The following is a 72,089-nucleotide window of genomic DNA, read 5'->3' as shown; positions in this document are numbered from 1 at the left end:
CTGCATTTGCATACGTGCTAAGATATATATGACCGCTGTCTCGGCTTCTGCCAATCCTTATATTCAGCATAGGTGCCGACGCAAGGTGTTCATACTTCACTCTAAACTTTCTTTTGGCTATGCGTCACCGTACGTGTTACTGAGGAAAAATACTGCTGGACAGAAAACTGTCCAATGAAATATTATGTTGTTTAGATTGTCGAAAGTAACTGAAGACATAGAAACTGGTTTACTTTGGCAACTATTATGAAAGTAACGGTTTTATGTAACCAACCCAAGTAGAACGCAATACGTGGCCCACCTGGGGCCCGTATGGGCAAGTTGGGCTGGGCAGCCACAATAACACCCATGAGGGCCCCCTTTAGGGATCTAGCGGGCAAACGCAAATTGGGCTTGCCTCTGCTTTTTCCATCTGGGCATCATATAGGCGTCGAAAGGGCTAACTGAGTACATATTCCCACGGCGGGGCTAAATACGGGTATGCCCGCTAATTGCCTGCATGGGACCCTGGAGGGGTACTTGAGGGAAGGTCACACGGAAATGGGGCTTCATGCAGAAAATTCCTGACCTGCACAAATGGGCTGCCCACCAAAAACCTAGATAATATCTGCATGGCCTGTAGCGGGGCTGGAAAGTGCTCCTTCTCTCTTCTGCCCGCATCGGTCTCTTGCGGGACACTTTAGGGCAGATCCGATGCAAAGGTGGGCTTAAAGCAAATAGAAGACGGGCTAACCCGAAAGCGGCTGCCCACTCAAAAGCCGAATAGGTCCCGCATGGTTGGCGGCCGGACTGAAAAGCGGGCATTGCCCCACGCTGCCACACGGGTATTCATTGCGGTACTTGCGGGCAAATTCAACATATATTCGTATTGCATGCGGTAAAAATAAGCTCAGCTCAATTGTGGCTGTTCATGAAAGGCCGCAGTGGGCCCCAAATTGGCCGTAGGCGGGCTTACCGCTCTGAAACGTCTCCACCCTATCTTTAAGGCACCAGTTTATTTATGTAATTCGTGCTATACCGGCCGTTAATTGCCTCTTCTGGAGGTTTCATATAACTGCACTAAGCATATCCATGCCATGAATAAAAGCTATCTATTTTTACTCTAAAAGCTACGTTAATTATGCAGTATTGGCAGAAAATACGCAGCAGTAACTGTTCCGCTTTACTACCTGCAAATGTCGTGCATTTTCTTTTCATTCTGCCTACAGTCGCAACCAATCATTATTATTCTACACGCACCACCGAAATAATTATTTAGACTAACATTATGAGGATGATGTGGGCCAGCACCCAATAACATAATGTTGGAAATAAGTTACTCCTATGTTACTTGGTATCGAATACAAGGTAAATAAATAGTGCTAAGTGTTTCACACATTATGATTAGTGGAACTTGGGTAGCCTCGAAAATGCCAGATTAAACTCTTGAGGGAAGTACGTGGGCTGACTGACCTCCGCAAAGCCCGCGCTGGTACGATTCGGGTATTGGAGGGATTAATCGACATAAAAATAAAACCTTGATCAATGGGACGGCACCACCTGTACAAACGTAAGATCCATTAGTAATTCTGCCATGCTGCCCACATTCGACTATCTGGGTTGAATGAGGGCAGCCCTATTTGGGCTGCCCACACGGATACTGATTGAGACCGATCGCGGCAAAATTGGGCAGCCGACGCGCGGTCCCTCTGGGTACTTATTGCAAATCCCGCATGTGGCCCGTATGGGCTTCCCTCACGGGCCCAACGCGAGCCCCCACGTCATAGCACACGACCAATTCTTTATTTATTACGCACACGCTAAGGCAGAAGCATTAAAGTGACCATTGTCTGCTCAAAAATTTCGCCAGCCATTAAAAATTTTAATTCATCTACAAATTTTACACTTGAGCATTGAGTTTCGAGCATCAGCGATCAGAAGTAACTTTTATCACATAGAAGGTGCTGTTACTTGCACTTGCGGCGTCCAAGCCTATTGCACATATTCAGAGACATGGCGGTCAAGTGGCGATGTGAAGGAATTCGAATTCCAGGCAGAGCAGTGCAGTTTCTTTTTCTCGAGCTCTGCAGGGAAATACGTACAAAAAGTAGTACTCAGGAACATATGAAGATGTTTATAAAAATCACGGTCGTTTCGCGTCACTTGCAAATCTCGCTGTAAGCGCAATCGTCCTTTTTTTCTAAATTACGGGCGCTTTTCTTTAGGCAGGCAAAGAACGTAGTAGATATATGGTGCAATTATCTTTACTTATGTTTTATGTTATCTGCCCTAAAAATAGAGTAATAACAGCTTACATGTTTGAATTTTTACACACGCTGTAGAACATGCGTTTTAGTCGACTTTGCAAGTAACCTGTAAGCAAAGCGTAAATATCGCGGGACCTATATTTGGCCGCCATGAGTCGAGGCTGACTTCTATAAATCAGTAAAACTTGGAAGGCTGCTCATAGCGCCTTACATCTCTTCTCAGTTTTTCAAAGGGCAGCTAGGCAAGAACATAAGTATGGTCTGCTTTGTGTAACCCGAACATGTGCATGTGGGCCATATGCATGTATACGCGCATGTAGACCGCACGAGTCGCGCGTTCAAAGTGACGCGGAAAACAAATGGTGGTTTTCAAGTGGACGACTACAGATGAGAGTTTGTAACAATGTTTAGATTAAATTATGCATTTCTTAACAGCCACTAAACTGACCTGACTATATCGTTGACGATCGACGGTTTTCAAAAAAGGCGGGCAAGAATTCATGAGGAAGACTGGCAAAAGTCGCCTGGCTGGAGTAGGATGGTTAAATGAAATGCGGGCTTTACAGTTTTCATGCGAATATCCGATGAGAGCGGACGTGCTCTCCAGGCTCTTGTCAACGCAGGCTCTTGTCGACAAGCCTGAGTATATCAAGTGGTTCTAACCTGTATTCATTGTACTGCTGAGAGGGGTACGTCTCGTGTGGAAGTGCGGCACAAATGTGCAGAGTGTCGAGGGAAAGCCAGAAAAAGTAGTTTCCAGTTTTTTAGCGGCAGTGTCCGCCAGGCAACAGCGAAATGCGGCCCGATTACAAAAAAAAAAAAAAAAAGCATCCTTTTATTTCGTTTACTTTGTTTTTTTCTTCCCTTCTCAACAAAAGGGGTGTTTGGGGCCAGTTCTTATTGGCGCCGCTATCTCATTTGGGCCCGCGATGGTGTACACCCTCCGCATCGGCAGCCGGGGCCGGAAGGAATCGGCAGGCCTAGTTAGGAAGCCTGCCTCTTGAAATGACTACGTTGAGAGCCTATTTTCCGGCTCAGCGAACAGCAGGGGCTGCCCGTTTCTTATTTGCTTTTTATATTCTCAACCTCTTTCTCTCTGCGGCACTTTCTAGATGCTTCTCTCTAATTTTATTTGGCTCCTCTTTGTTTCTTAATGCTCGAATTTCTTGCCTCAGGGTAGCGTCTGGGAGCGCAGTCTTTTATATTGTTTCATCCTACCATTCGGCTTTGTTTCCTAGCGGCACCCTTACCGGTGTGCTGCTTGTCTCTGCCGTTGGCTGTGCACCACCTTCTCTTCCCATTTAGTTTTTCCTCTTCCACTGGTCATGGGTCACGCGGGAATGCATGCTCGCTTCGCCTACCGACCTCTTCACCACCCACAGTGGTGCGCCAGCCGAACCAAGGGTACGTTGCATGAATTTATGCCGGTCTGCGTAATTGCCGCTTCCACGAAACGCACCGCCAAAACACTACTCGCGGTCAGAAACTGCGCTCTTTCGCAAGCACATAGGCCTGAGGTAAGGGGGCTGCAGCCGAGAAACAGAGAAAAAAGTAATAATAGACACCAAACTGCGCGTAGGGGCTGCGTGCTCTATCGCAGTCTGGCAGTGCTGGTCTTTTTGCTTTTATTTTGTTTTGCTTCTAGTCGTCGGGATTCTCATGCATACGAAATTTAAGGTACGCACACTAAATTTGGGAGCCCCGTTTCGTTTTATATGCGACGCAGAGCGACGTGACTCTTTGTGCAAGCCGACAACTTGTCAGGAGACAGAAGTGAAATCACGGGACCGAGCAGAATTAAGCTTGAGTTCGGCACCAGGAGGCTTTCCCTGCCATTAAGTGCTCCTCGGAAGGGATAAAAGTGTTCGGTTATTATCTACCATGTGCATTTAACATTTTAACATCTGAGAATTCAAGCCATAACAAATTATGCACATGGTATGGCGCGTAGATGGCTACTAGGAATGCTTGCATGCTTCGTTTTTTATCTTTGTTTTGTATATTGAGTACAATTTAAAGCTAATAACGGTGCACCATTAAAGGCCTGCTTAACAGGAAAAGCCACTGTTCGTCCGTGTTACGAAAAATCGCTGTCGGTCTAGAGGTGTCGCTTGGTCTCTAGACGCCACCGCTACACCCTTCTCTCCTCCGATCAACCAGCGCTCGGTCATGCTATACGTGACTTTGTAACGACATCAACCTCCTGTGCAACCTGGGAAATTTGTGGCTGATTTCGCAGGTGCCCGGGCAAGTGGATGTTGGAAGGTGGCATGACCGGGCGGTGTTTGGCCACCGGGGTGTGCGTCGTCCCGAGACTACTTATCATGACCGAGTTGGCAAGTTGTCTAGTGGGTGCCAGTTGACAGGTTACATTCCGGGTGCTGTGTGGCTGTTTAAAAGGTGCGCTGGCAGTAGGCAGATGCGCTAATCACGTGGCGTGGCCGGAAGCGGTGGCTCTTGTCTGATGCAAAACCCCCATAAATGCTCAGGAAATTAAGAAAACAAAACTAATAAGCAAGACAAAAAGCGACAACCAGCACCTTGTCTTGCAGTAAGAGAAACCTATAGCAGCATTGTTTCTAAAGCTGTCGCCCTCCACTTATACTTGACATAAACGTGTCCATATTTATTTTTTTTTGTTCAAACACTAGTGAGACCTCGAGCCTGGTGTACGCCACCAGTCTGAGTGCCTCATACATCTGCGCTGTTATCGCTGCCTCGAACGAATTGAAAACCACGCCTCTCCGTTTATCAACTGTCTAATTACCTACATTCAATAAGAATGACGCCTATGTAGGCTTGTATTAAACTACCAGGTGTAGCACACTGAAGATTTTATCCTTCGTCTACGCCTATATTATTAAATATGTACTAGCCCTGATACCAGACAGGACTGCTTCTGAACATATTGTCATCACGTACTGGCCAGCAGGTAAACGAAGTATATGCAGAATCCCTTCACCGATCTACAGTTCAAGACATTTTGTCCCAAACATAATACTTTAACGTTGGATAACTTCACCTCCATTGCCATAAGGCCAGAAAGCCTCCTTATTAAACGTTATCCAACACGTTACGCAATTTCCCTGCAGCGTACCTATGACACACAAACAGTGACGGGAAAAACAAGCTAATTTTTGCATCACTGGAACTCACTTGTTGATAATGGAAGGAAAAATATGCCAGCAGCAGGCAGGTTCATTTCACCGCACAAATCGAAAAAATGGGACGCAGGAAGACCCCACATGGTTTCAACAAGTTGCGCTAGCCCTAATGCTGAAGACAAAATGTAAAAAGTATAATTATAAAATTATTATTATGCGAAACGTATAACACTGCATGGACAACCATGATACGGCAGTGTGTCTTCACTAACTCCCAAAAATCACTTTTTTCTGAGTAAAGTAGGGCAAAAAGTAATTTTCTTTAAAGATAGCGTTGCTTAAAGGGTGAAATCAGGGAGTTTTCGAATAGGCGGACTGACATTTAAGCTGTGCTTATAAGTGTATAATGGACAGCGTCATACGATTTCGTCCGGGGCTCTTCATTCGAATCCTCGTCCACCTTTGCGCAATTTTGCATTTGTTTGCTCACTAGTCAAGTAACGTCTATCGGTTAGGAGAATAGGGCAACTGCGGGGCAACAATTCACACGTGCAAATTGCAGCGGTGACCAGACAGGGGGCGCGGCAATTACTCTGAGCATGTGCACTAGCACCCCAGTTCAGTTCAGTTCAGTCGCTCAGTCGTGCCCGACTCTTCGTGACCCTATGGACCATATCACGTCCCGCTTTCCAGTTTCTCACTATCTTCCTAACATCACATAACTTCATCTGCAGCGCCTCGAGGATGCCATCTAACCACCACGTTCGCTGCCTACCCCTTCTCAGGCGACCCTCAACCTTTCCCAACATCAAATCTTTCTCCAGCGACTCCTCTCTTCTCATCAGATGACCAAAGTAGCTGAGCTTTAACTTTAGAATTTGACCCTCCAATGAGCAGTCAGGGTTTATGGTTGACAATATTGACTGATTTGATCTTCTGGCAGTCCAAGGAACTCTCAAGTGTCTCCTTGCCCTTCATACTGGTTCCTAAGGAGACAGATGAGGTGAATTGGAACTCCCATCCCTTGGAGAACTTGCCACAATCTGCTGTGATCTACGCAGTCAAACGCTTTCGCATAATCAATAAAGCAGAAGTAGATGGGTTTCTGAAACTCTCTTGCTTTTTCCATGATCCAGCGAAGGTTGGCAATCTGGTCTCTAGTTCCTCTGCCTTTGCGAAACCCAGCTTGTGACTGGCCATAGGGTTTTCTTGGCAGGACATACTGGAGTGGGTTGCCATTACCTTCTCCAGTGAATCACATTTTGTCAGAACACTCTGCCGTGACCTGTCTATCTTGGGTAGCCCTGCACAACAGAGCTCACGACTTCATCGAGTCGCTATTACCCTATTCCCCTAGCCGATTGGATCCACCTGTGTAAGATGCCGGGTTAGTTGGTACTGCATAACGAAATATAACAACGCGAAGAACGGGACGAAACACGGACACGCACAGCGCCCGTGTCCGTGTTTCGTCCCGTTCTTTGCGCTATATTTCGTTATGGATCCACCTGTTCTAAAAGATCCTAATAGCTAGCTAACTTCCCCTACTTAGCATAAATGCACCGTGACGAGGTTATATATATATATATATGTAAGGAAGATGAAGATGGGCTAGTGAAGAAAGATGATGTTGTGGTGCGCGCGCTGAGCCAGAGACGACTGCCTGCTGACACGATGTTCTCCCGACGTCCCGTTTTCCACGAAGGCTTTCAGCGTAACAACGTGAATGCTTGCTGGGTACAACCGACCTCGTCAGCAACGGCTCTGCCCCTCGGACCTCGCCACAGTCGACGCCTTGCCGGTTTGCCAGCTTATATTCCTTAGATGTCCGTGGACGGAGACGTCGCGCCCAGGTCAGCATCGAGCACCTTCTGGCCGCATTACCGCGAGCCCCTCTTCGCGGGCGCTGCCGGTGAAGACATGGATGAATGGCTGACATACTATCAACGCGTCAGCCGATGTAACAAGCGGAACGCGACCGCCCACCTTGCCAACGTGGTGTTCACGCTCGCAGACACGGCACGTACGTGGTACGAGAACGACGAAGACTCCTTCATGTCTTGGACGCGTTTTGTAGAAGAGCTCAGCAAGTGCTTCGGTGACTCCACTGCAAAGAAGTGTGCAGAACACAGACTGGCTCACCGAGCTCAGCTTCCTGGAGAGACCTGCATCCAGTACATTGAGGCGGTTGCAAAGTCGAGCTTTGCAAAGTCGCTTCACTTCACATGTCTGACGAGGACAAGGTCGGCCACTTGCTAAAATGCTTCGCCAAGGACATCGATCTACACCTCCCTTACAAAAATGAGTGTGTAAAGTATGTGGTACAGTTGTTTACTTACGTAAAATCAATCAATATATGTCTCACAAAAAGGACACACAAATGTTGTTGATATCCAGTCCACACTTATCAAATAGTGGCACTCCGAATTGTTGACTGGGTGTACTGATGTTGTTGACTGACGACTTGTACTGAAGTTGTTGACTTAGCACAGGTTGTCAACACAGCACTAATTCTCCGATTAACATTCAAGTTGTTGACTGAGTGTGCTGCTATTGTGGAGTGTACAGGTTGTATCATAATTGTTGACTGCACACAAAATGTCAACGTTGCTGTATAAGCATCCTACGTCAGCTATTGTGCAGTAGTAAGCAAGGGACATATATGCAAATGATTCAATTTACACGAGGCAGGTCTGATCAGTTATCTTTTTTTTTATTTACAAGAACATATATTGGAATGTAGTAAGATAATTTGAACATAAACACAAAGTTCTCATTGCAGAGTGAGATAACCACACACTGCACCACCATATACCAATATACGAGCGACTATGGGATACTTCGTGACGCGGTAGGCCACGTCAGTGAATGCGTTCCCTGGATTAGGAGCCACGGCTGGAGTATTGTGGTGCAGCCTGACTCCCACCACACGAGCCACATTACCCGGAACAGCTGTATACCACATTTGGTTCGAAAGTATAAATCGTTTGTGGTATACAAACAAAATTACGTTTAAATAAAAGCTACACATTGAATACTTCGAATTAGTAGTTAAAACGTAAACATATCAAATTAGCGACGGAATCCTGGACCGCCGAAACCCCTCAAACAAATCCGATTTTGATTTGGGACGTTTACTAAGGGGGACATAACTCTGTAACTGGCAGGCGTAAGCAAACGGGAGTGGTACCAAACGATTAGTCGTTATGAGATCTATCGGAAATGATACATCGTATATGTCAATCACGTGATCGTAATTGCTACGTTAGGCGGTGCTAGACGGCGTATGCATGAGTTGACAGTTGACAGCCGTGTGGGGCGGACGCGGGTTCCATCGCTCTTCCGATTGCACGTGGCTACCGGAAACGGACGAACTGGCGACAAGACGAACTGGCGACAGAATGCCCAGGTGCTATATCGCCGGAGATTCCAACATGAGCAGGTGCAGGCGAGGAATCATGGAACGTGTAAAGGGTGATAAGCGAGTGTTAGTTGGAACCTTCCCAGGGATGACAATGAGGACAGTGCTGAGAAAGAGTAAAAATAGGCCGTTGAAAAATTCCGCAGAGCGCAATATGATGATAATAGCCGCGGGACTGAATGATGTCCTAAATGATGACGCTGCAGGAGTGATGGAAAGTTTAGCTAAGGGAGTTGACGATATTAGGGCCACAACAGAGCAAGCGCAGATAATTGTATTCACAGTACCGGAGGTGCTCGGAACGAACGGAAAGCTTGTAAAGGACGTGGTGACAGGTAATCAGGACATAAGAAAGTAAAGTCTGGAGAAGCGTTTCGAAGTGGTTGAGGTAAACAGGGAGGTGTATAAAGCAGGTTTTGTCAGGGCTTTTCAGCGAGATGGCATCCATTTTAACAGAAGGGTGGGAGCAGATACCGGTTGGCGCCTGGCAGGCAGGGCTGCAGCGTTTTTAGGGGGTCCGAGAGGGCTCCGTGCACAGGGGTAGTTGGAAGTGAAGCAGAAGAAAGCGTAATAACAGAGGCTGAGCCCTAAAAATGGCAAGGAGGAGGTCGAGAAAGAAAAGTACAAAAATGAGATTTAACACTAAGATCAGCAACATAAGCATGCAAGGAGGTAGAAAAAGAGCGAAATGGTTAGAGTTAGAACAGCAATTGAAGGATGACAAAATAGGTGTGCATGCTCTATGCGAGACTCATCTCAGGGATCTAGAAGATCCGCCGTTTATAGAAGGCTACGTCTGGGAAGGGTGCAACAGAACGAGAACGGAAAAAAAAGGGGGTGGAGGAGTAGGCATGTTGATACACCAAGGAACAAATTGGCAAAAAATAACATCATCTTGCAAAGAACATATCTGGGTATCAGGAACACTTGCCGGCATAAGGACATGGTTCGGGGTAGTTTATTTAGAAACAGGACACCAATGCAGGCAAGAAAACAAGGATCTCGTAGAATGTCTCAGTGAAAATATAAGCCAGTTTGTAGACGCGGCCGATATTATTCTACTGGGGGACATGAACGGCCACATCGACGATCTGGATGGATACACGGATTGTAACGGGAAGCTAATGCTAGATTTCTGTGAGCGACACGACCTAGTTATTGTAAATAGAGAAACAAAATGCTAGGGACAAATCACGTGGGAATTCCGCAACAGGCAGACGACCATTGACTACTGTCTAATGTCACAGGGAATTTATAGCACGGTCACAAAAATGGAAATAGACGAAGAAGGGGAGTGTAGTCTGGGAAGTGATCATAAATGTATTAGTCTGCAGCTGGGGCCCTTGATGAAAAGAGAAATGGAACTTAAACGCAAAATTAAACGACGATCAAATAGCGCAGATAGCAGCGGACATAAAGGAAGCAATAGAGAAAATCCCCATGGAAGACTCGGATTATGAACAGGTAGAACTACTCGTAAGGAGAAAAATAAAGGAGGTTAAAGTAGCAAACCGTTGGAATGGAAAGAGGAAGCCACGGAGCTGGTGGAATAAGGAAATCAGGGAAGCCATTGAACAACGACGGGCTGCTTCAAGAGAACACCGAGAGGCAAAGAAAGCACAGGTATATCAAGAGGAAATACTAGACCAAAAATGGGAATCATATCGACAAAAGAAACTTCATGTACAGGCCCTCGTCCAAAGTAAAATAAAGCAGTCCACCTATTGCTGGATGGATGACATACACGATGCCACTAGAGGTGGGCCAAGAAAATTCTGGAACCATATAAGCTGGCAAGGTAAAAAGAATCAAAGAAAGCAGGACCGGATTCAAGATAACGAGGGAAATTGTTTAAAGGGAGACAACGCAGTGAACTACATTACATCAGTTAAAGCCGAGTCATTTAAGAGCGACGATAGTGTGATCACCGCAAATCAGGAAGCAACACAAGATAGCAGAATACAAAGCAGATTAGAACTGACCAATCTAAACTGGAAAAAGACAGAAAAAAATATTCCTAAAAACACATCTACAGGAATAGATGGAATTCCGATCAAATTTATTAATGAACTTGGTCCAAGAAATATGGAAACGTTGTTAAAAGCTTTGAAAACAGTCATAACGAATAAGCGAATTCCGGAGAGCTGGCGGCACAGTAAAATGAATTTGATTTACAAAGGGAAAGGAGAAAGGATGCACATAAAATCCTACAGGCCGATTACCATAACATCTGTTATATACAGGTTCGCCATGCAGACTGTGAAATTAAAGATGCAAGCATGGGTAGAAAGTAACAAGATACTCGGAGAACTTCAGAACGGCTTAAGAAATGGTAGGCGTTCAGATGGTAGCCTGTTCGTGCTTACCCAGTGCATCGAAATATCTAGAGTGGAAAATAGACCTTTGTATTTGGCCTTCCTGGACATAAACGGGGCGTACGACAACGTAAACAGGGAACTCCTGTGGAACATATTAAAAGAAGAAGGTATCGATTATGAGATAACAGAAGTCTATACAGGAAATATACCGGGAGAACAAAGTAGAAATTACATGGGAAGGTATAAGAAGTACGGAAGCTGTCAAGTCTGCAAAGGATTAAGACAAGGTTGCCCTCTATCACCGCTGCTGTTCATGCTTTATATGATAAATCTAGAACGGAGGATATAAGAAATTAACCTAGGATTTATCCTGTCATATAGATTAGGAGGAAAGGCGTAGAGAAATGCCTCCCCGGTTTAATGTAGGCAGACGATATTGTGCTGCTAGCAGAGAGTCAGGAAGAATCGCAAACTCTAGTTAAGTATCGCGGAGACGAAGGGGACGTTCTAGGCTTCAATTTTAGCGCAGTTAAGTCGGGTCTGATGATTTTCAACGGCTCAACTGATCAGGGTCTTAAAATACAAGGTCATGAAATACCCAGAGAAGCAGAATATAAATATCTTGCGGTATGGATAAACGAAGGATTGGCATACATTGAAAAGCATGAGCAATCACTTAAGGCAAAAGGGCGAAGAAGTGCCGGGATAATGAAGCATGGGGCATTGTGGGGATACAACATGTATGAGGTTTTGAGGTGTATTTGGAAAAGAATTATGGTGCCCGGACTTACTTTCGGAAATGCGATTTTGTGCCTAAATTAAGAGGTACAGTCGACATTAGAAATCAATCAGAGAGCCGTCGAATGATTAGCACTGGGAGCCCACGGCAAAACCTCAAATGAGGCGGAACAGGGTGATATGGGCTGAGCATCTTTCGAAGTACGGGAAGCTCAGAGTAAAATATTATATGAGGAACGCCTGAGGAAATTGGACAGTAAAATATGGGCAGCTAAAGTATTTGAATACCTATACCTAAAAAGCGTTGACTCACAATGGAGGAAAAAAACTTGGAAACTAACCAGTAAGTATGCTGGTCACAAGGACGAAGAAGAGCGTTAAGCAACAGGTGAAAAACACAGAAGGTAAAAATTGGATAAATTCGATGGAAAAGAAACAGAGTGTGGAACTATACCGAAAGTGGAAAAGGCAGATCAGGAAGGAAGCTTTCTTTGATAACTCAAGAGGCAGTGCCCTACTTTTTGAAGCTAGATCAGGGTGCCTTTGAACATGCAGCTACAAAAAAAATTTAACAATGTAGATGACGCGTGTGCTGCATGTGGTAACTCAAGTGAAACAATTGACCATATTATACTCGAATGTAATGGTATCCATCCGGAAGTCGATGCAGGCGAAGTCACTCTTCCTGAAGCTCTGGGGTTTAGAGATACCAGTGGCCGGGTGAATGAGCCTGCGGTGGAAGCAAGCAAAAAACGACTGGAAGATTGGTGGCTTAAAAGCAGAAAAGTGACATAATGTTAGTAATGCAGAAACAAAAATTCAATAAATAGAATGATGGTACAGATAACCAATCTAAAACAATAAATAAGATATAGGGGGAAACAATGAGCATGATAGCAACTGCTATCACAACGTTTCAAAGGGGACGCTCCTATATTCCATCCATCCATCTATCGTGAGTATAGAGCCGTCTTCTCGGTAGCTCAATTTTTTCTCAGCATACTAAATGATAATTTACTTGTTAGCAGGCTATCGCATTGAAAGTGATTCTGTTATTTTTTGCGTAAGTAAAATGCGAGAAAGCCCAAACATCTGTTATCATTTGCAACGCGTTTTTGGTTTTTGTTTTTTTGTGCCAGAAGGGTAAAATGAAATAAGCATGGAAGCAGACTCATCAGCAGACAAAAAGCACTAAAGGAAGCAAGAGAAAAATCACTAGCAAGAAAAAAACGCTAACGGAGTCAAGCTATGAACTAAGGTCTCCCTGAGAATTTTTGAAGATCATCCGTATGTGTTTCAGCCAGTCAACCAGTAGTTAACAAAATTTACACAAATGTTAGTCAAAAACTACGCTGTTGACTAAAGGTAAATATCAATTTCGTTTACACTTGTTGACCACAGTCAACAACCTGTGTGGAAGCTGTTGACTCCACAAGTTCTCCACAGCCTGTCAACTCGTTTTCAATGTTCATTTTTGTAAGGGCTACCTGACTAGTAAAGAGAACCTGGCATCGGTGTCGAACGTGATCGATCATTGCCGCATGTTTGAAAACCTTAAGATGCGTAGAATTACTTCCAAGTTTGGTCGCTTGGCCACTACTGCGGTGGCAGCTATTGAGTCCACATCCACTAGTGACCTTGCCACTACTATTCGCCAGATTGGGCACAACGAGCTCACCTGCCGTCCCATTGAACAGCCATCTGTGTATCCGCTGCTTCAACCTCAGTCTCTTTCCGCCAACTCAGCGGACTATGAATGGGTACCAGGTGCACCAGCATTCCCGACACTGCCTAGATTGTCAATCCCCACGATCGCACCACGAAGCACGTGTGCGTTCTAACAAACCGCCGCCAGTCAACTTCGTGACGTCAAGCCGTGACATTAATGCCTTCTATATGGGTCGTAGCAGCAGTGATGTCTTCACGAGGCGCACTTCTGTCCGTTCCTCATTGGTTTGCTATCGATGTGGTAATCCTGGCCACATCTCACGGTTTTGCCATCGTCGCCGCTCACCTCGCTACGGTACCACCACCCATACTGCAGAGCCAGGCTACCGTCAGGAGTATGTCCCCCGCCGTCCACCTTTCGCCTCACCCGCTGCACCGAACTATTGCCAGGCCAGCATGAGGACCCCTTCGCCGGCATCAGATCGCAGCGTGACTCCTCCTCCAGCGTTTCGCACACGCCGGTCTCCATCGCCATGCCGGCGCTCATCACCTCATCCGGAAAACTAGTCAGTGCGACGGATTGAGTTGAGGTCGCTGAAAGTCTGCTGTGTACCAACGTACCTCCGCCTATTTTGATGCTCAAAACAAAGTTAACGTGTCTGTGGTTAGTGTAGTCACATGGGTTCTCGTGGATACTGGTGCTACTGTTTCAGTAATGAGTTTAGGATTTAAATAGTTGTTAGGGCGTAAAGTGATCATGTTTCAGTGTGCCCCTACGTCAACATTCTGTGAAGTAAGCGGCGAATCGTTGTAGCCTTCAAGAGTGTGTAGTCCAGAAGTCGAACTAAGTGGGGCGGTTTATTTCGAGCAGACACTTGTGCCTAATCTCTCAGAAAGTTCGTGCGATGCGGAAACTGTATTTAGCGTCTCCGAAGACACAGTCCTGCTATCGTGGACTGCAGTGTGAGGCCCAGTTCACCCATCGCCTCATATGATGAAACTTTTGAAGCTCTAGTACAGCCTGTTTATTCGGCGTGTGTTTAGAGGAGTGTACTTGTACCTCATTGTTTGATTTATGTGGGGAACGGTCGTGCGTGGTTGTGGACAATCAATTCCTTCCCTGAGCCTGCTGTTCTGCCCGTTGGATTGAAGCTTGCCTTCTGTGGACATGATATGCCCTCCTCTGTGGCATCGGTCGGAATCGCCTCAACCGATCCTCTTCCGCCTTTGTCACCAGAATCGACAATTACTCGCATGGTGAGCGCCAGTCTCAATAGTACTGACCGCGCCAAGCCCTGGTGGACCTCCTACTACAATATTTATCTGTTTTTAACTTCACCCAGCCCTCTAGACCTGCTTCTATTCCTCATTCTCGCATTCGTCACATGATCTACACTGGTTCTTCCCGCCCGTTCCGCCAGAAGCCTTATGCATCCGAGCGCAAGATCATCAACGAACAAGTCCGAGAAGGGCTCCACAAAGGGGTAATTCAGGAGTTTTGCAGTTCATTGGCGCTCAAGGACGGTACGTGGCTGTTCTGTGTGAATTATCGACGTCTCAACGCCATCACTAAGAAAGACGTGTATCCCCTCCCTCGAATAGATGACGCCATAGATTGCCTTTTTGGCACCTCTTACTTTTCTTGCATCGATTTAAGATCCGGTTACTGGCAGATTCCTGTGCACCCTGATTATAAGGAAGAAACGGCATTTGTCAAGCCAGATGGGCTTTTTGAATTCAATGTTATGCCCTTCGGACTTTGCAACGCGCCAGCAACTTTTGAAAGGTTTATGTACACTGTGCTTCGGGGTTTAAAATGGGAAATTTGTATGCGTTACCTAAATGATATAGTTATTTTTGGAAAGTCTTTCAGCGAACGCAACGAACGCCTAGTTGTTTTCTTGGACTGTTTGCGTCACGCCGGTCTTATTCTTAATTCCAAGAAGTGTCAGTTTGGCGTTAGACAGGCAGTGGTGCTCGGAATCGGACACGGTGTGCGACCTGATCCCCAGAAAACGGAGGCTGTCGAATCGTTTAAGCCACCCCAGACTGTTAAAGAGCTTCGCAGCGTCTCAGGGTTATGTTCTTATTTTTGTCGTTTTGTACACCGCTTCGCTGGTTTTGTACACCGCTTCGCAGACATTCGCCGCACAGCGTGCGTGAAGGTCACGAGGCCCCGTCAGGCGCCATATGGACGCCTTTTGCCTCGTGAACCTCAGCAGATGTAAAAACAAAAATTCCCAAGTATATGTACCCCGATTCTGCTGAAATAAATTTCATTTCATATCGCCGCCCCACTGACGAGTGTGTTACACATAGGCGCTTGTTTCGAATGGACCTCTGAATGTGAAGCCTCCTTTCGTCAGCTGAAGTTTGTGCTAATATCGCACCTTATTCTACGACATTTTGATCCTGCAGCACCGACAGAAATTCACAGGCATGCGACTGGCATTGCCTGGAGCTATTTCAATTCAGCGCTGCAATGAGCAAGAACATGTTATTGCACATGCAAGCCGTACTTTTAGCAAGCCCGAGCGGAACTACACTATTATTGAGAAGGAATGCCTAGCAGTGGTCTTCGGCATCCAGCGGTTTCGGTCGTACTTATACGGCCGCCCATTCAGAATTGTAACCGACCATCACTCTCTCTGCTGGCTTGTCAACCTTCGGGATCCCAATGGTCGTCTCGCACGATTGGCCCTTCGCCTCGAAAAGTATACCTTCGAGGTGGCGTATAAGAGCGGCGGACCTTCAAGTGCTTAAGTCGGAACAGCAAAAAGATCCGGACCTCACACCTCTCTACAACACCCCGCAGACCCGTCGAGGTACCGGCCGTTTTTGTATGCGCGATGGTACCCTGTGGAAGAAAAATTATTCTTCAGTGGGCCCACGTTTACTACACTCTAAGAAAAAAACCGGCTGAAGTGGGGAGTAACATTCAGTTTGGTCCTCAAATCGGGTCGTTACTCCACGAGAGGAGCAACTGCGGCGAGAAGCGTGCCGTGTGCAAATTTGGAGGATTATTGTTCAGTCCTGGCTCGAAAAAGACTAAAAGAGGAGCAACGGAAAGACGAGGCTGCTCACTTGATCCCTGGCCTCCCTTCCCGCCTCTCTCGTCGCGTGTTTCAGGTACAGAGAATGTGTCTCTGGCTCGATCGACAAAACGTGCATACTATGTTGCTGGGATTGCATGCTACGTGCTGGAATTAGCTTTTTGACGCTGGGTGTGTGGTTGGCATCCCCGGTGCACTGGGAGAAGTGCTGCATGTGCGCTGGGGCCGCACTGGTCCCACTATCGCTTTGGAAATAGTCGGAAGTCAGGAAACTGGGAGGCGAGAAATAATGTGCATATAAAAGATATGGTTCAAATAAGCGCTTTTTGCTACGAAGTCGCTGCGCACCAGTAAAAAAACAAAGGCAGTATCTTATTTCTGGAGTTTCCATGTTTCGGTAGGTCGTTTCGAGCGTTTCGAGAGAGACCACGATCGCCGCGCCTCTGAATCTCATGACACACTGACGATTAACCTACAACTAAAACTGGAATTGAATAATGTGGGCTGCCATGCATAACAAATTTAACAGCTGATCTTGAGGTCACTCTAAACACAATGATTCCTGCCAAAATGTTCAATGCGAACTCAATCGCAGGCAATCGCAGGCCTACGCATCAGCGAGCGTAGCTTGCACCGCGACCTAGTATAAACAACAGAAGGAAAAAAAATAAAACGAGGAAGAGGGTAGTTTACCGGGCGATTGGCCCATAAGAGAAAAAAAAAATCATAGAGCGCTTGTAATGCATAATATTTTGTGTGTTTCTCAAGCTTTTGCACTCCTTCTTTCTCTGCGTATAAACCAGCCAAGCCCTCGGTCATCGCAACGCTTCCCGAAATGTTTACATACAAATAATATTTAGTTACCAGCAAAATAGTGTCGTCGCTGCCGCGCTTTCCGGTATTGAAACTTGGTTGCACTTTTTTCTTTGAAGGTTTGTGCTACAGCTCCGTGTTCAGCGAAGATTACGCCCACAGTAGCGGAGCATCACCGAAGAGCCGACACTGGTAAATTTACCAGCGATGTCAAACTCCACATGTTAAAATGATTTCAGTGCGCAACATAGTGTGCATAGGCATCCAGAACATTAGTTGCAAGTCGTGAGGGCAGGCAGCAAGCTACAATGGTCAAGAAGTTGTAATTGTTAGAGCGGCGCAGCTTGTACACTTCAAAACATAAAGTCCCAACCTTATAAACGCGATCATGACACAACATGCAAAAATATTTCAAGGCATCCCAGTTCTCGGCGTGGCCGAGTGGTTAGCGCAGCAAGCTACTGTTGTGCCCGGCCAAAGTAGCCCAGAAATTCAGCCGGACGCCAAACTTATTCGGCTAACGCCTCCTTCACAAAATACGGATACTTCTTTGCAAAGCACCAGTGCACTGGAGGCGAGCCGTGCCAAAGGGAGAGAAGCGACGTGTTTCAACATGAGCTGAGCGTCCAGACAGCACGGCGCCGTGGCCCTGACGGTGAACCCCTTCTCGCCCCGCGGCATATTTGAAGCGAGAGCGCAGCAAGCTCTCCCATTGGCCCTGCGAAAGTGCTGCCGTCGGATTGGACCATTTTGAGCGTCAACGGTTCTCGGCGACGGAGTCTCAAGTGCTTCCGTTCGAGACTCCGAGTGTGAGTTCGTCACTAGCGCCCATCGGAAGCAATTCGCCCCCTGGCAGTGCGGACGCGGCGGAATCTCCCCGGCCGTCGCTGCGCGAGAACAGTCGCGTACGAGAATGTTAGCTTTCGGCCCCAGAGCCGAACTCGTTGTTTGAATACCTGTAAATAGTGTATAAAGCTTTTTCTTCATCTCACCAACGCCGACTCGGATTCATCGCTACCGCCCAGGGAGCTGACAGCCCTCGTTCACGAAACGGGTGACGAGCGCTGCGTTACCAACTCCTTGGCACAACCCTGTTGACGGTGGGCTACTGTGTGATAGCCCCACCGGCAGAACACTACTAAGTATGAGGTACCGATTTTGAAGTTCGCTAATGCAGGCGGCTTTTTTTCTCCTAGTTTTGACTTTTTTTCACTTTTTTAGCTTATTTTGATGTACTTAAGGTGCTTCGTTATGTTTTAGCTTTTACTTTTATCTGAGGCCTTTTTTTTTTTTTTCGAGCGAGCAGTGCAGAGCGTGCCAGTATGCCGCGTCCCAGGATGTTGGCCTCTTGGGGAGCATCTGCAAGGAGCTACCGTTCCTCCCCCTACAGTTCATCCTTTGGAGACTAACTGTTTATCCCCATGCAGTTGGTCCCCAGAAGGATTAATGGTTGTGGTAAACCAGTTGGTCTTCAAAAGGACTAACCTCACTACCCATTTTAGTCATTTTTTTCCTTGAGTGTACTTGTAGTTCCCCAAAGCCTCTGTCCATCTGTTTTGCGCGTATACTGCACGACGATCCCACGTCTGGTCATCTCGGTTCGACTCGGACGTTCCGCCGCACCCAAGAACGCTTTTATTGGCCCAAAATGCGATCGACCATTGAGAGATATGTGGCCAGTTGTACACAATATCATCACCACAAACAACTTGCAGTTGCTCCAGCTAGGCTGTTATGCACCCTGTGTCACCTCCCAGCGTGCTCTTTGAGCAAGTCGGCATCGACCTGCTGGACCCATTTCCAGAGTCTTGCTTTGGCAACTTCGATTGTCGGTTTCGCCCATATATTACTCGGTTCTGCGAAATGGCGGCTATCCCATCAGCTACAGGCCGTCAAGTTTCGCTGTTTTTGCTTCGCTCAGTGATCATACGCCATGGACTACCGCGGGTTCTAATAAGTGACCGGGGCCGTCAGTTCACGGCGGATGTTGTCGAGGAGCTCCTGCGTCTAGGTGCAACAAATTTTCGCAACTCCACACCATATCCCCCAAAAATTACCTGCTTGACAGAGCGCATAAACAGAACGTTGACGAATATGATTTCAAAGTACGTGGCTTCGGAACACAAGAACTGGGGCACCATCCTGGCTTTTGTCAAGTATGCTTTCAATACAGCGACTCGTGAGACTACGGGTGATAGCCCGTTTTTTCTTTCTTCTGTATGCCCGGCCACCACGCTACACCCTGGACACCATATACTACCGTTTTCCCTAATCGACGAAGCCTGCGTCGCTGAGATCCTGTGCCTGCGGACCATTGCGTCCAAGAACGCTTCAATGAACGCTGCGATAAGCGCCGTCGGCATTTCTCCTACGCGATGCCCTTGCAAAAATGTGTATGATCACTTATGCGATGTCTTTAGACAATATGATCATAGAAGCTATCGACCGTCAAAAGAATCTCTTTAGAACACATATGATCTATGTATGACCACCCTTCCGACATTTGGCCACCGTGATTCAATAGAATGTATTTTCATTGAATGTATTTATACCTCCTATTATTGGCTTACTGACAATGTATATGGACACCGTAACGACTGTGTTCCGATAATTGGCAACCGTTATTTTAAAGAACCTTGTTCATACAAAGTACTAATATTTTGTGTTATCATGCTAACCATATTTCAAGTGTCCAATAATAATGTGGATGTTACTCACTGTTCACATGTGTGTAATATTTCGTAAAATGTGAGACATGGTCAAAGAAAGAGATACAAATTCATACCTTCATTTATTACACAAACAATTGACACAGAAGCGCTTGGTTTCCTACATCAACAATGATATTGTGTTTTTTATGTAGCAGCCATATCAAAATTTATCATGGTGTCACCTAGAAAAGAAATATTGATCACATATGAAATCTTGATCACAAAAGAAATCTTGATCACATATGAAAGTAAAATTTCGGAAAAATACCTTTCTTTTATAAGAACTCCATACGGATGCTGAAGAAACCACGCTGCTACGTCCCACTGCTACTTGTCCCAGAAGTAAATTTGCCTCGTTTTCACTTGTCGGCACAGACCACGGCAACAGGGAGTCTCCATTTATGGCCGAATGAAGCAACAAGAGGACTGCATATACATACGAGAACACAAGTCAGAACAGCAGGAAGAAAATTCTTTTGAGTAATAGAAAAAGGAAAAGTCGAATGCACAAGTAAAAGAAACATACGACGAGTATTACATATGGTTGCTGAGTAACAGCATAAAAAGAGAAGCCTAAAATTGGAAATGCAATGCTCCACTGAGGACAAATACATAATCATGAAATACATAAATACATAATAATCTAGGTATTCTTAGAGAGAGTGGCAAGTCTTATGTAGGCACTAGGTATTCTTAGGAATAGTGGCAAGTCTAATGTAGGCACCATTTTTTGGTGATATGCGGAAAGACAAGTCAGATGGGCTTGCAAAAAATGACTGGTTTGGTTTATGGGGTTTAACCTCCCAAAGCAACCCAGGCTATGAGAGACGCCGTAGTGGAGGACTTCGGAAAGTTCGACGAGCTGGGGCTCTTTAACGTGCACTGACATCGCACAGCACATGGATGCCTTTTTGCTTCTATCGAAAAGCAGCCACCGCATACTTGGGAGTCTGGATTTGACCTTCACCAAAAGCTGTTGGCTCACTACGAGGACCTTACATTAACTGCGTCAGTGATGTGACCTACGAGATTGCACGTCTCACTGGGACAGGTCGTCAGACGAAAAAAAAACGCAACTATCACACGTTGTGCGCTTGAAGCCGTAATACCCTCGTGAGACCTCGTAACTCGCCCGGCGAGCTTCGACTGCGCAGGGGGGAAATGTAACGGGCTGCAAGGAAGATGAAGATACGCTAAGGAAGAAGAAAGAGGAAGTGGTGCGCGCGCTGAGCCATAGACGACTGACTACTGACACGGTGTTCCCGACGTCCCGTTTATATATACATATATATATATTACCATATTCTTGGGGGATAGAATACCCAAGTTAGTGATTCGGCTCCCGCTGCCAGAAGGCAATAATTTTCAAGCCATTTCAAGGACCTGCCCTGTCCAAACGTTGGCTCGACTTGCGAACTGAAGCTCCTTCCCGCCCCCCCCCCCCCCTCTGCCCTTGTTTAGTTCTCTTTCATATCGTGTAGCCATTTTCTTTCTCTAGTTCTACCCATAATTTTATTAGTAATTTTAGTTGTGTTACAAAATTGATACGCAAAAATAGGTCCCACAGTCGACGACTGAAAGGAGACCTCCTGTACAAAATAGCAATGTGGTAAGTAAAACACACAAGTGTGAAAGATAAGTTTGTACACGTAATGTGTAGATATTAAATTGAAATATGGCTTAAGTAGAAATATTATAGCATAAAAAACATCTGAAAGCACTAATAGCGAAAATGTTCGTATATTAAGAATTAGCGTGCCACCCCTAGCGATCTAGAGGTTAGCGAAGTAAATAATAACGTTGTTACCTAGTATTTTTTTAGGTGACGTTTTAGTGCTTGTCTAAAATGGTGTAATGTACATGAATTTCTAACTTAACTTATCTGAAAGAGCACTGAACAAGATTAGAGGGGGGGGGGGGGGCTCAGTTCCCAAGCCGAGCCAACGTTTCGACAAGTGCGCATGTCTTCGTCTGGGCCCACAAACAAGGCGAAGTTCCAAATGCAGGCAGCCCTTGTATGAATGGCGAAGCCGGAGTTCGTAGGCATACAGGTGCCGTACTGCGCAAAAACCTGTGCCCTTTTCTGTGACCGAACCGGAAGGACTTGTGCAGTCGAAGTTGCCAAACAGAACAAGGGTACAACAGCGTTTTCGTCGTTTTTTATTCTGCCGACGAAACGGCGTGAGCTACCACAAACACACTGTAACACATTTCCGGTTGACTTCAGCACCCCACTGCCTTCGCCAGCCGAGGGACGCAGAAAACCAGTGTATCGTGCATGCATCATATCGGCAATGTTTTCGCGGAGGGCTGAGTTGGACTCCCCGGAATCGTACTTTTCGGAGGTTTGTTTGTGTAACCATAGCAAAAAAAAAAAAAAAAAGAAACGAAACATAGTACTGGCCTGTGGACTTCCAATGGGCGTACGCAGTTATTTACGAGAATAATTCCCTCGCGACAGATTAAATGGAAACATCGATGACCAACTACCATTTCGCTATGCAATGGCAAGGCGAGCTCACTTGCAGCCCAAACAGTGGTGACATATACTCTCGACGCCACACCGTCAGGAGCACCCTCGCGAAAATGACTGCAGCGTGCCAGAAGCCCGGCTAGCGCTTCGCTTTTTCGTATACGATTAGGCGTTTATTACTCCCATAATTAGAGAATCTTCCTAAAAATATTAAGGCAAGAACCGAATATGGCTCCAGGCTCAGTCGAAGTCGTCGCCGCAAGTTGTCGCTTCGAGGTATCATCGGAAGTTTTCCGCAGGACTTGTCCACAGATCGGGATACCAAGTCGCGTGGCATCAAGAAAGGAGAGTAATTGTCGTAATGATGTATAAAGTGAATGAGGGTAATGCGTGTCATGAAGAGAACTAAAAAAGACTGTCTATAACGAAGTGCCTGTGGCATGTCGTAAGTACAAACCGGATATAAAGAACATTACGTCATTCAAGATGAGTTGAAAAATGTGATGACGTGACACCGGAGTCCTGTGACAACATATCATGTGGTCCATAATGACCAAAAAAGTGACGTCACACCATAGTCCCGGGACAAAAAATGTCACGTGATTCAGTTTGACCTGCAAATGGTAATGACATCCCATAGAAGCTACGTGCCGAAGTTGTCATGACTCAGGATCACCCGCAACAACAAACGCCATTGCTTTCGTATTTCTCCACTGGTGCCGACTTCAGCGCCCGTGAGATATTTTCGATTGGTATTCCATTCAGCAAAATGACGCTATGCGTACACCCCTAATACTTATTAATAACAGAGGGTGTCTAATAATTTTGGAAAATAAAAATAAGTGCCAGACTGCAAGGGCATCTTTTTTTTTTTTTTTTAAGTATCTCGGATGCGTCGATAGTGCGTGGGACAGTTTCTAACGGAAACCTGCTACTATAGCCGTACATGGCCTGTCGCTAAAAGGACCGAAATAAAGAGGCTTGCTGCAGTGTAGAGAGCGCTACAAGTGATCGCAGACTCGGGTGTGGCGCAATGCACAAAGATAAACCGACTGGCCTCTTGCGAAACTCTGAAAATGGTGCTGCCACGCTATGTGTAGCGCTCTCGGTCCGCCGTGGCCGGCGAGGAAGCCTGTACAGATAGCGCGCGTTTCCGTCCTCTCTGATAAGTGGACCCTTGTGAGCTTCGTGATAATTACATGGGTTCCTCTGCGCAATCCTCATCACGTCGGTGGTTCTTGGCGAGAGAGGCGGCGTTCCCGGCTTTGTAGTCTTTCCCTCTTGGCGCTCTCAAAAAACCATGGCGCCATTCCGTGCCCGCGTCGAGATACTTCCCTCGAGACCGGACGCCCAGGGAGGCCCGAGCTGCGTTTGTCAAGGCAAGGATCCAGTTAAACGAGAGAACTGGCTGCCGTAATCCACTCCAATGTGGGACGGGTTGCGCGTCCCAGCATCAGCGCGGCGGTCGTTTGTTAGCGCTTCGGTGAGCGGCCTCACACCGTTGCCGTGCGCCTACTCCTAGGTGGCAAGGACAGTCGGCAGGCGCTAACACGGATGTGGCATAAGCAAAGACACAGCGCCCAGCAGCGACGAAAGAATGAGAAGAAATGAAACAACGCCATGCGTGAAGGCAAAAAGCAAAATAAATCGAGTAAAAATGCCCTTCTCAGAGGGGGGCACAACTACGGTGCACGTTCGAGTCTCAAGCCTGGATGCCGCGGCCGTTTTGGGGAGTCGAGCGAGCATAAGCCATTGCGACGCTACCCGGCAATCGCAACTTTCTGGCGACGTGAGCGGCTTGATTCATGGGCTGAGGCCGCGGCTGCTGGGCACCGTGGCGAGACTGCTTGTCTCGTTTCGGCTTGTTTTCTCTCTCTACGCACTTCACGTAACCTTCCCATAGTCCGGCACGACTTGTCCGGCGCTGCTGTCTGGTTGGCGTGCCGACCCAGGGTCAACCGCAATCGCTGGTTGAGCGCGTCCGAGCGGGGTTTGCGGCTTGCCACGTTCGGAAGCCGCCGCGGACGTGGTTGCTTGTTTTGTTGCGCGTGTTCCCTGTCGGTGAGACACGGGCAACGCCGGAAATACGAATTATTGTGGCTGCTCCCTCCCATCTTCCGACTTTTATGTCGACACTTTGTTGCGAGTGGAGAGCGCTAGACGTGGCCGGAAAGTTTAGCCACATACGGGCGCAATATGCGACTTTAATGGCGCGCTGTTTGGCCATCGAAGAAAAAGACAACATTACTTCTCTCCCTGGGTTCGCTGTGCATTTCGTTTGTCGCTTTTTTGCCGAGAAAGTTCAGCTTTCCCTTCTTTGGAATTGAGCAATGCCAAAGCGCAAAACCCTAACTCTCCCTAACTCTTGAACAATTCGCCGCTTTAATTTGTCGTTATGAGGTGATTTATGCCCACACCAGTTTATTTTTTTGTTAATGACAGTTTGATCATCATGAGAGGCTCATTAAGGCCACCCCTGATTTGTTATTTCAGCTTTCTGTCATCCTAACTTGCACAGTAATTTCCTGTGGCCAGGTAAACATTAAGCATAAAGAACCCCGCTATCAAAAGAGTGGGTAATGGGATTAGCATCATCTCAGTGTTATATACGCAATGCCCTAGTTCTTCCCACCGTTTGTAGCTGCAGGTTTTTCGAAATGGCGGGTGCCGTCTTCTTCTTGACCTTTTTAAGCATGGCACACACCCAAATCGGGGATTGGACAAGTTGTAGTGGTATATATATATATGAAAATTTCCACAGGCGACGAAATAATATAGTGCCTATCTGGAATTTTGAAAAATGTATTGATGAAGAGCGACAGAAGAATTTAAAGTGAAATAACAAACAGAATATTTTGGTAGTAAAAGAAGTTGTCGAACAAATTTAAAGGAGCTAGCAATTCAACCTACCAATCGCAACTATTATCGTGGAGCATCCCTCATATCGAACCCAATGCAAATGTCACGAAATCGGCGCACATTTTTATTAGGTCAGCGCGGCGCGAAGGAAGCCCGCGCGGTGTCTGCATAAAAACTTCCAGCACCTTGTAGAACGTCTCCTTTTCCTCGCGAGGAGAGCGCGTGGTCTGGCACGCATCGGCATCACCCTCCTTCTCATCACTCGGCGGCGACAGTGACTCAACCGGCCGGAAGGTACTCATCCTCTCCAGAAAGTTCGCCCGTGCTTAAACAATGACGACGTGCGGCTCGGCGGGAGGAAGAGGGGACGCTTAAAATAGAGAAGTACGTGTATGCATGCGCGCCGGCCTTGGCGGATTGTAACAGAAAGACGCGGCGTGTCCTATTTACTGAGGTAGCGTCGTTTGTGCCAGTGTTTGAGCTAATGTTGCTTCGAGTTAGCAAGTACACTGTTCGGCTCCCGGGGTCAACCGGCTGCTCAGTAAGCCCACTGATCTGCGATGGAGCGGCGCTCGTCTTACATGGGGGCCACATCGTGACTCTCCAGACGTCGGTCTGCGAGAGTGACCGGTGAACTATTAGGTGTTTGTATGTTTGACTCTCGTGTATTGTTAAGTGTTGTAAAGCCTCCGTGCTTATTGAAGCTTCTTTAGTTGCATCTTTGCGTTGCCTTTCTGTGAACCTCATGTCAGTGTATTTTCAGTATTAGTGTGCATTCCTGTGCATCGTCGCTTGCTCTGTATGAAGTTTGTTTTTGCTTTGTTCTTTTTACTCCTCTTCTTGAACCGGCGAAAGCTGGGCACCAAACGGCAACCCCCTGCTATCACTACATTAGTTGACTTCCGGCTGAGCTTGCCACGCAAGCCGAGGGCATCTCCATTGAGACCGGGAGAGCTACCTACCACTACTCACTGTAAGGAATTCGGTTGGGGGGACGAGAGCAGTGGCGCGGAGCATTGCAGAGCAGTACCGGAGCACGCCGAGCGAGGGTGTATAACTGTCCTCCTACGGGAACGCTCTCTGCGTGTCGAGGGCAGCGAACCACGACCACGTGACCACATTTCTCTCCCCAGCATTCTCGGCCTGCCTGCAATGGCGGTAGTTGCAACCCGAGGAGGGGCCAACGCTCCGTGAAGAGCCGCTTGTTTTGAATACCTTGTCCTCACAGCGCGGCGATCTGCCTCCTTTGGCCCTTTCGATGCCAGCAATGACTCTCAAACATGCATACAGCACCTGAGCAATGTTTTCTGCTCCTGACAAAAATTCGCTTGAGTTAAGTTTCGAAGCCTCTCTCCAAGCTGTCACCCGCCGTGCTCGTCCAGAGAGGCGACAGTCTGTTCAACTGCTGTCCTTCAAAAGGGTTCTCTCACCCGCCGTGCTCGGATGCGCTGACCGGCGGTCTGTTGAAGTGTGCCTGCTGGGCACTTTGGAGAGCTACTCGGAGTCGAAGTTACAGCATGTTTATTGCAACTCGTCTCTTCTCTCCGAAATCCCTCCTCTGACACCTCATTAAATAGCCTCGTCAAACAAAGACCACAACGCTAAACCAATAGTAACGAAGTAAACTCCCTGGGCGGGGCAATAGGCTCCAGCATGGTTTCTCCTCACACCTGTAGTGCTGTACGCACAAATTCACTTGTGCACATTCCATAGTGTTCGAATCCGCTGCCGTTGTCACGTGCGCCCGTGCCAGACAGCCCGAGTCCCGTGGCAATGAACTTCGTGGCATCTGCTGCTCCTTTATACAAGAGGCTAGCGCACACACACACACACACACACACACACACACACACACACACACACACACACACACACACACACACACACACACACACACACACACACACACACACACACACACACACACACACACACACACACACACACACACACACACACACACACACACACACACACACACACACACACACACACACACACACACACACACACACACACACACACACACACACACACACACACACACACACACACACACACACACACACACACACACACACACACACACACACACACACACACACACATCCACACACCGCAGATGATCTCCGAACCTGTGGTCGGGAATATTGCTGCTTGCCTTGCCGACGCGCGGACATCCGGCACGGTTGAAATCCGCTCCAGCCAGGCATTCCGCGGTCCAGGGTAATGGGAAACAAACGAAAAGGCACGCACCGCGCGCCGGTTCTCAATTGAACACAACACCGCCGCTGCGCTCTCGACGAACAGGCGCAGTCCAGAAGCCGGCGGTGCGGTACGTGGCGTTGATGAGCGGCGTCTTTGCAGCCGGCATTTTGAGCATTGCCGACTCTAGAGAAAAAAAAAAAAGATGGCGCGGACATGACGCTTTATGCCATGTGACTTCCTCTACGCTCGCTTTAGACGAGGGAGCAGCCGGGAGTGCACTCGGGTGCTCTCAGCGGAGGAAAAGCCCTCCTCCTCTACCATTGGAAGCCAGTGATTCTACTCCTGCTCTCCCACTGGAGGGCGCCCGCTTGTCTGAGAGTAATGAGAGCACTTTCGAAGTGCTCTCGAGTGCGCCTGCTCTCCCACTCGAATTCGCCATAAGGATGTCTGGGAGTGTGAGCACCATTAGTGGCGCATCGTTAATAACATTATAATTATTACCGGGTGACAGCAAATACTTTGGCGCTCACACCAAACTATGGCAACACTGGTAGATACAAGGGAAGGCCTAACTTAAAGAGAGAGACCTCCAGGTAGGTTTTTCTCTGAAGTGCGGACTTCTGGCAGGAGGGGAGGAAATGTTCTAGAGATTCAAATCTTCCGCACGAGTTATAGAGGTTTGTTTGTGTGCACCCACATCTGCATAGTTATAAAGTCAAACTGGGAATCCTTCACTGAAGCACAGTCATTGATACCGCGCACATCCTGTTTTTACATGACCGGACGTTCCAGTGACATGCTTGTGCTGATAATCGGTGGTATTTAGTAAGGGATCACGTAGTCTGGATGATATGTGCTGGAATCACTGAAACCTGAAAATCGGCAACAGGCTAGAAGTTAGAGACGAGGTATGTCTCTGACGCATTAAGAACCGATCGTGCTAAGAAATCAGCCACCCGGTTTGAATGAATACCTGCACACGGCCAAGGACAGTCATCGTAATGTCAAAATGGCAGGTTTCTTTTTTCTTCTTCCTCGTAAACGACATGGACAGCATCTTTAACAGTATTTGTGCACACAGCCGTAGCCACACGCGACAAATTTGCTTCCCTTGTTGGAATCATTTTGAAGCGGTGAAAACACGGACTTAAGGGACACCCGCTGTGTTTCGTGTTCTTTGTGTGTGTCCGTGTTTTTACCGCTAACAAAATGATTCCAGCAAGAAATTAACAACTAGACCAACTTGAAGTTTTACGAAGTTGCTTCCCTTCTTGTATACTATCGACACGCCAAACACCCAATATTTTCTCCTGCTGCAATAAAACCCTCCGAGGATTTTTATATTTTTTCTTAGCACGGAGAGAGCCATGGCTGGGCCTCATCGTTGCCAGCTGCTGATTTCACCCCGTAACTGTCAACGAGGCACATAGCTTCCAGCTGTCTAAATAATGTTCTCGCCTATGTTGCTGGCTGTGCTGTGCAGTGTTGTTGTGCTCGCGGTGTTGTGTTGTGTTGTGCCGTGTTGTGCCGTGTTGTGCCGTGTTGTGCCGTGCTGTGCCGCGTTCTGTTTTATTGTGTGTGGTGTGCGGTGCGCAATGTGAAGTGCAGTGCGGTGTGAAAAATTTTGGAAGAACTGGGCATAAAAACAATTGGACAGTACTTTAGTAGTCTGCATTTCAGGGAACATTGACCCACAGTCAAGTTCTACAAATAGTCTCCAACATTACTCTATAGGGACGAATTGCAGAGCATGAATGCTCTGCAACTATATTTCCAAAAATTCAGGAAAGGAACAACAATTCCGCACAGGCGGAGCCTAACTAAAACAGAGTGTAATAGGGCGTTTATTGATGCTCAGATGGAGAGCTGTGAGGACAGGACCTTGCAACGGCGAGCCCAGCGTACTTCTTCGTCTTCGTCGCACAACGCACAGGTGCATGTCGATGGCGATGACTATCACAGTACATTTTCCCCCCGGTTAAAAAAAGGAGCCATCCTGGCGACTTATGGCGCGGAAAGCACAGCGGGGTCATAGAATGGCTTCAATCGGTTCACGTGAACTGTTTCACGACCACGGCGTCGCAAGTCCGCAGAGGGCGTGACGGGCTCAACTACGTAGTTGACTGCAGATGTTTGCTGGAGGACCCTATATGGCCCGTGGTAGCGAGCAAGAAACTTCTTTGAAAGGCCAGGGGTTGTGGAGGGCACCCAGAGCCACACCAGTGTGTCCGGGAGATATGACGAAGCTTCGCCGGTATCACGGAGGTATTTTTGTTGCCACTGATTTTCTGTTGTGAGAGAGCGGGCGAGCTGACGGCATTCTTCTGCGTACGTGACGGCATCGGATAGCGGGGAAGATTCGGAAACGTCAGGGCGGTAGGGAAAAAGTGTGTCCATAGTACAGGGTGGCTCGCGCCCGTAAAGGAGAAAGAATGGAGAGAATCCAGTAGTGGCCTGTGTCGCGGTGTTATATGCGTAAGTAACAAACGGTAGAACTTGGTCCCAATTGGAATGGTCGGTGTTCACGTACATAGCCAGCATGTCACCGAGAGTGCGGTTAAAACGTTCTGTCAGTCCATTCGTCTGAGGGTGGTACGAGGTAGCGGTGCGGTGTATGATGCGGCATTCTTTCAGGAGAGCCTCAAGAGCGTCTGATAAGAAAACGCGTCCGCGGTCACTGAGCAGTTCGCGAGGGGCACCATGGCGAAGAACCAGGTTTTTCAGAATAAAGGCAGCCACGTCGCGTGCGGAAGCAGAGGGCAATGATGATGTCTCAGTGTAGCGGGTTAGATGATCCACTGCCACGATAATCCAGCGGTTGCCAGCTGAAGTTGTAGGAAGGGGACCGTATAGATCTATGCCGACACGATCAAACGGACGGGCAGGACAGGGCAACGGCTGCAACGAAGCAGAGGACTTGAGAGGAGTTTTTCGGCGTTGGCAAGACTGGCAGGAGCGGACAAAATGGCGGACAAAGCGGTACATTCCACGCCAGAAGAAGCGTAGACGCAAGCGCGTGTAGGTTTTCAACACTCCGCCGTGGGCGCACTGGGGATCAGTATGGAAAGCAGCACAAATTTCGGCGCGGAGATGACGGGGGATGACTAAAAGCCACTTCCTTCCGTCGTGAAGATAATTGCGGCGATAGAGCAGCCCGTCACGAATTGAAAAATGGTGAGCTTGGCGGGCAAGCGCCCGAGACAGACGACCTGGAGAGTGATTTGAAAGAAAGTCCAGAAGTGTAGATATCCACGGGTCGCGCCGCTGTTCCGTGGCCATGTCAATAGTGGCAAGCGAAGACAAATCGTAGGCGCAGATCTCATCAGGCAACGAAGAGGGAGGCAGCGGTGAGCGCGAAAGAGCGTCCGCGTCAGTATGCTTGAGGCCTGAGCGATATATGACACGAATGTCATACTCTTGGAGGCGAAGAGCCCAGCGAGCAAGGCGGCCGGACGGGTCCTTGAGGGACGCCAGCCAGCACAGAGCGTGATGATCAGTGACCACATAAAATGGTCGGCCATAGACATACGGACGGAATTTGCCGATGGCCCAAATAATGGCCAAGCATTCTCTTTCCGTAACAGAATAATTGGACTCTGCCTTGGTCAAGGTGCGGCTTGCGTACGCCACCACATAGTCTCGGATACCAGGTTTGCGTTGGGTGAGAACGGCGCCTATCCCAATACCGCTAGCGTCAGTGTGAATCTCAGTTGGCGCATTCGGGTCGAAGTGGCGGAGGATGGGAGGCGAAACTAAAAGACGGCGTAAAGTGTTGAAGGCGTCATCACAAGCAGGTGTCCATGCGCAGAGGTCGGAGCTGCCGGAGAGGAGCTGGATGAGAGGAGCAATAATAGAGGCGAAATTTAAGATGAAGCGGCGAAAGTAGGAGCATAGGCCAATGAAACTTCGTAGCTGCTTCAGTGATTTTGGGCGTGGGAATTCGGCAACTGCACGAAGTTTGGTGGGATCGGGAAGAATGCCATCCTTAGAAACGACATGACCTAGAATTGTTAGTCGGCGAGCAGCAAAGCGGCACTTCTTCAGATTCAGTTGGAGGCCGGCGGTAGCGAGACAAGTGAGAACGTCCTTCAGTCGGAGCAGGTGGGATTGAAAATCGGTAGAAAAGACTACGATATCATCGAGATAGCAAAGACAGGTTCGCCACTTGAATCCACGAAGCACAGTGTCCATGAGGCGTTCAAATGTGGCCGGGGCGTTGCAAAGCCCAAAGGGCATGACGTTGAATTCATATAATCCATCTGGTGTGATGAAGGCAGTTTTAGAGCGGTCAGCGTCAGCCATTGGCACCTGCCAGTAGCCAGATCGTAAATCCAACGAGGAGAAAAACTCGGCGCCCTGCAAGCAGTCTAGTGCGTCATCGATGCGTGGCAGAGGATAGACGTCCTTGCGCGTGATCTTGTTGAGCCGGCGGTAGTCGACACAAAACCGGAAGGAGCCATCTTTCTTAGGTACCAACACAACTGGAGACGCCCAGGGACTGTGGGATGGCCGAATGACACCCCGACGGAGCATGTCGTCCACATGATCAGCAATTACTTGGCGCTCCGAAGCCGACACGCGATAGGGGCGCTGGCGCAAAGGTGCAGTTTTACCGGTGTCGATGGTGTGCTCTACGACAGACGTGCGGCCCAAGTCAGTTTGAGGAAAGTCGAATGAAGAAGCGAAGTTCTGCAAGAGGGCGACAAGTTGATCACGTTGCGCAAGTGGAAGATCAGCATCAATAGCATGTTGGAAAACGTCGGAGGGCGTCGAAGCGGTCGCAACATCGCAAGAGCACAGACTAACGTCGAAGGAGGGGGTTGAGTCAGCAAGAGTGGTGATATGACTGGGATCAAGCTCTTCAAGACGTCCAATGCATTCGCCACGGAGCAGGACTGCTGGGCAAGAAAATGGGTTCGAGGCGTAAAGTGCACTCTTGCCGTCTTGAATTTCGAGAACAGCGAACGGAAAAAGGAGGCAGGGATGACGGGAGGTGGCTTCGGAAGGTGTAAAAATCGCAGTCAAAGGAGTTACCCACTCACAAGACAGTGGTACGAGGGCAGCAGAGAACGGAGGAATGTCGGTGTCATGGGCGACGAGAAGTTTTGCAGTGCGGGGAGGGGTATCACAGAAGGGGGCATCACAGAGGGGGGCGAAGGCAATTTGTGCACGAGCACAGTCAATAACGGCTTGATGAGTCGATAGAAAATCGTATCCGAGGATGATATCATGCGAGCAGTTCGGCAGAACAATAAACTCGATGGGGTACAAGACGTCTTGAATGAGCACACGGGCTGTGCAAGATGCGGAGGGGTGAATGTGCTGTGATGAGGCGGTGCGGAGCGAAAAGTCGGAAATCGGAGTGGTCACTTTGCGAATTCGACGGCAGAGCGCTTCACTGATGACGGAGACGGCTGCACCGGTATCGACGAGAGCGAGAACTGTGGCGCCTTCTACAGAAACTTTGATAACATTAGCGGGACGGCATGGAGGACTTGAGGAATTCGAAACAAGCGCAGTTCTTGCCCCCGGAACTGCGACTGTTAGTTTCCCTCAACGGTGCTGGTAGAACGTCGCAGCATTGGAGAAAGCGATCGGCGCCGAGGAGAATGTGATCGACGAGTGGTATAGGTTTGGCGATCTTGTGGGACAAATTGAGAACCGGGCGGAATCATTTGCGAGCGTGAGTCGGTATCGTACGGGTAAAATCGAATGTCAGGCTGTGAAGGTTGGAGGCGCTGGCGACAAAGGCGCGCAACATGGCCCGGCCGACCGCAGGCATAGCAAATCGGAAGGTTGTCCGTAGTACGCCAAGGTTTCATAGGATGTGGGCGGAACCTTGAGGGTGGGGCTTGAAACGAAGGCTCAGCATGCGGCGGTGAACGGTAGGCAGGGACCTGCACATAGGAGCCAGACGTGGGCGAAGGTGGTGGCCTAGCCGTTACTTGGGCATACGTGAGAGGTGCCGTCACAAGCGGCACCACGGGGTTGGACGGCAAGGCATCAGCGACGTGTTCTTGCACGACACGGCGTATAGCAGGGGCCAAAGATGGAGCCAGTTCAGGAACGAGGCGGCCCGAGTCTTGAAAATGGGGAAGGAGTGAGATTTGACGTGCGACCTCTTCACGAATAAAATCTTTGATCTTTTGATTCAGCGGGCTCCCTTCAGAAGTTGGCGAACCACCCAGGGCTAATGCGGATACGCCTTCGTCGCACACACTGGAGCGGCGCCTAGAAGCGCGCCGCTTGCGGAGCTCGTCGTAGCTCTGGCAAAGCTTCACGAGTTCACTAACGCTGGTGGGATCTTTCGCTACCAGCATCTGGAAGGCGTCCTCAGAAATGCCCTCGAGGATGTAGCGGATTTTGTTTGCTTCCGGCATGGCCGGGTCGACTCGTTTGCAGAGATCAACGACGTCTTCTATGTAGCTGGTAAAGGTCTCATCAGCGCGCTGAACACGATCGTGTAAACGTTGTTCGGCACGAAGCTTACGCACTGCCGGGCGGCCGAACACTTCCGCGAAATTCTTTTTAAATGTCGACCAAGATGACAGGTCAGCCTCATGGTTGCGAAACCAGAGGTTCGCCACGTCCGTCAGATAGAATATGACGTTACTGAGCTTGTATGAGTCATCCCACTTGTTGTAGGTGCTTACTCTTTCATAGGATGAGAGCCAGTCGTCGACATCTTGATCGGCCGTGCCGCTGAACAGGCAAGGGTCACGCTGGCGCACGACGCCAGCACACATGATCGTGGGTGGAACGGCCGGCAGCGTCGAAGTGTCTTGCATGGCGGTCGTAGAGGGTAGTGTACGGCTTCGCAGTTCCAGTTTGGGTGGGATCGTTTCCGGCACCTCCGCCAATTGTAATAGGGCGTTTATTGATGCTCAGATGGAGAGCTGTGAGGACAGGACCTTGCAACGGCGAGCCCAGCGTACTTCTTCGTCTTCGTCGCACAACGCACAGGTGCATGTCGATGGCGATGACTATCACAGTACACAGAGCAAATTACTTCAAGGATACCACAGCGAGATAGGGAACGGTAATGGTAGGTGTAACATTAAGGTGCAAGGATAAAGCGGTGTGGTTAAGGAAAGAAACATCAGTTAATAACTCCCTAACCACGGACAATACGAGGAAGTTTTCAGGGCATGTAATGCGAACGCAAGATAACCGGCTGCCGTGAATAGCAATTGAGTGGATTTTTAGCTAAAGAAAACGCTGCAGGGGACACCAGGAAGTTAAGTGGGCGGATGAAATTAGTAAATGTGTAGAAAGCATCACTTAAGCAGTGACAGGACAAGAATACTTTGAACTCATTATCGTTGCCTCGCAGTGCATGCAGTTTGGCTGCTCGGGATGATGTTAGGTTGCCCGACCTGGAACATCCCGTGGGGTGCTGAGTACAAAGGGCTTCGATTATGGCAGCCTTGATGGCCGATCTTACCGTTAGGTCACATTCCACGTGACGCTCGCGGTAATACAGGACGTACTTCATGCGCCGCTACGGAGGTTCCGGTAAATCTCCGGAAGAAATCTGCCCGGAAAGAATGGTTCCGGGAGAAAGGCCCCGAAAAAAAAAAAAAGTCAATTGGGAAGTAGGAAAACATGTCCTCAAGCACGGACTGAATTTCCCGTGGCGAGCTGCAACGATGCATGCTACAGCGCTTCCACTTGTCGTCTTGAAAGTGCCCGAACATCGAACTGATGTGGGGCGTTCATAAAAAAATGATGCCTGGGGCAACACAGTGACAGCGCATCGTCTTCGCTTTATTTGCTGGAAAATGTGAGCTGACTACCGGCTTATTGAACCGGCAGCTTGGAGCGATCCGTTTGGCTGACAATGGTCAACGACAGTTTAAGCCTCAGTCTACCTTTCCCAATACAGCGTCACCACCATCACGGAAAGTGTAGCACGGATTCGACACCATCATCAGAGGAAGGGTCGAATTTCGTCACTGGAAGGTCTTCGCTAGAAAAGCCTTTTGTTTTAGACGGTTTCCCAAGACTACCACGTTCCAAGACGCTTGTTCTTTTCTCAGCGGGTAAAACTACCGAGCCGATTAGAACTGTCTTAATGATCACTCTCATACAAAAATGGTCTATGTGCTTCAATGGAAACGTTTATGGTCAGCTATGTCTATCTATGGACTTTTATAGTCAGCTATAAGGTGCCATTAGAATGCCTATAGGCAGCTATAGAAAATTCTATACCGCTTTGTTTATAATTTCTGAACCATGCAAAATTTCTTTAGATAACTGTAGAAAACTATCTCCGTGCAGCTATAGATTATTATAGTTATACAGTTATTTTAGTTGTCTATAGAGATGGCAATGGATCTAAATCTACAAACTGCAAAACATAGAATAAGTTTTAGCAAGCTATAGAAAATTGTATGTTCCTGAAGCTATAGACTATAAGTCATATGGTTATCTTTAGCTGTATATAGAAATTTGAATGCCTCTAAAGCTACAGAGTGCAGGCTATATGAGCTGTTTTAGCAAGCTACAGAAAACTTTATGCTCCTGAAGCTATAGAATATTAGTAGTACAGTTATCTTAAGTTATCTGCCGAAATTTGAATGTCTCTAAAGCTACAGATGGCAAGCCATAGAAACCGTTTTAGCAAGCTATAGAAAAGTTTATGCTCCTGAAATTACAGCATGCTAGTAATACAGACATCTTTAGCTGCCTATAGAAATTTGAATGCCTCTAAAGCTACAGACTACAAGCCATGTAAGCTGATTTAGCTGGCTATAGAAACGTGTATGCTCCTGAAGCTATAGACTACTAGTCATACAGTTACCTTTAGCTGTCTATAGAAATGTCAATGCCTCTAAAGATAGAGACTGTAAGCCATATCAGCTGCTTTAACTGGGTATAGAGAAGTGTATGCTCCCGAAGCTATTGACTAGTAGCCATACAGTTATCTTTAGCCATCTATAGAAATGTCAATGCCTCTAAAGCTACAGACTGCAAGCCATATAACCTGTTTTAGCTGACTATAGAATATTGTAAATACCACAAGCTATAGACCAGTAGTCATACACCCTTATATGAAGGTACATATATCGTCGGTCCGAATCCCTCTTGCGACTTGTCCTCTAACTTGACTAAGGGTTGTGTGCTGTATGAAACGAGAAACCGTATGTTATCAACCGCAATGCTGCACGACAAATGGATTGTGTCACAATCTGTGTATAACTGGTGGGAGCACTGTCGCCGCATGGAAGTCCGCCTGCGGTGAGTACCTCCGATTCACGATGGTGTCAGTCGGGGCCAATTTTCAGTTATTTAGGCATCGAATTGAAAATTAAAAAAAAAATGAAAAAACAAACGCGGGCGCGTGAATTTTCTGTAGCTGACCATAGAAAACGCTAAAGCCTGCAATACATTAGGACGCCAGAATTAGTACTTAGGTGATAGACTTCTATAACAGGCTAAAGCTTTTTGGGCTAATAACTATGGCCGATCATACAAGGGATTTTCTATAGCTTACCATAAATGTTTGTAAGCGACCATAGAAAATGCTAAAGACTACAGTACATAGACAACTATAAGTCTATAGAAGCGGTTAAAGACTTCTATAGCAGAGCCTGTAGCAAAACCTGAAGACTACCATAAGAAAGGCTATAGTTTTTTGGGCCAAATATCTATTAGCCGACCATCCAAAGAATTTTCTATAGCTGCCATAAACGTTTATACCTGACCATAGAAAATGCTAAAGACTGCAGTACATAGGGAACCATAAGTCTATAAAATAGGCTAGACACATTTATAGAACAGGCTATAGATAAACCTAAATACAGCCATAGAAGCGGCTATAGATATTTGGGCCAAATGTTTATAGCCGGCCATACAGAGGATTTTCTATAGCTGACCACAGGAATTTTTTGTGTGGCTGAGCGAGCATCAGAGCTCGGAACCCTGTAATATACAGAGAGTAAGATGGCTATTTCACCGTGCTCTTTCGCGGTGCATCTAAACACCTTAGGCAAACAGAGAACACAGCTCCCAATTGATGATTACATTTGCTAGAAAAGAAATAACGGAATAAAATGTGCAATTTGTTGCGAAGTGAATTCCGGACGAACTCATTCTTACGTCGTATTTTTGCCTTGGGGACGTTTGTTCCTAGAGGCCGCTTTTTCAGGGGCCATTTCTGCCGGGGACGCCTTTTTTCGCGAACGTTTGTACCAACACCCGCCGCTATGGACGTGGGGGGCATTGCTGGACACTTTCAAGAATGGTTTACATGCAACGTAAGTATCTAAGAAAGCAAAAGGTTGAACACTCGTCGCCGTATCTCAGTTAGTCGAGCAATGAATGCGATATTCGGAAGTCGTTGGTATAGAATCACATTTTTCACTTTCTAATTAGCTTTCATTCATAAAATGAGTGCATAATTAATTTCACATTGATAACACCATATATACAAACTAGGCACTCTTAGTTTATGCCTCTCTTGGACTATCCTTGAGTCCTTTTATTCCTCACCTTGCTATTTTGTCCTAAACGCGTGTATGTTTCGCTGCCGTCGAACTGGGCTTGCGCAATACTTCCCCTCTGGCAATCCCCCTTTTGCACGAGTTTTCTGCGCATGCGCGATGTCCTAGCGGCGACTGATGGAAACACATTGGACGGCGTTTCTCGTCGCCGGCTCGCCGCCAGTGCACAGGGGATGGTGCACGGTGACCGTCACAGGCTTGGCAAAGAGATGCCAACCACATCTGCCGCGTACGGTTGCCTCTCTCGAGGCGTGCCAGATGCAAGACGCGTGTTTTCAGGTTCCCTTCGGCGAGCCGCTACCAACAACAACGTGAAGCTTGAATTAGGGTTATCAAGCGTCAAGATGTGAATGGGCGACCTTGCCAACCGACTGCGTACTCCCGACTGGGCGAAAAAGACTTCGTTACACGTGTGTATACATCTAAGACTAGCATCTAGACTAGAAGTGTGTATACATCCAAGCAGATTATGACTAGCAGCTTACCGGTATCGCTCAAGAGGAAAGTATACAACAGTTGCATCTTGCCTGTACTCACCTATGGGGCTGAAACGTGGAGGCTAACCAAGAGAGTTCTACTTAAGTTGAGGACAACGCAGAGGGCTATGGAACGAAAAATGGTAGGGGTAACATTAAGAGATAGGAAGCGTGCAGAGTGGGTCATAGAAATAACTCAAGTTACCGACATTCTAGTGGAAATTAAGAATAAGAAATGGACATGGGCAGGACATGTAGTGCAGCGCTTATCCGTTCGCTTTATCATGCTATGAGCGACTCTACTGCCACTCTAATCATCGGAGCGAACGGTGCTAAAATCTGGCGTCATGATCGCGGCTGACTCGCGTGCTTCCGTTGACGACTGATGGGTGGAAGGATGGATGGCTATCGCAAAAAAAAAAAAAAAGAAAGTTTAACCCATAGTGCCCATCCGAGATCATAGCCTTTTATGGGCATTGGCTGGGACTGCGCCGACAGTACTTATCCCTATTTCCAAATTAACAGGGTTGGAATTAACGAGTATTTAGTTGCGAGCTACGGAGGTTGCGCAGAAGCGAGAGCAGGCAGCCGCCGCCGCGCGGCCATGCACTGACCTTGCCGCGGCCGCGCCCCCTCCCTCCAACGCCGGTCATGGCGCCATTTAAGTTTTACCCACTCTTCCATGGTTTTACTTGGTTCCTTATTCTGTCCCCGTTTTGGACGTGCGCAGCCTCTAATTATGCCTGCGGATCGCAGAGGTGTTTCTTTACCCTTTTTTTTTTTCGCGTGATGTGCGCCAAGCCGCCCAGACGCGGCGGCGCGTAGTTCGAATTATCCGTAGCGGAACCGACCCGCGTTCGAATTAACGGGCTTTTTTATACACAGATCTCTATGGAGCTTGGCCGGACCAAGTAGTATAGTTCGAATTATCCAAAAATTCGAATTATCGAGATTCGAATTAACGAGCTTTCACTTAATATCAGCATTATTTATAAATATAAATATCAGCATATTAATATAAGTAGGAAACGGTACTCTACTATCGATCATATCCATACCATCAACCAGGTGATAGAAAAATGCTCGGAATATAACCAGCCCTTAAACATAGCATTCACTGATTACGAAAAAGCATTTGACTCAGTTGAAACCTCGGCGGTGATGCAGGCATTGCGAAATCAAGGGGTAGACGAGCCTTACGTGAAAATGCTGGAAGATATATATAGTGGCTGCACAGCAACCATAGTTCTGCATAAAGAAAGTAACAAAATTCCCATAAAGAAAAGTGTTAGGCAAGGAGACACAATCTCCCCAGTACTATTGACAGCTTGCTTAGAGGAAGTATTCAGAGACTTGGAATAGGAGTAGTTATGGATAAGGCTAGATGGAGAATACCTCAGTAATCTGCAATCTGCTGATGACATTGCCTTGCTAAATAACTCGGGGGATGAACTGCAAATAATGATTGATGACCTAGACAGGAAAAGTAGAGAGGTAGGCTTGAAAATCAATATCCAGAAGACTAAAGTAATGTTCAACAGCCTCGGGAAGGAACAACAGTTGACGTTAGGTAGCGAAGCACTGGAAGTAGTAGGCGAATATGTCTACTTAGGACAGGTAGTAACCGCAGATCCGGACCATGAAAAGGAAATAACCAGAAGAATAAGATTGGGATGGAGCACATTTGGCAAGCACTCGCAGATTATGGCTAGCAGCTTACCGGTATCGCTCAAGAGGAAAGTATACAACAGTTCCATCTTACCTGTACTCACCTATGGGGCTGAAACATGGAGGCTAACCAAGAGAGTTCTACTTAAGTTGAGGACAACGCAGAGGGCTATGGAACGAAAAATGGTAGGGGTAACATTAAGAGATAGGAAGCGTGCAGAGTGGGTCAGAGAAATAACTCAAGTTACCGACATTCTAGTGGAAATTAAGAAGAAGAAATGGACATGGGCAGGACATGTAGTGCGAAGAGAGGATAACCGGTGGTCGCTGAGGGTAACAAACTGGATTCCAAGGGACGCAAAGCGTACCAGGGGGTGGCAGAAAGTTAGGTGGGCAGATGAGATTAAGAAGTTCGCAGGGGTCAAGCGGATGCAGCTAGCACAGAACCGGGTTAAGTGGAGAAATATGGGAGAGGCCTTCGCCCTGCAGTGGGTATAATCAGGCTGATGATGATGATGATGATGATACATCTAAGAAATGTGCATGATGAAAAGTACGTACTGGAGTTTGCACCAAACTTGTAACCCACCAGTGATAGCCGCAATGAGGATTTGTTCGGTGCGTGTTTGGTTTATGTGCGACGAGATGTATTTTGTCGTTTGTTTTCTTTATGTCCGAAGGGGCCGGGTAGAGCAGATATCACAGGCGGCTGTGTGCGCTAGACCCTAATATTTAGCATGTTTTATCGCGACTGCCGCCTGACTAAGAAAGAAAAAAAAATACGGCTTTTGTTGTGATGCACCGCCGTTCGCGATCAGCTGGGGGGAACCTCGCTGATCACTGCAAGCGGTGCCTCATCAAAAAACACCCCGGCGACCCAAACCCCGTACCCTGCACAATGATCCTTCAGAACACGCGCGTACTAGCAACAAATAAGGCTCAATCAGAAAAGGAAATTGTCGAAGCCCTGTGTATAAATAAAGAAGACCAAAACTGTGTCAGCACGTGCTCCATCTGTGTATTTATCTGATAAAGAGCTATCGTACCATAAGCGTGGCACCCTCACTACGTATGTGTGATGTTCATTTTGAGATTGTATATATGACATGTTGCTTCAATAAACGACAGTTGAAGACTAGCGTCCGTCCTGTTCTTATGTGTTCCTCCTTCATCTAAAGTCCCTTGTGTGTTAAATAAGCGCTAGAAAAGATGATTTCAAATGCTTTCCAACTCGCCCAAATTTCCGCCTTATTAAGTATCTTGACCAATTCAACCACTCGGCTCGCGAACGGCGGTGCATCACAACAAACACGCTCGCGAATGGCGGTGCATCACAACAAACGCCGTATTTTTTTTCTTGTTAGTCAGGCGGCAGTCGCGATAAAACATGCTAAATATTACGGTCTAGCACACACAGCCGCCTGTGATATCCGCGCTATCTGGCCCTTTCGCGCATAAAGAAAACATAAACCAAACACGCACCGAATAAATCCTCATTGCAGCTATCGCTGGTGCGTTACAGGCTTGGTGAAAACTCCAGTAGGTACTTCTCATCCTTTAGATGCACAAATACCTGTAGTATCTGTGTTTTTGCCACTCGGAGCATATGACGCACTTGACACTCTTGTACGACGCACAGTTTTTTTTTTTTTACCTTAAAGACTCGTCATCGTTCTCGCCAAAGCATTGGGGTTTCGTTCCTTCGGTGTACGCCATCAATCAGCTATGGTTCGTTAGGGAGCTTGAAAGTCGTCGTCGCCTTCGTCCAACCGTCTGCAACGGCAAGGAAACCGCCCAGCACAAATGAGTCTCCTGGAGGGTTCATGCTCGTTCACTTGTGGAGATGGAGCGCTCTGGACGTAGAACAGCGTTGGCTCCTGACCGACATGCGCACCCGATGTGTAGGAGATGCACATGTGTCACCAGGTCGTTGATTCCGCAGAAATCGCGGCGGAGGCAGAAAGGTTGTGGATCCTTCCACAACAGAGTGACCATTCTCGGCGCATCGAGAACTTTTTCACCACTGCGACCACATCCGTTCTGAGGGCAGAAACTGCCTACAGCGCTGAATCATCCATTGCCGGAAAAATACCTCGCGTTTCCTGTAGGCTTCTGTTGCGCATTCCGGCCGGGACAATGCCCTGTTCAGGGGGTGTGGATAAGCGCCTCTCTGCCAAGATTCGTAGATGAAATCCTATAGGGAACCTACACTGGCTAGGCGGTGCTGCATTTGTTCCGCAGCGCGCCTAAAAAATGTTGATGTTAGCCGCTTGGTTCGCGATAAACGACCGAGCATATTCATCACTGTTATAGATATGCATACGACAAATAACGTCCTTGCCTAGGCGCTCTCGATGTAGCCCAGTTATCTGACTCTCCATGCAAAGCTTCGACAGAGCGTGCAATCTGATTCCTGTAAGCTGATGCAGGTGGCGTGAAAACGTTCTACGAAAACGCCTTAAAAGTATTTGCTGTTCTCGCTAGGATATGTATTTCGGCGCGGCGACCGACACAGCAAACATCACTGCAGGCTGCCTATTTGCCGCGAGATCGACCTAGAGGTGGCGCCACCGTCACTCCGGTAGTGTGGATCGGCAGCCGGCGGCGCTCGCAGAAACGCACGCTGCGTAGGTCTGCTTCCGAGTTTACGGCGGGTTTGTTGGCGATGAAAACGTGTCTTCTGCAGTATTTCTGCAATACTGCAGAAAAACATCCAAGTATTTCGCCAATGCAGATGAAGAAGAGCGGATTTTAGGAAAACAAAGCACGCAATCACCAGTCTCCTAGATTTACTTTGCACGTTTCTTGCGCTGTACCGCGCTCACGCGCCTAATGCTTGGGCCTGCCTAATGGCAGCTTTGTTTTTCTTATCGACTTTTAAACAGTTTGCACGTGTCTCATGCGAGGTAGACCGGCGAAGTTAGTGTCAAGCCCACGCAGATACAAGGTTCGTGCTCTGACCTGCAGTAATTTAGATTGAATCGAGGCAGCCTGGTTCACTATGTCGTACTTGACTCGAGGATTAAGCAGGTGAAATGTATCATTGGCAGCGCACTGCATGGCGAGTTGCTTTAGACTGAGTGCACATCAACTCTGGCCGAGACAACCACGCACAAGTATTCCCCAAAAATGAGATCACGCCGACACTATACAGGAAACCTCGCCGCACAGGAAAGCTGATTGTTCATGTGTGCAGCGTTGAGTGGTTTGAATTTGCCGAGATGCTTTTTGCGGCCACTGTCATAGAATGTGATAGTGTATTAATGCATGCGCCACTAACTGTAAATTATTTACTGAAACCAAGGAAAGTATAAGGCATTTCTGATGTGTGTGATGTTAATATATATAACGGTAAATTAGTAGTGTAATTATTTTCTTTTGCAATACGAATGATTTTCACCTTGTGAGAGAACTTTTACACACTTGACATAATTTACAATAATCAGCGACTAATTTTCAGTAACGTTAAAGTGCAAGCTACGAATTACTCGCTGCGAAGACATCGTTATAAACTGCGCATGGGCACTGTCATGTTCTGGGAAGCAATTTTACTGGCTGAAAATTTCTTTATCACAAATTATTTAGCAGTGACTAAATCTTATGTGAAATAAAATATTAGGGTTGCTTCCAAAACAGATGCCGGATATAAAACTATTCCGAAAGAAATGGAGGTCATCTTATCATGCGACTACAAAAATGTATTTATTCCCGAACTAAACACTGATATTTAAGCCCGCATGAAGCTGTTTTACTCCCCTTGTCAGAAATGATGAGTTTTGTCGGAAGACAGCACTTGGACGAAAAGGGATTATAATGATTATAATAGGCTACCAGTAAAGTACATTGATCTAGGTGTATTATGTAATATTTAGGGTAACAATTAGGTGCAGGAAATATGCTTCCCAAATATTCGAGCATTTCTCTAAAGCAAAATGTGCTCGGTAAAAGTTTACGGATGCATAGAAGCCTTCGATCAACAAAAGAAAAGAAAAGAAATGAATATTGGCCCGGGTTTAGCACGAAAGCGGCATCGGCTATGACGGATGATTGCAGAGGCTGGTTTTGGTGTCGTTTTGTTTTTTGTTTTTTCATTATTAACACCGCATTTACCACGTGGGATTGTTTATTGTGCAGTCACATCCCACAGCAGGGGAACGCGCCTTTCGAAACGGTTGTAATTGAATCCCCCGTTCTCGAAATCAGCAGTCGAGCGCCCCTACCATTGAGACACCGCGACAGAGGTTTAAGAGCAAAAAAAAAAAAGTACTCACACAACTCTATCGTGCATACAGACGGCATAGCAGGCATATAGTGGTCTGTTCAAACTGCATTCTGCTATATGAAGCAGTCTGCGGTGGCATATGTTTTAGTAGCTGCGGTATTCCAAACAGAAACGGGAATATGCGATTTCTGAGCGTTTGCATTAACTTTTATTGACGGCAACGACCTGTTTTGCTTTGACACGGCGGTAACGACAGTACCACTTCGTTTGAGACATTGCATGCCAAAGGATCTCAAGCGCCGAAGACCGCGATGGATGATGTCCTTATCCAAGCATGACATGCTCGATACGGACAAGTATATATTTTTTTTAATGAGGCGTGGGGTTATAGACTGTTCATATTTATTTTGCAAGAGGCATATAGGTAATCAAAAGCTCACAGGAACTGCGAAACAAACAAAAACACTCCTGCACACGCCGCACGCGCGCGCGTAAATCACTGCGGGCTGGCACGCGACGCGAAAACGCATCCACACTGAGTAGGTTTTGCCGCTGAGCCGCAAGGTGGCGACTCTGTTCGATCTCGAGGCCAATAGCTGCACTCTTGTAGATGATGCGAAGAGAAAGCGACGCCCATTGCACCATGCCGGCGCCGCGGTGACCGACCGCATTCTGCTCGGTAACTCAAGACTTCCCGCGCATATGCGCCGCTCGTAGGTCACAGGAGACGATTACACTTAGCTCTGCAGCATCAACAATCCCCTGGCTGCTTTGCCCTTTAAGATGCTTTCTCTCTCTCTCTCTCCCTCTCTCTTTCTCCGCGCTCTCCTTTCGAATTTCTTTTAACAATAAATTCAAGTCTGTCGTGAATCTGCACGCTGACAGCACGTCGCATTCTGTCACGTCGAACACAGCCCGCACCATGGCCCTTGCTACACACTCTTACAATGCAAGACAGTATATGCGTGCGTTATGAGTGGATTGTGAAAACGCTGAAACATTCCTCCGTACTGCGTGAACATGATACTGCAATCACTGTCACTACTTTCCGCCCTGAAGGCAAAAAAGGGGGGAGGTTTCGCTTTATACTGTTACCGGGTATTGTTACATCCCCGTAACAATACCTACGTTGGCGTGGCCAATGCGAAAGGTGCGCTTTCGTGTAGTACGTCTGTTACACTACAGTTCAATGTGTTTCTCGCCGCTCTCGCATGATGGCGCCCCATCCTCCCGCAAAAGGCGGATTGCGGCGACGCCAAGTTGACAATAACAGACAGAACACTCGCTGCTGAACTACCACTGGACAGCCGTTGATCTATAAAGAATGTTACGTTGGCAGACGAAATAATCTTTCCTGTAAAGCCACAAAGTGTTGAAACAACATACATGGAAAAGGCAAAATAATAAGGGCTTGAATACACATACAAAAAAAAACATACAAAATTAGGTGTGTTCTTGCAATATTTCGGGATTAGATAAATGTATTTGTATTATAGGCGCACATTCTCAAAACCAGATATTAAAAGTGGCTCCACGTTGCTTTGAGTGCCTCCTCACCTACGCAGTGGATATAAGGACTATTCAAAAATTAGATGTCCAGCTTCAACGCGTTTTTTCATTCAGCTACGCCGTTGCGGCTCAGAGATTACGTAAAATTCCGAGCAAACGCCCCTATCTCACACACCGAAATTAGCGGAAAAGGGAATAGGGAGCTTTCCCGGAATCGGACCGAAATATAAGGTCCCCCCCCCCCCCCCCCCCTAAAAAAATTGAACGCGGTGTAAATGGATTCAACCTTTGCTCGGGACAATCGTGGTTAGAAGTGGGCGCCGAGACATCGCCGAGCTGCTACGCAGTCTACTCTCGCTGCGCCAATGCAAAAGTCTTCACTCGGCGTGCTTTAAGCATTTCTTTTCGTCCTCAGCACCCGCCTAGACAGCGGCCATCTAGTCTTTGCGTCGCACACATCAGATGTCTCGTTCGCAGCTGGTGGTCCGACGCCACCCTTCAGCAGGGGTTGTACGCACCTGTACACACACCCTGTGCGCATCCCCTTGTTTTGCTCTTAATTCGTAACAAATACTGAAATTGGATCGGATTCTGGGCCTAGGTGGGGTCGGCAGTGCTGGTTCGCGATAAACAACCCGGAACGGCGCGGAGAGCGAAAATAGCAGTAAAGTTAGGGAGGGCACTTTCACGGTTAGGGGCGCTTGCTCGGAATTTTGGGGCGCTAGACTATTGAACCCAAGGACGCGTGATCGAATCCCACGCGAGGCGACCGATTTTCAGTCTAGGCAAAAAGCAATGCACCCGTGTGCTGTGCGATGTCAGTGCACGTTAAAGAACCTCAGATGGTCGAAATTTCCGGAGCCCTCCGCTACGGCGTCTCCCTTAGCCTCAGTCGCTTTGGGACGTTAAACCCCACAAATCAAACCAAACCTTCTGCTCCTCATTTGACGTACGAAAACCGTTAAACCTAAGCAGTGTTCTCAGATTTGGCTCCGCATCTCGCGAAATTTGGTTTCTGCAAACGCCATCTATAATTATCTTTCCCCTAAACAGATTACATTACTAATTTCTGTGGTTATCGAAGTAAACATTAAAAAAAAAAAAAAAATGACATAAACATACCATCCCCAACGCTTTCCTTGGCCTCGCTGACTGTTGGCTTCTTTCCTTCATATATATATATATATATATATATATATATATATATATATATATATATATATATATATATATATATATATATATATATACACTGAGCCACAGTGGAGAGTTCGGCTTTCTTTAGAGCGCGCAAACTAAATCTTTTTGATTTCGCCGACGTTCGTCTGTCCGAAGCTGCTCTTCCACCCTAATTGGAATAATATAAAACATTTTACGTCGATACCGCGACGGCGCGAACAGATCCGCTTCGCTGGCCGCTATGCCATCGCTGGTGTCTAAATGCCAGTCTCTTGCGTCGTGCTTGACATGCCTTCATCAACTTTAATAAATACGCGCATAATGCATCCAGGACGCATTGCTACCGCATTGATTTCTTAAGGCGAAACTGCGACTGGCTGTTGCGATGCCGTTCGTAACGGCGTACCGCAGCTAATCGCACTCGCTTTTCGCGCATGTGTGTCTTCCACGTTTCGACTTTCTCGCCTTATAAAATCAATGCGATAGCGGCACGTCCTAGATGTATTGTGCGCGTATATTTATATCTCCGAAGGACAAGTAAAGGAAGCCTTAGAAGACCTCAACACTGGAAAGTTTCCAGAACCAGACTTGCAGCCGCTCTTTATAAGGCATTCAAAGATGATTTCGCCCCAGTTTTGACTGCATTATTTAATGACGTCTACGACAAGGATGTGCTTCCTCCGTCTTCTCTAACAACCGATACAATTTTGATACCAAAAACGTAGACGAATCCAAACTTCAACAAGTTACCGCTTACAGACCAATATCCCTGGCGAACACAGATTATAAGATCTTCATGAAAATTCTGGCTAATAGACTTCAAATCGTAATGGAAGAGTTAGTAGGACCACATCAGACCTGCGGCATTAAAGGCCGAACAACATGTAGAGGTGCGGACATTTGTAAACGAAGCACACTTTTCTGTTCAAATTAAAATCACGCCTTCTGCACCGGAGATAAGAAAACAATATCTCTCCTAGTAAAAAGGTACCGGCGTCTAGTACCGGATCGCTCATACCACTGCCAATTTCAATTATGCAACGCGTGAAAAATAATAGAAGGAAAAAGCGTGCTCCGTTTGCTTTTCTCCGCAGGGGTACTAATATTAACAAGGCATGGTGGGTGCTTGAGTGCTGCGACGCTTGGCTCCAGCTTGACCTAGAGAAAGCCTTCGACAAGGTGCCGCATGATGTCTTGTTTTCAGTTGTACAGCATGTGAACGCGGGCTCAGTTATTCGCAAGGAAGTCGCTGTGGCGCACATAATGTGCACGACGCGGCTGATAGTAAATAAGAAGGTGGGTGAGCGCATCCAAGTGCAACGTCAAGGCTGTCCCCTTCACCACAGCTTTTCTGCTTGTATATTGAACCATTCTGTCTGAGCATTATCGACAGCAGCAGTGTCCAAGGTTTTCGTTTGCATGCAGCAGAGGTCCGCGCATTCGCATATGCCGATGACATTGCCGTCTTCTGTGCCGACTACGAAAGCATTCGCAATGCTGTCCAATTGGTGAAGGACTTTTGCTCTGTGAGCAGTAGTGCTGTGAACTGGGTTCTGGCATAGTGAGTGGCCCACAACCCCGACGAATTTCGTGAACATGCCTTGGGTAGCAACCGCAGTGAAGTATTTAGGAGTGCTGCTGGAAAACTATCGTGACAGTTAGTCATATTAAAACCAGTAGGTTTTGGAAGTACGTGAGAAGGCCGAGAGACTAATAGTATTCGGTTGGTCTATGTTTGCACGTGCTACGATTTGTAATTTATTTTTTGTTACCAAGATATGGTACGTGTTACAAGTACCGCATTGTTCTCGTGTGAATGTGCAGAGATTGTACCGTGTGTTCGCCATTTTTGTGTGGGGAAGTACTTGGGAGCGTACCAGCCGCACCAGCTTGTTTCATCGCGTCCGCTCTAGAGGCGTTGGTTTGGCGCATTTGTATTTGCGCCAAGTGATTAACGGTTTTATGTTCTACCCATTTTTACGAACTATATGTGAGGTTAGGTTGAACAAAGTTTTGCCAAATTCAGTTGTAAGTTCGGCGAGCATGCAAGGGAGAATTTTTGGAATCCTCAAATAAGTGTACATGTCATGTCGTGTCTTGCAAGCCCGATCTTCGTTTGAAGATTTATCAGCTGTGACGCGAAAGAAACATCATAACGACTCGTGCAATGTCTTTCTCCCGATCCCATTGTACAGATCGTTGTACGAGGCAGGTCCATGGAATCCAGTCATTAAACGAGTGAAAAATATCGCTGTACCAGAGGGAGCAAAAACGTTTTTTTAAAGCTCCATAACAGTACACTAGAAGTTAAGACCTATTTTAGAAATGAAAGGTTTGATTGTTTTTTTTTGTTTTTTTTTTTTGTGCCTTGGGGAAATCACTGCTTCATATGCCGCAAGCCGGAAACTATCGAACACGTTTTCTTAGACTGTTGGGAAGCCTTTTTCTTCTGGGACATTCTACAACGAACAATTAAAAAAGGCCTACCCGTGGATGCCTTCGGAAGTAGATTTTTACCAATTGAAGATGATAATGGGCTACCGCTGGATGTGATCATGTTATTGGGCTTGCACAGTATCTGGTGATTCAAAATGGCTTTCAGGCATGCAGACATTGATGCGAGGAAAATAAGGGAGTATTTTCGAGAATCAGCTGCTAGCGTTATTGACGTTTTCAAGGCACAAGGCCAAGTGCCTGAGTGGCTTCCGATAACGGAAGTGTTGCTAAGCGTATTGCCATTCCCTGAAAACTGCAGCAGCTGAAGTGCCGGATGGCGTCACTGAAAAATAAAACACGACAAAAAGGAAGTCTGTAAAGCTATATTTTTTTTTAGTGTACATTGCAGCGCATAAACTAAAATGCATACGCAATAAAATGCTTTGCTGGATAAAAATTGCTTGCAGTAATCCTCTGATCATGCCAGTTGCGTCCGTCGCGCCATCTTTAGTACGTTGAATCAAAACGAATAACAGCTCATTTAAAGACCGCACTACCCGTCGCTTCAATCGCGCAATGGATTAACACGACGTACCTGTTTGTAAGACATGTGTTTGATTCCTATACATTTTTTAATTCTTTTAAATTCACAACATTCAAATAAAATACAACCATATTTCCTGGGGTATGCTCCCCTGTAGGTTGCATATTACCATCTTTTTGGTTCTAAACAGCAAAACCAGCCGCGAACGCAGCCACGATGTGACTGTATGACCCCAGTAACACTATACAATTACCTTCGCCGTAATAAATTCCTGTCTTCAGTGAGTGTATATGTTACCTTTAGGTTGCGCTCAGAGACAGCTCTCAGCAACAATCGCATTTTAACATGCTTTAAACTCTTTTTTACGGATTTACGCCGCGGCGAGTTTTCAAGTTAACTTATTCAACTTAGCAAAGATGGCGCGATGGACACAACCGATGTATTACGCTTATTAAAGTAAGTAATTTTAATCCATAAAACTATTTGATTAATATTGCATTTCAGTTTCCGTGCTGCGCTTCATGATCGAACAAAACGTAAGGTTGTGTTATATTTTTGAGTGACGAACTCGGCACTTCCCTTGCTGCAGTTTTCGGGGAACGGCAACACGCCAGCTGTACACATGCCTGAATTTTAATGGATCACGCAGCCCTAGCTAGCGCGCTTTTTAACCCATGTTGTATGTTTGTCGAGTAATATTCTGTATGTGTAAAATCCGGTTTTGAAGTTGGCAATAAAGAAAAATTAAAAAAAAAAGCAGCGAGCGCCTGCGTTTAACGAGGTAAATGTCAACGGCGTATGGCAAAGGCACTGACGACAGCCATTGCGAGCGCGAAGAGCGCCACTGTGACGGCGACGTAAGAGGGGCTGTGAAGTGCTGCCGACCATCGTGACGATGCCTGTCCAAGGTCGATGCAAGTGGTCGCGTTACTGGGAACAAAACGAGTGCAGAAACCTATAGTCAATGACATCAACTCGATGATGATGTTAAACGAAGCAAAAAACACCTGTGAGCTGCGATGCCAAACATTAAAGCACAAAATATAACACCAAACAGCTCGAAAGTAAATATTGTTACGTGGTGGCATGACAAGCGATAAAACACGGGTGACACAACAGAAACAGAACGACGTGATGACATGACGATGAAATATGCTTTAATGGCCAGCGGGCCTGGCGCAAGCGCTCCGCCCCGCGCCACTGCCCGCTTCGTCATCTTCGTAGCACTACCCGGGGCCACCGAGCGATCGTCCCGATCGATTGCTAGAAATCCATCGCATGAAGTGACGATGAACACAGACACAGGATTAGGACATGAAACGCTGGACATCACAATGAATGCGAAGACGGAATGAATGCTTGCCCCGGAGCATCAGGTCCAATCTTTTCCGTTTGTCGAAGGCCAAGGCTCATGGACACGCCAAACGACTTGGGCGGGGGTGCTGTCTTCGTTCGAGTGGTCGTGAGGTCGCTTCGTAGTAGTGTCGGTCGGGTCGGCTTTAGGCTCTTCCTGGTCGTCATGTGTTGTGGTCAAGGCTGAGGACGGGGCTGGGGAGAGCGGCTGGTCGGGTCTGAGCACAAAGGGCTGGGGTAAAGCTGTGCGGCGATCTCCACGGGCTCTCGGCTGATGGACCCGGAGTACGGTTGGCTTCGACGGGGCAAGGCGAGGATGGGGATGAACCGCACCTCCAACCAAATGTTACGTGAAGGCATGACAAGCGATGTAACACGGCGACACAACAGAAAGAGAACGACGGGATGACATGACGATGAAATATGCTTTAATGGCCAGCGGGCCTGGCGCGAGCGCTCCGCCCCGCGCCACTGCCCGCTTCGTCATCTTCGTAGCAATATACAATACTCTCGCATAAATGAATGCAGTTTACGTTTTTGCTTGAGAAAACAAAAACATGCCACATTTTATTTCAACTTGTTTCTAGTTACCTCACGCGGTCAGTTAGTATCGGTTTCGTAGGGGGCCAAGGTTCAAATGCTCAATGAGAAGGTTTTTCCCACCAGGGCGGGGTTGGTGCGACAGCAGCGCCGGTCGGTTCAACGTTGCGTGGGGCTTTTTGCAAGCGTCTGCGTGCAACATGTGTTATTTGTGTTCGTATTTATTTGCACTATCAAACTTTCAGTATTTTTTTGTGCTGGAAAGCTTTACAGCAAACCGAAGAAGATGTGCGCTGGTTGAGAAATTGATTGCCTCTGTGTGCGCTCATTTTAGGGCGATGCGACAATGCTGCATCCGCTCTCGGCCTCCCGAACAAGTCGCAAAAGTGGCTCTTGCGGATACGCGTCCTCTCGAACGGCGTCTCGTTGGATCGCTTTTTCATTGAATTGCGAAGGTCAGCTTTTATTGGCCTCAATACGCATGTCCGCAAAGCCTTCGTTCTGTTCCCTTAAGGGCCTCTCACACTAGCACGACACGACGCCGACCCGACAACGACACCGATGGTTGGCCAACTCGTCGGCCGACCGTGTCTGCGGCCGACCAAGCTGTAACACTAGGCCGACAACGGCACCAACATGACCAAAAGCTAAATGTCTTCCCAGTGTGACAGGCTTTGAGGTCGGGGACACCGACAAAACAGTCTGCCGACTGTCGGTGGCCGAGTCTTCGCGAGATCGGCCACCGAGCAAAACTTTTCTCGAAACGCGAAGCCGACTCTGTACACCACGTCGACGGCGAATACTTTTCAGCATTAATATAAGTAAAAAGTAGTATTGATGCATAATCCCTGACCAAAACGCAAGCGTGAGCCGCCAAAATACTCGGGGCCTCTGAATGCGTGTGGAATATCAACGGCAGTGTTTGGGGCGAGTGAATTCGGGGCGCATAGATTTGCGGCGCGCGTCGGGACCGTGAGCAATCTTTCCGCGTTTCCGAACTGCACAGAATAGGGCAAAATGAACAGAGTACGTGACGAAGAAATGATGAAAAAAAGCGATTAAAGCCTGCCGGGAGCTGGCGACCCTCCAGCACCGATCGTTGTGTTTGCAGTCATAACGTTTAGCCGCTGCGTCGCCACTTCGCAAGCCAATTTCAACGCTACTTTACGCATCACGCAATAAAGTTTTGTTCCATAATTCAATGTGATTCAAGAATTATATGCGCAAAAAGTGCAGAACTTGTGTGCAGAACAACAGAACCAACAACAGTCGTGCTCCCGCGGCCGGCCCTGTGAAGAAATCTGCCGAAGGTTTTACCTGCTACTGAACTACGCGGCCTGATTCAAACTATCAGCAGTGTGCTCTCAGCAAGCTGGACAGTCTACAATTAAGCGGAAAACGTTTCTACTGCCTTTGCGACTTTCACACTGCAAGACGGTATATCAGCTAAAACCGTATCTCAACCTCTGAAAGCACTTGCTAGGCCTAAGTTTGTGCTGCAGTGGTTAGCGCAGTTGGCTGTCAAACGGAAGGTCGTAAGTTCGGTTCCTGCACCAAGTGCAGGGGGTAGAATTTGTTTTTCTTTTTTGTTTTCAGCTTTTGATATACACTGCCTCTTATTCGCCGTGGTCAGCTTTTATGTTTAGAACACTGATGTTCTGATCCGCCAACCAGAGCAGTAAAATACTGGGCAGTAATCAGTCCCGGCCCATAATCACGACTGTTGAGGCGCTTGTTTTGGTATGATCGAATATATGAAATGCAATAAAAATTAAGCGTTCCTTAACTTAGCAGTTATTAGAATAAACCAAGTAAAATAAGATACGGAGTAGCTACAAAATTTCGCATGGCAGAAAAAATAAAAGGATTAAGAAAAGGAACGGCATAATGACACGAGAAGGGAGTGAGATTGAGAGGGCCTAGTCGGTGGGGAGGTTTCGCACGTTGTCTCGCTAGTGTGACATAGGAGTTGGACGACCGTCGGCCGACAGCCGTCTTGCGAGCGACGCGGCGACGACTCTCGACCGACTGTTTCCGTCGGCGCAGTGTGACATAGACGCAGACATCAGAACGATGCGCTGTTGGCAGACCAAATCAGCGTCGTGTCGTGCTGGTGTGACAGGCCCTTTAGCTGCGTGTTTTGCTTAATGCGCCTCATTAACCTATATATACCAACATTCGCTGAGTGTGCCTTAGCAGGTATCACAGGGAAGCTAATTATTTTCAGTGGGGATATTTTTCGTAGATATATTCCGCGGTGGCTATAGATTTGTAACCTCACATTGGCTCTTCTCGGCGACAAATGAAGCGCGAGCAATGGAATCGAGCAGAGCAAGACGAGATTTTGTTTGTAGGGAACGGAGCTGTATCGTAGTTGATTTTCACTTCGCAGAGGCATCTAAGTAGTAACGATCGCCGTTTTAATTCCTTGCCGCAGCTCTCATCCCTCTGTGTTTCAACGCTAGCGTTAGTTATTCCGTTCGCGTTTTCGACATTGATGGTACTTTGCTTGTTCGCAAGTGTCTGGCCCTTTTGTAACCTTGTCGTGTCTCGTTTGTGGCCACTACGCTCAGATAATTTTGTTATCACGAGGATTATATGAAGCCGATGACGGAGAAATAAATGGTGGTCGCCTTCCTACGAGCCGACGGACGGACGACCGGACTGACGGAGAGCGTCCTCTTTAAAACGGGGTGGGGGCTTCTTGGGCTCCAAGATTACCTCGGAAGGAGACTGCAGCCATGAAATTAGGAGACGCCTGCTTCTGGGAAAGAGAGCAATGGTTAGCCTTGACCGCCCAGTAAAGAGCAGAGACATTAGTCTGCCAACCAAGATCCGTATAACTCGTGCTATGGTCTTTCCAGTTGTGATGTATGGATGCGACAGTTGGACTGTGAAAAAGGCTGACCGCCGAAGAATTGACGCGTTTGAATTGTGGTGCTGGCGAAGACTCTTGAGAGTTCCTTGGACTGCCAGAAGATCAAATCAGTCGATATTGTCGACCATAAACCCTGACTGCTCATTGGAAGGTCAAATTCTAAAGTTAAAGCTCAGCTACTTTGGTCATCTGATGAGAAGAAAGGAGTCGCTGGAGAAAGATTTGATGTTGGGAAAGGTTGAGGGCCGCCGGAGAAGGGGTAGGCAGCGAACGCGATGGTTAGATGGCATCCTCGAGGCACTGCAGATGAAGTTATGTGATGTTAGGAAGATAGTGAGAGACCGGAAAGCGTGGCGTGACATGGTCCATAGGGTCACGAAGAGTCGGACACGACTGAACGACTGAACTGAACTGGGGATAGTCGTCACCATGTTCAACCTGTCTTTTTATTCTTCTAATTTAGACAACTCCAACTTTAACGACTATCATTCAGAGCCGGTGTATTTTTAAATACCTTTAATTCTGATTTGGCGCCCTTGCGTCTCCGCCCTGCTATTCAGCCACCAATCTTTCTAACGCCTCCGGCTCACCTCTACCGCCGATGCATGCGCGTCTCCTTTGTTACCACCTAAACCCCTCCGCATCGACATCTGGCTGGCCGCACTGCATGGCTCCTGCTATCATGTGTATGTATGTATGTATGTATATATATATATATATATATATATATATATATATATATATATATATATATATATATATATATGAGGCTGAAGATGAGACTGACGAAGGGTGTGCGCGCTTGGCGCGTGCTCGGAGCCCGAATCCCTGGCAGTGGTCTCTGTGTTTTGACGTCCGATACGCCTTTTTTGCTTTTGTGTCCAGTTCTGTGGGAGTGTATCAATGTTTATGTGGTGTGAACGCCTCCTGCCAAGTAACGTCTTGGTGGAGGTGAGGACTTTCCCATCCTCCGCTTCTTGGCTTATTGCATCACGGACTCAACCCAGCGACTCGCCAAGCCCCACTGCTACTACATTCATGGTCATGGCTCATCCCCGTGACCCGGACATCTTTTCTGGTGCCTTAGGTGATAATATTGACAAATGGTTATCGATGTACGAAAGTGTCAGCAGCCATAATAAGTGGGACCCCACCGTAATGCTGGCAAACGTCATTTTCTATTTATTTGGAACAGCGAGACAATGGTACGACACCCACGAGCACGAATTAACAAGTTGGAATCTTCAAAGAAAAGCTTCACACTCTCTTCGGACCACCAGATGCTTTGAAGCTCGCTGCCAAAACACACATTGAGTCGCGTGCGCAGTCCTCCAGTCGAAAGCTACGTCACTTACATTCAAGACGTGCTCGCCTTATGTCACCAGGTTGACACGGCCATGTCGGAATCTCAAAAGGTGGGCCACATCCTAAACGGAATTGCAGACGACGCTTTCCATTTGCTTTTCTGCAAAGGCTGTGATACCGTGGATCAAGGAGTGCGTCTCTTCGAGCAAGTAATGAGCCGGCGCGTTTTTCCAGTTTCAACGACTTCCGAATACGCGGCCGCCACATCTTCGTTTGTTATGTAGCTGCCACCAACTAGTGCACCTTCCCCTTCGCCTCTTAACATCACCGACATAGTCACCCGGATCATTCGCCGTGAAATGGAGGCCTGTGCACCTGCGCCACCTCAACTCACCGTCCCCGGCCACTCTTTGCTTGATGTCTTCCTTATTCAGGTTGCCGTGCGAGAGGAACTTTCAAACTTGGACTTCTCGCCTGCTGTCTGTTCCATCGGAAACCCCCGCGTCCGACCACCAAGCACGAATGTTTTCCGTCCCCGAGCCCCGTACTTCCGTCGCTATCGAAATCCAGAAGAATGGCGGACGCCTGATGATCGCCCCATGTGTTTCAAGTCTTCCTGTGTCGGCCACATATCCCGGCATTGCCGCAATAGATGGTCTATGGCTACCGTCCGGATATGCCCCGTAGTTTTCCACCCCGACCAAAGCCTGACCAATCAGATTCGCCCAACGATTCGCGAGCTTCGGACCACGTCGTTCTTCGCGCTCGCCATCTCCACGAGGTCGCCGTTTTCGATCCCCGCAGCCCCCTCGATCCTCGGCTGCAGCCTCATATGGTAGCTCTGATTTGGAAAACTAGCTGATGCATCTCCTGGAGGTTCGTCCCGACCCAGACAAGATCCGAGCAGTAAAAGCATTCCCGGTGCCCGGTTAGAGCAATGACGTCCGAAGTTTTTTTTGGGATTTTCTCCTACTTTCGTAGGTTCATAATTTTGCCGACATTGCTCAGCCACTCACAAATCTTCTTAAAAAGGATGCAAGTTTTTTCTGGAGGTCGTCCCAAGACCAAGCCTTTGCCCAACTTCTAAGAAAGCTTAACACGCTTTGATGTGTCAGCTCCTACGGAAGTCCGTACTGATGCCAGTGGACATGGCATCGGGGCCATCCTTTCCCAGCGCCAATCCGGCACTCATCGTGTAATTGCCTATGCCAGCCGCCTCCTATCTCTTTCAGAGAAGAACTACTCCATTACCGAACGAGAGTGCTTGGCCCTCGTCTGGGCTATTGGAAAACTTCGACCCTACCTATATGGCAGGCCATTCACAGTTGTCACAGATCATCACGCACTGGGCTGGCTTTTTTCTCTGAAGGATCCTTGGTCGCCTCAGGTGTTGGGCGCTACGACTCCAAGAGTATTATTACTACATGTGATATACAAGTCCGGCCGGTTGCACAAAGATGCCGACTGCCTCTATCGTAACCCTGTTGCCCAGACTGATACTCCCACTAGTGCTTGCATCAGTGACCTGTTCTCTCTATCACCGTTTAAAACTATTGGCGAAGAACAGCGTCGGGATGCGGAGCTTCTCTCTGTCATTAATCGCCTAACGTCCGCCCAAACCGACCCTTCATTGAACTGCTTTGCTCTTGTTGATGGCATTTTATACCGCCGGAATTTTCAGCCCACTAATCCTGACCTTCTCTTAGTCGTCCCCAAGCACTTACGAATAGTCGTTCTCCAAGAACTCCACGAACTCCACGATCTCCCAACTGCTGGCCGTCTAGGCCTTACTCGCACGTACGACCGCATCCGTCGTCGATTCTTCTGGCCTGACCTCTACCGCTCAGTGTGCCGTTACATTGGTGCTTGTAATGAGTGTCAGCGTCAAAAGCGACCTGCGTCTGCTCCCGTCTGCTTTCTTCAGCCCATCGACATCCCTCCAGAGCCCTTCTACCGTGTCGGCTTGGACCTCCTAGCGCCTTTTTCTGAGTCCACTTCTGGCAATAGATAGGTTGCAGTAGCCACAGATTATGCTACCTGGTACGCGATAACGCGCGCGCTTCCCACGAGTACTGCCGCTGATGTCGCCGACTTTCTTCTTCACGACCTCATTCTTCATCATGGAGCTCCCCGCCAACTGCTCACTCACCTTGGCCGCACCTTCGTTTCAGCAGTTGTGGACGACATTCTTCGCGCGTGCTAAACTAAACATAACCTGGGGCCAGATCCCGCGACGGTTCCGTTCGGGAACTGGTTCCTTTCGCCGCTCCTAATTGGTTGCTGCGTCACGTCCGGCGTGACCCCCAAAACTTCCGGAGGCGGCTCCACGTTTTTCGCCTACGTCACGGAGCGGCACGGGGCGGGGCCACCGCTCCGAAAGGAACCGTTTTGCCGGCCGGCGCAGGAACCGCGACGAGTTGGTCTGCTTCGAGATGGAACCGCTCTGCGCTCGCTGTGGCGCCTCATGGCCGTAGTCGAGCGACGGCGCGCGCCGCGCAGCTGCTTGAGTACGGCCGTGGTATCCTTTTTTTTTGTGTGTGTTTTTTTTGGGGCAGCGCTTTGCGGGTTTAGTAAACTAACGCAGTAAAAAAAAAAAGAAGAACGAGACAACGCCTTTTACATGTTTCAGGAGGTTTTGCGGCAACACTGGCTAAGGCTGCGTGCCGATCGCGAAGCGAAGTGGGGACGAAGGGGTATGCCGGGCTGCCGTCAGAAGCAAAGGTGCTCTACGCGCTTCGATCGCTACTTTGCGATCGGGAGCTCTCGGCCAACAGCAGTGCGACCATTTGAATCCGGCAGTCGTAGAGACAAATAATTCGCGTCCGTAAGTGCGGGCTGAGTTTTCCCTCCTTCTACATCAGCGGAAGGGGAGCAGACGGTGGCTGACTGGGTCGAGTGCAGTCGGATTCCATGTGTCATCGGCTGCGTCCTACATTGACAGCTATTCACGGAAAGGTCTCGCATACTCACGACGCTTGAGCGGCCGATAAGGCTACGGACGCTGCCCCGCTACATAGGCAGGCGCGGACGCGCCGGCGCGGTGCCGGTATCAAGCAGCTCGTTCGTACTCGCAACGGCGGCAGCAACTCCTCCGTCAAAGAGCTAGCGTGATTCGGACTGCATACTACGGGCGTTGTAGACATCGTTATTAGGATATTTGCCACTCTGTGCGAAAGGCAGAACTTACAAAAACTTCACAGCGAGCGAGAAAGCAGACGACGCCGCCGCGCGCGCAACACCATCTAGCGGCGAAGAAAGGTACTCATGAGCCAAGATAATTGCTTGGCAGTTGTTAACAGGATGCTTCTAAGAATATTTCAGTCTATTATTCACTAGTTTGCATTACTATGTAATTATTAGGTTTGTTTCGTGCTTAACACCACTTTGGTACAAGTATTTGGTACCAGAAAAAGCCACATGCTCGTGATGGACACGCCTACGATCTGTGGCCATCGCTGATTGGCCGCTGTCTTTCCCGTCTTCGCCGTGAGGTGGCGCCCGCTGTCTTGCTGACGTCAAATTGACGTCATCTTGAAAGAGAACGGTTCCCGAAAGGAACCTCCGCTGGATACGGCCCCTGGTGACCGCTTACCACCCACAAACTAATGGCCTCAGTGAGCGGCTCAATCGCACTTTCACTGACATGCTCGCCATGTACGTCTCCTCTGATCACCGTGACTGGGACGTCGCCCTCCCATACGTTACATTTGCCTACAACTCATCTCGTCACGACACCGCCGGCTACTCACCGTTTTATCTTTTGTATGGCCGTGAGCCTTAACTGCCGCTTGACACTTTGTTTCCTGGTCCCTCACAGTCTGAATACGCCCGTGAAGCCATTGCCCGTGCCGACCACGCTCGCCAAGTCGCCTGTTACTTCTTGCAAGCTTCCCAAGCTTCCCATTAAGAGCACTACAACAGCCGCCACCTCGACAGCTCCTTCTCACCTGGGTCAGTTGTGTTGCTCTGGGTGCCTTCTCGCCATATTGGGCTCTCGGAAAAGCTTCTCTCTCGCTATATGGGCCCGTATCGTGTGCTGCGCCAAGTAGCAGCTGTCACGTACTAGATTGAACCTGCCTTCCCCGAGAGCATTTCACGTACCGTACACTCCGATATTTTTCACGTCTCGCGCCTTAAGCCCTACAACCTACCTTGTCCCGACCCTCGCTAAGCAGCACCGCGACGGTGCTTCTGCGCCCGGGGACCATGCAACGGGTCGACTCATCGAAGATAAGACTGATAAAGTGTGTGTGCGCTTGGCGCATGCTCGGGACCCTAATCCCTGGCAGTGGTCTCTGTTTTGTGAGTCCTATACGCCTTGTGCTTGTGTCCAGTTCTGTGCGAGTGTATCAGTGTTTACATGGCACCTATTGTTCCTTTATTTAAGCACAGTTCACTGCTTCGTGCGATCTCCACAAACACTTATAAGTAATGAAGGCTCGTGCGTCCTTCATAAGAACACAAATACTTCACAAACCCTAGTAAGTTGAGATTGTGCTCGGTTATGTAACCTTAAGACTACTATTTAATGTCTTGTTTTCTACACCGCAGATCAAGTTCTGAATTTTTTGTAGCGAAACAAACTTCAATACCTCAGATATACAGTTCCCAAAAAGCCGTAACGGAACAATGGAACCAAAACCAGCTATACCTTCACTCTTTTTCTCTATATTCTAACCACTTTTGATAGCATAAAAGACGTAGGAAAAAAGTATTTTTATTGGGGTAGAAAATAGCACTCAGAAGGATGGAAGCAAGAAAAACAAAAACACTGACGTGAACGGAACCTAACAGCTGTTACTGCGGCTCTAAACTCTAGAGGGCCGTTTGCTGATTCCCCAGGGAAAAGAGCTTCTTTGCTGCTTCATTAAAACAGGTCAGCCGCTTCGGGAGATGAACAGGGCGCACAAAAAACGATTAAAGAAATTAATTTCTCGCTCTCCACCCGTACAGGGCAAAAAATATCGGTAGGTGCACATGGTCAGGCTCTCGGCACAGAGCCGCGCTAACGAGCTGATCGTGAGATTAAAGAAAAGAACGACGGGAGCCCACGTGAGTCGCCAAACGCGCCGCTCGGCTCCTCCGGAGGTCGTTCTTGTAATCGTTCTATACTCGGGCCGCCACCCTTCGAGAGCGTGCTCAAATGAGCCGCCGAGATGTTTCTTGCAGCCCAGGGCCAAGGTAAGAGCAAAGAAACGCTGCGCGCAGACAATTTATCGGCCCCATTTTCTTATAACTGCCGTATCTTGCGCTCTTCGCTTTGCGCCGTTCGATGCTTCATGCCATCCCGCTTCACTCCGGAACAACCAATATCAAGCTGGAGCCCAGCTTGCACATAAGCGGAAGGCAAAAAGAAAACACCCTCCACCTTGCAGACACTTGCTCACAGTGGCAGCCGATAGGCGGGCACGACGCCGAAGTTGGCTATATACAGCTCACTGTCATGTCACTACGATGGCAGAAACAGCAAAAATAAAAATTCGTCAATAATTACTCTGGCAGGAAAAGCCAAAGCCTTTGAGTGTATCCACTAGAGTTCATTGTCCTGCCATGCTGTACACCGTACGAAAGCCTATTTAGTGAATTGGAGTTTGGGACAGGCGCAGAAAAATATGCATGCCCGAAATTAAGCTGCGTGAAACTGTGTTGAATCTTTGGCATCATGTCCTCTTTTCCAGAGAGCCCGTCAGTATAGCATGCCATATAGCATGAGATATGCGATGACAAGGTAAGAATGCTTGGATAAATCCGAAAGTCTAGATCAGGTACTGTCGTATAAGTTGAAAATTACATGAAGCTTACGACAATACCTCAACGAGACACATTATTACAGCTGCGTGGTCGCTCTCGCTCTTGGTGTACATCTTTCGGACATGACCTTCCGGTGACCAAGACAACCCCTTATCGTCGGTCTTGTCGATGTTGTCCGCCTAGTGAAACAAAAAAGATCGGCATAGGAACAAAAAACTTCGGGTAGACTTTGCACAGCCTTGTGTGACTACATCTGAAGATGAGATTGCGGCATGTATAATTTAAAGCAAGTACACGATTATTGCAAACTACCATACCTGATTCCATCACTTCACATAAAATAACATTGACACTAAGTGTCTACGCTCTAAACACGGTAACCTTTTCAAAGGTGCACATTTTCACATTTCTGTGCACCTATAATTTAAAAGTTACAAAATGTAACCTTTGCCCTATTACCTTTTGTAAAGGTTACAGATCGTAAAGGTTGTTTCTATTTGATACATAGGTTAATTTCTGCAACACATGTAGCAACGTTCCTTTAGTAAAAATGGCCTTTGAGTGTGCGAAAAGTTATGAAATCCAAAACTCTGCTGTATCAGTTGCTGCGCAGCAGCTGTTGACTGAGGGCCAGGGTTTTATAGGACTGATTATGGGAGGTTGTTGCCAATTACTGCACCAGGGTGGCCAACTGTTCTGGTCAGGGAGTGCATTGCCGGAGGTGTTCACCGGCATCAGGTCGCACCCCATACCTGGTTTTTATGCAATTAAATCAACATGCGCTTTTTATTTATAAATCCGGTGGAGAATTGCGCGGAACCGGGATTCGAACCACGGTCCTCTTGCATGCGAAATGGATGCTCTGCCTCGACGCCACCGCTGGCACAGGGTATTGATTTCAACCGTACGAAAATTGATCAACGAGGTTTGTGGTGTAGAAGACAACAAACGAGAAAAATGTGTGATAGCCGAAACATTAATTGACTCCAAGAGCGTAGACACAAGTACAAAAAATATCTTCTTATGTGTTGGCAACATCAAATAACACCTATGTGCCTATTCTACTATATTCATGTATCTTAGTGAAGAGGTATCACTGCAAGAATATAAAAAAGAGGTGCGCAACGAAGTTTGAAATATGAGCCCATGTTATACCACTTTTGCGAGCCAGAAAAAAGGAAGTCCAACATGCAGCGAAATAATCCAAGAACACATTTCTTCTATTGCATATAGAAAAAAAAATAGGCAGTATAGTTATGGCTCAATAAAACGAAATAAATAAAATCACTATAATATAAAACCAAGTCAGCTTGATGGTTGTATAGGAACACAGCTGATACAAAATACAAACGGTATAAAATAAGGGAACGCAATATTGTGAACACAAAATTTAGCACACTTCTGAAGAGGTATTCAAATGACCAAAATAACATTTAAAGAGAGAGGATACAATAAGAAGTATACACAACACGGCTACCTTCAAAACATATGGCGCAATGCAAAACTAGAGAGGACCATATCATTATAAGCATATTTTTAAACAGTATGCTTAAGATGCACATATACCTAGAAGCCTGCAGAGTGTAAACTTCAGAAAATACAGTACAAATCGCCTTGGCAATATCAACAAATGTCGTTAACTAAAAATTCGATAATAATCTGATGACACCTCCAAACCTTTGAACAAAGATGCACAATGCGATTAACAAGAACTTGTCCTTCAAACAACGCTGTAAGGTTAACTACATTCACAGCCATACATCAAGCAAACGGGCTGCAGTTCAGAAAAAAAAAATGTCACTGAAGTTGCCCCAAGGAAAGATACTTCAGCATCCTAGATAGCTATTTGAGAAAAACCTTTCCTTTTACAAAATTTGCACAAATTTGTCTTTTCCAAAAGGATGAACAGGCTCTTCTGGCGATTCTTAGGGAGTCTTTGAGGCACTGTAGTTCCTGGCAGAACAATCCTTTACAAAATGTAGGTCGAGCATCGGTGAAAACGCAGGAGAATACTTTGTTTTTTTTTTTCATGCAATATGTCGGCAGGCAGAATGTGAAGTCACGCTCTAGACTTCCACTGGTCATCCAGATCATTTCATCGAGTACTTCCCGCATAAGCAAAAGTGCGTGCGATGGAGGTATATGCATGAAGCGCCGTCCCTTGCAGGTCATTGGATCTGCGGAATGTCCCATTAGAGCATTAGACAACCCAGGTAGTACAGAATGTGGGGCCCCAGTGGGTCCGATGTAGGCAAGTTGGGCTTGGGCAGCCATCATAAAACCTGCATCGGTCCCCGATGGGGCAAAAGTGGGCAGGCCCCATTTGGGCTTGCCCCTGTTCCTGCTGCATGGGTCCCATAGCGGCGTTACTCGAACTAATGCAGAGCCCATTCCTGCATCCAGACCACAAGGGTCCCTTGTCGGATATTTCAGGGCGATCCGACCTAAATGTGGGTTCTTTATGGGAAAGTCCTCATAGATCCGAAATGAGGCCGCCCCCATTAAATCTTTGTGGGACCTACATCGGCTTTAGTGGGGAAAAAACGGACATGCCCACATGCTGCCCCAATCGGCCCCTTGTAGGTTACTTGAGGTCAGGTGAAATATGAATAAAAGCTCAATTTGGGTAAGCCCTCGTGAAGCCCAAATGAGGCAGCCTTAGCTAAATCGCTTTAGGTACCACATCGGCTGTAATGGGGCTGGAAGGCGGGCGTGCCCGCAAGGTACCAAAATCGGTCCCTTGTGGGGAATTTGAAGGCACGTGCAACAGCAGGTGGGCTCTAGGTTCAAAAACAACACCCAGCCCAAATGGGGCAGCACACAGAAAACCGCTGTAGGTCCCACATGAGCCGTAATGGGGCTAGAAGGCGTGCGTGCAATTGTGCAATCATTCTTTCCAACCTTTATTTGTATTAGATCTTGCCCTAAGTTACTATTATAGATGATTTTTATAACAGTTGTTGCCATTTTTAGTCGGCTAGAAATATTACATGGCTTTAATTCTTGCGCTCATGCAAATTGCGCTAAAAATACTAAAACATACTGATTGCTAACTGTTGCTCCTTATGGGGTTGCTGTGGACAGCCCGCAACTCTCAGCACAATATTACTGTTCAGAACACACATATCCATAGCCTGAACGAGATGTACATGAAGCCATTAAGGCTAGATTATTGTTATGAATTATTGTAAAGTTTAATATTGTTGCTGTTTAGAAAGGGCAGACATGTATAAAATAATTACTTAAATATGTGCATAAATATTGATTGGGAGAACTTGGACCAGAGCTTCTTATCAATTACCTGCGTCGGACCCCTACGAGAATAATGTGGGCAAGCCCAAGTGCGGCTTGCGCTATAGAATCTGCATCGGTCCTATGTCATTATCTGAGGGGCTAACCGAAACAAAAAATAAATGTTCATCCGGAGCGGCTGCCCAAATCTGTCCAAATTAGGACCATCGGGGGGAGATGGTGGGATGTGCGCTTTTGGTAATGCGGGAAAAATATGGGCTGCCCCACAAGGACTGCCTGCATCGGTCCCTATTGAGGCCATCGTGGTTTTGTCGACAGCCCCCTTCAGGCCTACGTCGGCCCTTCTTGCAGCACTCACACTGAGCCCACCGGGGCTGTCCTGCATTGCCTACATCGGACCCACCGGGCCCCCCCCCCCCCCCCCATTCACAGCCCACTGTGTGCTACCTGGGAACCTTTCATACACGATGCATAGATAATATTCTCACCAAAGTGAAATTTCATTCAATGAGAGAACAATGCTATTTATTTTAATTTAAATTGAGAATGAACCTTGAGTAGAGAAAATTGCAGAATAATCGCCGTATTCGCCGCGAGGTCGACCTAGAGGTGGCGCCACCATCGCTCAGATAGTGGGGATCGGCAGCCGGCGGCGCTCGCAGAAACGCATGCGCTGTATGTCTGCTTCCGAGTTTACGGCGGGTTTGTTGGCGATGAAAACGAGCCTTATGCAATGCATTAGTGGTTTACTGTTTAGAGTGTTCCAATATTGCAGAGAAAAATCCGTGGATTTTGCCAATGCAGCAAAAAAAAAAAAAAAAGAGATGCACGGATTTTAGCAGAACAAGGCACGCAACCACCCGTCTTTCAGATTTACTGGCATCGCTTTGCACGCTTTTTGCTTTGTACGGCGCTCACAGGCTTGATACTTGCACCTGAACATGACATAGCTTATCGCCTTTTCAACAGCGTGCGCGTGTCTTTACGACTGAGACAGGCAAATTTAGTGTCAAGCCCAAGGAGATCAAGGCAAGGTTCGTGCTCTGACCTGCAGTACTTTAAATTCAATCGATTACAGTCTGGTTCATTATATCGTACTTGACTAGAGGATTATGCTGGTAAAGTGCAGACTGACAGTCTACGGCAACCTGCCGGGCAGTACGCTAAGTCGACATTAACTCTGGCTAGACAACTAGGCACAATTATTCCCCAGAAATGAGATTAGCGCGACACTGTACAGGAAACCTCGCCGCACAGGAAAGCTGACTGCTCACGTGTAGAGCGCTGAGTGGACTGAGTTTGCCGAGCTCACAACAACGCGGATGCTTCTTGCAACAGATAATCTGGCAGTGTTGGACTGTGAAATGACTATAAATGATTCCTGAAACCGAGGGAAGTATAAAGAATTTATGATGTGCGAATGTTTATGAATGGTAAATTCATAGTGTAATTATTTTTTTTTCAAAGACAATTAATCTCACCATGTGACAGCACTTACACTTGACAAAATTTAGGACTATCAGCGATTCATTTTCAGTAACGTTAAAGTGCAAGCAACGAATCAGTGAAGACATCGTAAAAAACTGCGGTCGCTGTCATTTTCTGGCAAGAAACTTTGAAGGATGATTTTTTTGTCATTGTAATTATTGTTGAGCAGTGACTTGGGGCGGTTCTGTCGTTTACTTCCAAAACAGGTGCCGGATATAAAACTGCCCTGAAAGAAATGGAGTTCATCTCATCATGTGACTATAAATGGAAATAATGAATGGTTCACAAGGGATATCATGTGACCACAGGAAATAATGAATGGTTCACAAGGGATATCAAACGATGCCTGAACAAAAAGAAACGCCTGTATGCGAAAGCTGCACGCACACAGGCAACGTTGGACTGGACCGCATATATGAACTTTGCAAAATCCTGCAAGCAGAAAATTGAAGAAGCGAAAGATAGGTTTTTTAATTTTGACATGCCAAACTTTTTGAAAACCAACCCTAAAAAATTTTGGAAAGTCATTTCTCCTGCACAAAAAAAGGAACTCCCGTGTTTAGTCTCTGCAGATGGTACCTCAATTGACCCAGTTGACATGTGTGATCAGTGTAATTCTTTTTTCTGTAGCATTTTTGGAGAAGAAAAGCCGTTGCCTACATTTAACCCGCACCTAGCATTGAATTCACAATGCCTAGTATTGAAATACATCCTGAGGGTATAGAGAGGGCTATTGAACGCCTGCCTGCATTTTCGAGCCCGGGCCCTGATGAAATTAGCACAAAACTACTAAAAATAACAAAACAATATACATCGCGCATCCTGGCACTCATCTTTCAACAATCAATTGATACGGCTGAGATTCCTGATGATTGGAAGCTTGCACATGTTTTACCTATATTTAAAGGAGGGGATAGAGATAATATGACAAACTACAGACCCATATCACTGACATCAGTTGTTTGCAAATTACTAGAACATGTCATATCATCTCATATAATGAAATATATCACTCAGAATCATATCTTGCTTCCCAACCAGCATGGATTTCAGCGCGGTCGTTCTTGTGAAACCCAGCTGTTTGAACTAACTACCGACCTTCACCGAAACTTAGAACAGTTAATCCAAACTGACGCCATCTTCATTGATTTTGCAAAAGCCTTTGATCGTGTGCCCCATAATCGCCTCATATATAAAATGAGTAGCATTAACATAAATATTAAAGTTATCAGATGGGTAGAAGAATATTTAAACAACATAGTTCAATCGGTTATTACTGACGACTTTAAATCTTCTCCTCAGCCCGTGAAATCTGGAGTCCCTCAAGGATCTGTCCTTGGGCCCACATTATTTCTAATATATATAAACGATATTGCTTCCAGCATTACATCATCAATCAGGCTATTCGCAGATGATTGTGTCCTCTACCGTCCAATTTTTAATCTTACTGTGTTATGTTGCAGGATGATTTATCTAGGTTAGACATGTGGTGCTCTGAATGGCAAATGACTATAAGCACTAAAAAGACTAAATTAATGCGATTCAGTACCTGCAGCCTGATTTTGTCGAACACCTACTATATTAGCAACGCGGAAATAGAGCCTGTCGAATCCTTTAAATATTTAGGAGTTTATTTAACCCCTAATTTATCATGGACTGTGCATATAAATAATCTTCTGACTAACACATATAAAACTCTAGGTTTTATCCGCCGGTCACTTTGCAGAGCTAATACAGATACCCGACTAATCGCTTATACCACACTGGTTAGACCGAAGCTCGAATACGCGTCATTCATTTGGTGTCCTCATCAACTGTATCTTATTAACAAATTAGAGGCACTTCAAAACAGAGCGAGTCGATTCATCTTACGTCAGTATTCACGTTATTCAAGCATAACAGCAATAAAAGAGAATCTTAAACTTCCAACATTAGAAAGAAGACGTAAGCAATCACGCCTTGCGTTTTTTCATAAACTATACCATAACCCTACCTCTTTGTCAGCACCGATAATTACGCCCGCCACACGCACGTTTCATCGTTTTGACCACGATAAAAAAATCGAGCCCCCATTTGCACGAACAGACGCAGTTAAATTTTCGTTTTTACACCTAGAGATAAGAGAATGGAATGCTCTCCCCTCTTCTGTAGTTAATACTATCGATTATGACCAGTTTACTTCATTACTTAACGATTTTCTAACAGCGTAGTGGGAAATTTTCACCTTTTGTGGTTTACTTTTGTTTCGATTTTTCCTTTTGCTTTAACCTTTGTGTGTCATGTATTTTCTTGCATATTTCCGTGTCATCATATTGTGATCATGTTTTTCCTAATTACTTCTTCTTGTATATTTAGCACTTTTACATGCCGCCACGTTACTGTTCCGATTTGTTCATTGTGTTTATTTCATGACGTTACCACCCCCCCCCCCCCCCCCCCTATGTAATGCCCACTTGGGCCTTTAGGGTAAATAAATGAAAAAAATATGTGTTTATTCCGGAACTAAACACCGATGGTTAAGCCTGTATGAAGCTATTTTACTCCCCTTGTCAGAAACAACCAGTTTGCTCGAAAGACAGCACAGACGAAATGAGGTTATAATGATTCTAATAGGTTACCAGTGTACATTGACCTAAGTGTATGATGTAATATTTAGTGCAACAGGTGCTGGGAAGATTTGTTTCTCAAACGTTCGAGCATTTCTCTACAGCGAAATGTACTCATTACCACTGTTACGGATGCGCAGAAACCTTCAACGGGGAAAAAAAAAGAAAGAAAGAAATGCATATATGGATGTAACGCGGCATCGACTATATGAGGGAAGATGTTAGGCGGGCCTCAATGTCGTCGACCACGTGGGATTGTTTAACGTGCAGTCAAATCCCACAGCTGAGGAGAGCCTTTGGAAACGGCCGGGATCGAACCCCCCGTTCTTGAAATCAGCAGTTGAGTGCCCTACCACTGAGACACCGCGACTGTGGACACAGAAGGCACAAAGGGGCTTGGTCAAACTGGATTTTGCTATGCAGCAGTCTACGGTCGCATGTTTCAGTAGTTGCAGTATTCCAAACAGAAACGAGAATATACGATTTTTGAGCGTTCGCATTAAGTTCTATTGACGGCAGCAACCTGTTTTGCTTTGACACGGCGCCTAACGACCGCAGCGCTTCGTTTGAGGCACCGCTTGTCAAAGAACCTCAAGCGCCGAAGACCGCGACTGATGATGTCCTTTCCAGCGTGACATACTCGATATGGACAAGTAGTTTGTTTTTTTTAATGGAGCGTGGGGTAATAGCCTGTTCATATTTCTTTTGCAAGAGGCAGATAGGCAAGCATAAGCGCACAGGAACCGTGAAACAAACAAAAAGCACTCTTGTACACGCCGCACGCGCGCACATAAATCACCGCGGGCTGACACGCAACACGAACACACATCCACACTGGGCATGGTTCGCCGCTATGCCGCTAGGTGGGGACTGTGCTCGATCTCGAAGCCAATAGGGGGCCCACATTAGTTTTATACGGCTGACTGGCGGACACTACTTGAGGTCTAAGCTTTGTTGTTTTTTTTTTTTCATTTCAACCTGATTACTAGTGAGAATTCTACAGTTAAGCAAGCAAATGCCGGACAGCAGCGAATCGCACAACTTAAGGAAGCTCGCCAAGCTTGTGAATGAGACTGTTCGGGCACCTTAGGCGTCAGATGTGAAAGCAGAACAGGTCTGGTACAAACAATCAGTCTGCAAGCGATCAAATGTTTGCCACATCTCCCGTGGTTTTTACGAGGCTTCAAACTTTCCGTGCAGGCCGGTAACACGAAGCCGAACACCTGCGTAGCAACAGAGAACCTACGAATTGTGCTCGCTGATATTTTATGCCAGCTGATACGGCCCGATCTTCCGACGACGTATACGCGTGGTCATCAGCCAAAAAAGTCGACGACATGCAGTAATGAATGCTTCTGTATTTTGCTTTTAGCTTTTCTGTATCTAAACTGTTGCTTTAGAAATAGAACGAATCAGCATTGAATCAATATAAGTGCATCTCTAGGGGCCTCAGTGAGGCTACAAATGTCCAATGACGGCAGATGACGAGAAGCCGAACAACTGCAGAGCAACTTCAGCAGAACCAAGAGAAAAATAATTAATCACTTTTAGGTATACGTGACGCGTGCGCACGGTGGTAAGTGATACCACTTGGCTCTGCCCAAGCTTTCCATTGGATATACGCGCGCCCGGTTGCGTTACACTTGTAGCTTTTTTTGTATATGAAATTTTGTGTTAAGCACTGAAGTAGCGCTATAGGGAACCTGCACTGCATAGGTAGCGCTGTAATTGCCCAGCAGCGTGCCTCAAAATGTTGCTGTTAGCCGTTAGATTCGCGATAAATGACCGAGTATGTTCAGCAGCTATATAGATACGAGTGTGACAGATAACGTCCTTTCGTGCTCTCGATGTAGCCCAGGTAAAGAAGCTTATTTACCATTCGTGGTATCCCTGGGCGACAGCGGTGACACATCTTTGCCTTATCGGCTTCGTCTACTGTGGGTGTTTTTTGCTCGCATTTGGCAGCCGCGGCAGCTCGTGTGCGCACCTCGCCTAACGCTCCTCTGTGATTTCCCAGTTCGTGTTGCTGCCGCTTTCCTGGCCTCTGCATCTGTGTGCCCCTTGGACGTGCGCTGTTTTGGAGGCTGCTACTTCGGGACTGCCGTTTTGAAGTTGGCGTCTTTCTTCACGCAACAAGAAGCTTCTTTACCATTCGTGGCATCCCTGGGCGAGAGCGTCGACAGCGGTGACACATTTTTGCCTTATTGGCTTCGTCTACTGTGGGTGTTTTTTGCTTTCATTTGGCAGCAGCGGCAGCTCGTGTGACGCACCTCACCTAACGCTCCTCTGTGATTTTCTAGGTTGGTCACTTTTCTTATACCTTCAGTCCAAACCTGCCGCTGCTGCCAAAAAACAAAAATTCTTGTTGGTGCATTTCTGCTTTTACCGGTCTAGTTTTTGACATGTCCCGTTGTTGCGCGTGTAGAGGAGTGCTGTCTGAAGAGCACTCACAACTGACATGCTGCGCGTGCGACTTTTCCTTCCACTCGGGCGCTTGCTCGGGTGTGACTGATGAAACTCTCAAGGGGAAACGAGAATCATTTAGAAAAACATGGAAGTGTGGGTCTTGCAGACCGAATACAAGTAATGGCGCTATCACAGGGAAAGCCGACCAGGCAGAAGTTAATATACCTAAAATTCTGTTAGACATAAACAGAAAGCTTAGCTCTCTCCTTTGCCTCCCTGAAAAAGTGGACGGAATCGAAAAGGCAATTGACTTGCTTTCGGGTGAGTTCGACAAGTTCAAAGAACGACTTGATGCCCAA

General features: G+C 47.2%; 1 long non-coding RNA gene and 1 pseudogene across 1 annotated transcript; one reads left to right on the top strand and one right to left on the bottom strand.

Annotated features, from left to right (window-relative positions):
- The first annotated feature begins 8,751 nt into the window (after nucleotides 1-8,751).
- On the top strand, nucleotides 8,752-9,315 carry LOC146206713 (uncharacterized; annotated as a pseudogene).
- Nucleotides 9,316-20,141: 10,826 nt separating this feature from the next.
- LOC146206712 (uncharacterized) lies at nucleotides 20,142-62,097 on the bottom strand. Its single transcript, XR_014703278.1, has 3 exons — nucleotides 62,038-62,097; nucleotides 20,341-20,498; nucleotides 20,142-20,254 (listed from the first exon to the last, which is right to left on the bottom strand). It is a non-coding gene; the product is annotated as an uncharacterized LOC146206712 (long non-coding RNA).
- Between the last annotated feature and the right edge of the window lie 9,992 nt (nucleotides 62,098-72,089).

The sequence above is a fragment of the Amblyomma maculatum genome, chromosome 1, assembly GCF_055883805.1.
Source record: "Amblyomma maculatum isolate TAMU_Amacu chromosome 1, ASM5588380v1, whole genome shotgun sequence".
Classification (NCBI taxonomy): Eukaryota; Metazoa; Arthropoda; class Arachnida; order Ixodida; family Ixodidae; genus Amblyomma; species Amblyomma maculatum.
Note: the sequence above shows the minus strand (reverse complement) of the source record. Positions and strands in the feature narration are given on the sequence as shown.